The 72,089-nt window shown below is 42.6% G+C and overlaps 3 protein-coding genes across 3 annotated transcripts; all 3 read left to right on the top strand.

Moving 5' to 3' along the window:
* Positions 1–11,573: 11,573 nt before the first annotated feature.
* Positions 11,574–12,488, top strand: LOC140128628 (olfactory receptor 11A1-like). Its single transcript, XM_072150326.1, has one exon. The coding sequence runs from the start codon at positions 11,574–11,576 to the stop codon at positions 12,486–12,488; it is 915 nt and encodes a 304-aa protein (XP_072006427.1).
* A 20,085-nt stretch (positions 12,489–32,573) lies between these two features.
* On the top strand, positions 32,574–33,491 carry LOC140128627 (olfactory receptor 5V1-like). Its single transcript, XM_072150325.1, has one exon. It carries the CDS (start codon positions 32,574–32,576, stop codon positions 33,489–33,491), a length of 918 nt encoding a protein of 305 aa, XP_072006426.1.
* Positions 33,492–44,516: 11,025 nt separating this feature from the next.
* LOC140128626 (olfactory receptor 10C1-like) lies at positions 44,517–45,437 on the top strand. The gene has a single exon (XM_072150324.1). The coding sequence runs from the start codon at positions 44,517–44,519 to the stop codon at positions 45,435–45,437; it is 921 nt and encodes a 306-aa protein (XP_072006425.1).
* The last annotated feature ends 26,652 nt before the right edge of the window (positions 45,438–72,089 follow it).

Raw genomic sequence — 72,089 nt, 5'->3', positions numbered from 1 at the left:
GGTTTAGCAGATGCAGTGGAAATGCAGTGTAACCTCAGCATGTGATCAAGGCTGAAGCCTTTGAAATGCATCAAAAATGTATCAAAACATGTGACGCAACGCATCATTTTAAAGCATCCTGATGGATCATAGGGAGATGAGGAAGAAAAGGATGAGCCAAAAGTGCAGTAGTCACTGTGAGTGAACCTGAACAACAACTTACTACACTCCAGTCTGTTCCTTCAAACAAGCCCAAAGGTAAGCGATTGGAAGACCCTATTGGCTTAAATACCAATCTACTACAAGCAGATGGCAAGGCAGATGGTTGTGATGTTCAGAGTCTGACAGAAATGAAAAGCAGTATGAAGGAGCAACATCCTGAAAAACCTAAAATAGAAATTGAGGTTATGGAACCAAGAAGGTAATCGTGAGGTGTCAATAAGAACCCTGCAAGTACTCATTAGGGAGGAAATGGCAGACTGATCTGGAAGAACTCCAGATCCTGAGTGCGCATTCACACAATGGTTTCGTCGTGTTTTCTGATGCGTTTTTGACGCATTCCATAGGCCTCAGCCTTGATCACATACTGAGGTGACATCGCGTTTTAGTAGATGCAGTGGAAACGCAATGTAATATTGGTATGTGTCAAGGCTTAAGCCTTTGGGATGCATCAAAAACGCATCAAAAAATGTGATGCAATGCATGGTGTGAAAGCTACCCGAAGGTACCTGTGGCTGTTACTTGTAGAGGTGAGCTTCACTCGTATGAAGAGAAGATGGTCAGTTATGGTGTGACAAAAGAGGAGAATCTGCTAGTTTGTATAATGGGGTAATTTACGGGTTTTTACTAATATTTAGGCCTCTCAAAGTGACTTGAAATCTGAGCAGTTCCCTCAATAGCAGGATTTAGTGTTTTTTATGAAAATATAAAAAAATAGTACCTAAATTTCAAAGCCCCAAAACCTGCTAAAAAATGAGAGAACGCATAAAAACTCAAGTCAACATCAAGCAGATATATGGTTAATGTTAGTTATCAAGTATTTTTGCTGTTATGACTATGTGTTGAAAAAGTAGTATTAGGGGAGGATTAATGATATCCTCTTTTAATGTGCGTAAATTGTGTGATTCAAATTATTTAAGCATGTGTGCACGGTCAAAAGGAAATGACTCAGACAACTGCTGATTCAAGTCTCGCTAATGCTACTGCCCTGATCAAAATCAGCCCTGGGCAACAATTTTTAGCTTCGCCTTCCGTACCTTCCCATATGATGGAAAGGTTGTCTATGTACCGCTTAAATAACATGATGTTCTTGTTAAATTGGGGGTTTACAACTATGAAGCTCTCCTTGAAAATCCCCATGAAGAGGTTCACATAACTGGGGGCGAATCTAAAAATTTTCTGGATACCATTAACCCCTTAACGCTCTGCGCCGTAGCTCTACGGCGCAGAGGTATAAGGGATGTATGAAGAGGGCTCACGGGCTGAGTCCTCTTCATACAAAGGTGGGGGTTTTTGCAAAATGCATAAAACCCCCACCGCTAATAACCGCGGTCGGTGCTAGCACCGATCGCGGCTATTAACCCCCCCGTTGCCGCCGGCAAAGTCGCCGGCGGCATTTAAAAGACGGTGGCGCGTGGGCGCCGCCATCTTTTTTTCGATCGCCACGCCCCCGAACGTCATCGGGGGGCGGCGATCGGTTGCCATGGTAGCCTCGTGTCTTCTTTTGACACGAGGCTATCTGGCAGCTGCAGATTCGTTACAATGAGCCAGTGGCTCATTGTAATGAATGTGCTGCAAAAATGCCATATATTGCAATACAGAAGTATTGCAGTATATGGTAGCAGCGATCTGACCATCTAGGGTTAATGTACCCTAGATGGTCTAAAAGATAGTGAAAAAAAAAAGAAAAAAAAAAGTTTAAAAAATAAAAAAAATTAATAAAATATTAAAAGTTCAAATCACCCCCCTTTCCCTAGAACGGATATAAAACATAATAAACAGTAAAAATCACAAACATATTAGGTATCGCCGCGTCCCAAAATGCCCGATATATCAAAATATAAAAACGGTTACGGCCGGCGGTGACCTCCGAGGCGGGAAATGGCGCCCAAATGTCCGAAATGCGACTTTTACACCTTTTTACATAACATAAAAAATGAAATAAAAAATGATCAAAATATTGCACAGACCTCAAAATGGTAGCAATGAAAACGTCGCCTCATTTCGCAAAAAATGACACCTCACACATCTCCGTGCGCCAAAGTATGAAAAAGTTATTAGCGTCAGAAGATGGCAAAAAAAATTTTTTCTTTTTTGTATACATTCGTTTAATTTTTGAAAATGTATTAAAACACAATAAAACCTATATAAATTTGGTATCACCGCGATCGCACCGAACCAAAGAATAAAGTAGGCGTGTTATTTGGAGCGAAGAGTGAAAGTCGTAAAAACTGAGCCCACAAGAACGTGACGCATGTGACGTTTTTTTTCAATTTTTCCACATTTGGAATTTTTTTTCAGCTACGCAGTACACGGCATGTTAAAATAAATAACATCACGGGGAAGTAAAATTTGTTACGCACAAAATAAGCCCTCACACAGCTCTGTACACAGAAAAATGAAAAAGTTATGGATTTTTGAAGTTGGAGAGCGAGAAATCGGCCGAAAAACCCTGCGTCCTTAAGGGGTTAACAATAACCCCTGGGGATCACCTTGACGTTGAACCTCTCCCCGACCAATATCGAATTCCTTGATCTTGCAATACTGGTTTACCCCACAGGTACGAAACTATTAACAGCAACATTTTTTAAATTGGTTGGAGTTTTCTAGCTCCCACCACAAAAAGTGGCTCAAAAATAATCCATATAGCCAGTATAAAAGGATTTGTAAGAACTGCACTGACCCAGGAACCTTCAAAATCCAATCAGAAGTTCTGAGAAAAATGTTCGTACAGAAGGGTTACCCATCAACCATCATCAAGGATGCCTACCATAGGACGCACATGGTAGGCGTCCTCAAGAAGATTGCCTTCAACCATCAAACAAACCATCAACCCAGACTAAAGATAGAAGCCTGGCCTTCATCACTACCTTCTCCTCTAACAGTGTACGAGCCGTACTGGAGAAGCACTGGTCCATATTACAGAAAGATCCATGCCTATGCAAAGAATTATCCAAGGCATTATCCCCATACTTACCTATAAGCATGCTCCATCTCTGAAATCCCTCCTTGTTCCCTCCAAATTACGATCCATGAAGAACAAGGCCATGCCACTCCACCAGCGACCCTCGATGTTCCCCGCACTCAAAAGGACCTTTCGTTGCAATAGTCCCAGGTGCATGAAAACTTTCATGACACATACCACTACAGAATCCTTTCAAATTCAATTTTTCCTTAATTGTGCCTCCAAGTACGTGGTAGATCTTTTGGAATGTCCCTGCACACTACAGTATGTAGGCCGGACCATCCAACTTTTCAGAGAAAGGGTTCACACCCATAGGAGCAAAGTAAAGACTGTTTTTTGCTTCATAGTGTCCCAAGACACTTTAAGAGCCATCACAATAGTGACTTTGGTGTTGCCAAAGCATGGATAATTGAACAAATTCCCGAGCTACCATGAGGACAGACTTAACCAGTTGATCAGAAGAGAAAACTTCTGGATTTTCCAACTTAACACTATGTGCCCCCTACGGTTTGAATGAAAGGTTAGAAAAAGTATGAGACATAGGTGCACAATTACTATGGGTCCCACCGCAGCACTTTCGTCGGGTTTCCCAAATATTTCCGGTTTGCGCCTAATTGCCCTGGGATTTTGGCGCACGTGATCGGATCGTGTCGCATCGGCGCCGTCTTTCATGCAACAGAAATCGGGGGGCGTGGCCATCTATTCTTTTCTTCTGTGTGCCTACTCCGTGCGCAGACTCCATGCGACACATTATCCAACTTCTCCGCGTGCAGACTCCCTGCGATACATCTTCCAGCCCTCAGTGCACAGGCGCACTACCACGCCAGGTTATTTTAACACGACCCCAGTTTGGCACGCACATTGCTCGTGCTGCTGCCCTCCTGGACAGACATACCATCACCTAGTAAGTTACCCTTTATCTTTTCCCTACAGCCATCTATCTTGTAAACTAATCATTCAATTTACATATCAATAATTAGTGTCTCCAACCCACAGTATCATTGATTACCACTTCTTACCCACTGTACCATCAAACAATAGGCCTGCACACCTCCATTCAGGGCTGTCTTACCGAACAATTAAATCTGACGTAGTTTACTTTATCAGGTCAGTGACAATCAGTATAGTCTTAAAAACGACTTTTATAACAAATAAACTTACCCAGCATTCCCCCCACAGTCTCTCATTTACTCCATACTTCTAATAACCCAAGGACACTACATCTACTCCAGGAGACGGTCAGTTCTATAAACCACCGGTATCTGTACTCCTTCCATACACCTTTCATGTTTGTTATGTCTGTCTCTTACAATGACATAAAAGCCAAAATTGTTTTTTTTTATATCTATGTATTTTATCATGTGTTCAACTCCTCTAAGCATTTTTCCTAATGATAGCTCCAATGTATGATTATCCCTACAATGTACCATCTTAAACCAGAGTTGAAACAATTTGAATCAAATGTATGTATGTACACAATGAACTACCACTGGGCTTTAATATTTATGATCTTTTAGTTGTTTTCCTTTGGCTCAACCCTTATATATGGTATACTGTAATATCTGAATGTGCCATATCACATCTGTTAGCCCACTACTATCTCTAATCTAATATCCCTATTACACATTCCGATCCAAAGCCATTCCGAAAAACAGACTCCCAGCTACTGCACTGCTGTAAAACTTCTTTAGCGGTTTTCTACATGCATTGAAACCGCGTCTGGCATTTCGCATAAAGTGTTTCAGTGTTAAACTTTCAGTCAAGGTGCTCGTCCAGATACACACCCAGGTATTTATAATGGGAACTTGTGTTGCATACGAGTCTCCAATCTTTATTGGAGACAGTATATGCAAGTTATTACTACTGGTGACCACCATTTCCTTTGTTTTGGTGACTGGATCTCTTTGACCACTCCACAAAATTATTCACTACATCTAAATATTCCCTGTCTGCATCAACGCTACTTCCTGATCTATCCATGACTACAGTAACATCAGAATATTTTGAACATGACCAGATTGACTGCAGTACTGAAAGTTATCCACATATATAGGGTAAACAAAAAGAGGGAAAGGGATCTGGCCTCATGCCCTCGTGGGTGGGAAGGGTGAACTCTTTGAAAATGGACATCCATTTCTGTGTTGAGAACATGGACGCTTGTGTGGATACTATCACTGACTACATAAATTTTTGTGTAAAATCTATTGTTCCCGAGAAAGTTGTAAGACTACATCACAATAATAAACCCTGGGTTAACACTGAATTAAGAGAGTTATTCAGAAAGCGCTGTCATGCGTTTCGTAGTAAGGACGATGTGCACTTCCACACATTGTCTAAGGAGGTCAAGTCAAAAATTAAAGGCTGCAAGAAGCAGTACAGGGAAAAACTGGAGAAGTTATCTGTGGGTGACCCTAGGGAGGTATGGAGGGGCTTAAGAACAATCACTGGATTGCCTGGTAAGGTAAGCCGAGTGGAAAAATGTGGCGAATTAGTCGAGGAACTAAATAGGTTCTTCAACAGATTCACAGCAGAAGCTGAAGGAAATTACGAAATAAGTAGTGAGGTTCCCCAATCGTGCGATCCGCGGAATACGGTAATCAGGAACATAGAGGTGTGGGAGGTCCAAAAAGAACTTAGTAAATTAAAACTGAGAAAGGCCCCGGGTCCTGACAATATTCAAGCTAGGGTCCTAAGTGAATGTAGTCAGGAGTTAAGTACGGTGTATGCTAGAATATTTAACAGCAGTCTAGACTCTGCTTATGTGCCAAAACTCTGGAAGACATCTACGATAGTCCCACTAGCTAAAGTTAGTAGGCCGACAAATTTGAATGACTACAGACTGATTGCACTAACAGCCCTGATCATGAAAGTCTTTGAACCACTAGTGTTATATAGACTGAGTGCTGTTGTTTCTCCACTTCTGGATCCGTTACAGTTTGCCTATCGGCCTGGACTAGGTACTGATGACGCGTTGATTTATTTGCTGGAAAGGGTGTACTCACATCTGGACAATGTAGGGAACACGGTACGCTTGACGTTATTTGATTTTAGTAGTGCTTTTAATCGTATTGTGCCAGAGTGTTTAGTTGAGAAACTACTAAAATTATCTGTGGATAAGAAAACTGGAAACTGGATTTTAAATTACTTGTTAAACAGACCGCAAAGGGTAAGAGTTGGAAATTATTGGTCGGGGGAAGCTCTGTCTAGCATAGGAGTCTCCCAAGGGACAGTTTTGTCGCCTTTTTTATTTTCAGTTTATACTGCGGATTTCCGAAGGAACGACCTAGAGTGTTTCGTCCAGAAATACTCAGACGATACAGTCTTGGTTGGACTGATAAAAGACGGAGAGGATGGGGGATACAGGACAAGTGTGTCCGAATTCTGTGACTGGTGTACTATAAATAGCCTGCAGTTAAATCTGTCAAAAACCAAAGAGATTATAGTTGATTTTTCAAGAAAAAGGAATTCCTCGTTCGAACCACTAAACATCGGAGGGGTTGAAATTGAATGTGTAGGGGAACATAAATACCTGGGTATAATGATTGACGATAAATTAAAGTGACAAACTCAGACCGACGTTTACAGGAAGGCGACTAGTAAGTTGTTCTTCCTGAGGTCACTTTTTTCGAGTCTGTGGTACTTAGCACTCTTATGTATGGGGTCTGTGCATGGGGCCCGTGCCTGTCTGCACAGGACCAATGCAAATGCAGGAAGATCCTTAAAAAAGCGGAAATCATCATTGGTGTGAAAATGGAGCACTGGGAGGCCAGGCTGCGTCGTTGCGTGCTCAAAAAACTGGCTAGAATATTGTCAGAGTCCTCACATCCTTCATTTAACCTACTTGAAGGGCAGCGAAGCAGTTTTAGCGGCAGACTAAAAGAAATCAGGTGCAGGACTGACAGATATAAAAAATCATTCGTGCCGAGTTCTATCCATCTGTTCAATACGAATAAGGGGGTGAAGATAGCTCTGAGTGGTGAATAATTTCCGGGTCTCTTAGATCAGTAAACTGTGAGTTTGTTTCTTATTGTGTATATTTTAGTAGTTTTTATTCAATATATGTTGTATGTCCATGGTATTTTTGTATTTTTGTAATGTATTTAAAATGTGTCTTTATGGCCTTTTGTGACAACTTTCCTTTCCTCCGTCGGGGGATAATAAATTGTTTATTATTATTATTATTATTATCCTGCCTAAAATATTATACGTATTTCAGACAATCCTGTGGGCGTTTCTGGCATATTTCTACATGAACTGTGCTCTATGGCTGCCCACTTTTTATTGGGAGGCCTCAAAACCTTGTGCGGCCAACTCCACACTCTCCAGGGGGCGTGGGTCTCCCAGACTTTTCCCTATATAATTGGGCCACGGTGCTTATCTGTATACTTAATCTTATACCCAGGGCCCGGCACACACTATGGGTGTCAATAGAGGAACACTGTAGTCAATGCCCCTTAGTGGAGGCTCTCTGGATACCTGCTGGCACTCGGTCTTGCCTCTCTCTCTATAAAAGACTATCCTTAAGGTATGGGATGGCACTTTGTGAAGAGGCTTTGTGTTCATTTGTCCTAGCCTATTCTCCCCTCTGTCCTACAACCCGTAGTTCCCTCTTAGCCTGGCTGATCCGGGCTTCTTGTCAGTCCCTGAGACTACAGTCATCCAAATCAGACATTTACTATCCACATCAGGTCTTAAACCTGTGGGGGACATGATTCTGCAGGGAATCCAGCAGGGGTACAAGTGGCTCACTATACAGCAAGTAAACAGTTTCTGTAGATCCCTGGCTCCGGTGGCTGATTTATCCAAAGATTTGACTACCTTTGAGGCATGGTGTGTAAGTAGTGCACCATCCGTTCATATGATATTGTTGATATACGGTTTGTTACTTAGGAAGAGCCATGGTGGTGGTAAGACAGGTTTCCAAGGCTCATTGGAAGGGAATTCTCAGATAGGGAGTGGTCTAGAGCTATGGCCTTCCCCCACAAGGCATCTATTTCCTGTCAACTTCAGGAAACAAACTATAAAATCTTATCACAGTGGTATAGTCCTTTACTCCTATTACCCCTCTGTATCTTATAGTTGCTAAGGTATGGGACTGCCGAGGGGCAGATGATAGACATATGGTTGAAATGTCTAGGGATGCAGGCGCTATAAGAGGCTGTTTCTGCCGTCCACAAATGCCTCATCCTCGACCCCTTGCCAGCACGACATTGCTCTACTGTCCATGTTTCCTGGAGCATACAAAAAGGTGAAAAAAGAGCTTCTAAGGCACATTGTGATGGCACTAAGGCGAATAATCCCCAAATTATCAAAATCTAACTCTGTACCCTTCAGGGCGATGTGGGCAGCCGAAATTGCGTATGTAGTGAAAGAACTGGTGGTATTGGATGACTTCAGACTGGATGCAGCCAACAGGTTTCATCTTATGTGGCTCCAATGGACATCTCTTAGAGACTCCCCGGAGTTTGTCACATAGATCACAGGGCATTAACAAGTGGATCATAAGTGAGACACTGCCCTTATACCCTTTCTCCCTTAACCCACCCCCTTCTCCTGCACCTGCCCCCCACCTTTAATGTGGGTTTTTTAGTGTCTGTGTGTCTTGTCTTGTGGATGTTGTGTTGCTTATTTGTCTGGCCCTAGTTTTAGTAATGGAGGGCCTCCTGTAGCTGGGCCTGTGGCTGAGGCCCCATCGGGGGTCTGACGCAATAATAATATTGGTACTACCTTCATGATATGATGTGTGAGCGATAATACGGAAATGCACTTATCTTTGTCTTCATTGCATACTTAACTGTGACATTTACTGTCTTGTTTGTAAATTATATCATTTTATTGCAATAAAACTTTCCTGAACTATAATGTGACGCAGTATAAGATTGAGGAGTTGTAAATTCAGTTGGTCTACTTTAATGTATTAAAATAAAAAAAATGTTTGGCAAAACTTTTTTAACAGAATTTGAAGCCACGTCCCCTCTTTTCGAGGTCACACACTATTTTTGGAAAATTTGGGAAAATACCAAAAAATCTAAATAAATCTAATAAATTTCCTCTCTTATTGTAATTTTTATTGATTTTAGGTATTTTAACGACCTGTGAAATCTGACCGGATGCATTTTCCAGGGTGACACAAATGTTTTTCAAACTCTTTCCCCCCTCATGTCCTTTATAAAGTCATTTACACAGTAGTTTTGTAGGAAGTGAATTGTGACATATTAAATTTATATTTTTGTCCCATCTGATATGAAGAATATTTTTGGATATTAGAAATGTTTTCATATTTAGTTATGTGAGAATCCTTGTAGATTACATCTCAGATGAGGTAATTATCTCTCTGTGACATAAATCAGGGGTGCACCGGGGAGGTGGCTGGAGATCCCTCTGCTCTGGATCTCCGATGAATGAAAGTATAAAAGGACCTTATATTGATGTGTTATAATAATGGCTGTTCTATCCCCAGGCCCTTATCCTGTGCTGTGATATGTCTTACTATAAAGATCTAATGTTCGTAGGTAAAATACTGTATAAATACTGTACTCATCTAGATGTTCTGCACTGCTGGAGATGAGGTGAGTCTTCCTATCACTTCCTGGGCTGAATGTAGAATTCATCTGCCATCGTGAGGATAATCTGTAACTACTGAAGGGCAGGTCTGAGCACAAACATGGAAATGTGATAAGTTATTAATAAACAAAAGGCAGAGTAAAAGAACAAGAAAGAAATTGCCGTCAATATTTGTTGTGTCCAATCTTTGCCTTCAGAACAGCATCAATACTTCTAGATATTCCAGAGATAGTAAAGGACTAAGCCCAGATCTGGTGCGGGAGTCCCATTGCTTCCATCCTTCTGCCTCCTCATATGATACCAGGACGGATGAGGTGTAGGTCTGGGGTCTGTATGGAGCAAATCACTTCCAGGATTTCTTTCAGAGTTTGGTCAGAGCAAATATCAATGTGTTTTAGATTTGGCTTTTATTTTGCTTCTCATTTTCAATTATAGAAATAAACATTTTTACATTCATGTTTTAAAATCTTTTTTACTTTGCCTTTTCTTCCACAACTGACTAAAACTTTTTCAGAATACTGTGTTTTTTAACTTGGGTTGGGTGTGGTGCATATACCAGGAGACATGCCAGTACACCAGGAGATGTGGAGGAGGCTATAGGAGTACAACAACCCAGTAGCTGATCCATTACGTAGGAGTAAGAGGTGGATGAGTGACAGGTACCTGCACAATGACCTCCAGCAGCTACTAACATCCATGAGTCTCCTCAGACTGTCAGAAAAAGACTCTATGAGGGTGATATAAAAGCCCAATTTCCACAAGACCGTGTCAGGAGTTCCTGCATGATAAAGACGTCTATGCTATAAACTTGCCTCTCTAGTTCCCAGACCAATCAAGAACATCTGAGACATCATATCTTGTTCCATCAAGCACCATCACGTTGCACACAGACTGTCTAGGAGATTCATGATGCTTTAATCTAGGTCGAGGTCTCAGTATAACATCAACAGTCTCATCAGGAGAATGCCCAGGCACTTTATGGAGGTCATACAGGAATAGGAAGGCCACATACTCTACTGACCCTCATCAGGAGCTTGTCCAGGCATTGAATGGAGGCCACATACTCTACTGAGTCTCGTCAGAATCCGGTCCGGGCATTTTAGGGAACTTACATAGGAATGTGAAGGCCACACACACACTACTGAGCCTCATCAGGAGCTTGTCCAGGCATTGTAGGGAGGTCAGAGGCATGTGGAGGCCAAACACACTACTGAGCCTCCTATAAAGCTTTCCCAGGCATTGTAGGGAGGTCATAGAGGCACATGGAAGGCACATATGTTTTAAAAAGTCGATGACAGAATTTTCTGTTTCCAGTATTAGACCTTAGTAGATAAATCAAACAAATGTAAAACAACAAAACAAAAAGACAGGTGCACATTTTTAGACAAAAGATAAATGACTCCTAAGACAAGACAAATATATTTTACATCATAAGGGAGCTGTTTTTTAAATTGTTTATGTTTGAGCCTATAGGACATGTGATCATTAAGAAAACAAAAAATCATGTGAGTTATAAATTGGGAAATAGGGTTGGACATTATCTTTCAACCTTTTCTTCCAGAGACTTTGCCCTGATTGGGAAGGTTTGATGTGACCATTACAATAACAGAGATAATCCCAACAAGACTGAAATGTAACAACTAAAATAAAACCAATTTAATCCAAACAACGGCTTGGAAGAAGTTGACCATGTGTAATATTATTGAATGAATTTTTTAGCCTGTGAACAATTTTTTGTTTCCGCAAAGATACTTGTACTTCACTGAGCAACTGTAATGGCCTGAAATACATCTCCTGTCAAACCATCAACTTCCTATGATAAATTTGACTTTATTACGTTCTCCACATGGCAAATAATGTCACCTCCATCTTCCTTCTGGGATTTCCGAATCTACACAACTTCACATTTCCCTTCTTCTCCCTCCTGGTTCTTATCTTCTGTGGGACAATATCAGGAAACCTTCTCATCATGGTCTTGTATCTAGTGAGTAAAACCCTCCAGTCCCCCATGTACTTCTTCATTACACAGCTGTCATTGTGTGACCTCCTGCTGACCACAGACATTGTCCCCGTCCTTCTTCACACTGTCCTGTATGGGGGAGGTACTATCACTCTCATCATCTGCATGATTCAGTTTTCTGTCTATGGTACTTCAGAGACCTCTGAATGTCTTCTTCTGTCGGTGATGTCCTATGACCGGTATGTGGCCATCTGTAACCCCCTCCGTTATCACTTCATCATGAATCATAGGTTTTGTGTGATATCAGTAATTATGATTTGGTTGATGGGCTTTATATTCTTGGTGCTTGATATAACTTCTATCCTTAGTTTACATTTCTGTGGACCACATGTCATTGACCATTTCTACTGTGACATAGGACCCATAGTGCAACTCTCCTGCTCCGATACATCAAAGATTTACAAACAACTTCTTGTAATGGGAAGTTTGATTCTTTTGACACCCTTTATAGTAATAGTAACGTCCTATGTGTACATTGTCATCACCATCCTGAAGATCCCATCCAATACCGGAAGACATAAAGCCTTCTCCACCTGTAGCTCCCACCTCACTGTGGTCTCCACATTTTATGGCACATTAATCATTGTTTATATGTTTCCAACAACAGGAGATTCCCTGACCCTGAGTAAGGTCCTGTCCCTGATGTATACTGTGCTGACCCCACTGCTTAACCCTATAATATACACCCTGAGGAACCAAGACTTCAAAAATGCATATCTTAAACTCAAACATATGTTCTGAATTCTCAAAATTTCATAAAAATATTTCTAACGCTGTAGTTCAGAATACTATTATGTAATATTCATGTCATCTAGGAAAAAGCAGTCTAGGACAACTAATGTCATCAGATATGTACTAAAATTGGTGTAAAACAATTAGAAAATCTTGTTAAAATATGAAATTAACTGAACCACGGCACAGAAACTACTCTCCATGAGAAAGGTGAGTATGAGGAGCAGGAAAACTATATAACAATACCCTCTGTGCCATAGAGAATGAAGATGCCTTAAAGGAAACCTACCACTTCTGACGGTAGGTATGAGATACAAACACCGGGCACCAGCTCAGGGTGAGCTGGTGCCGGTGCTTAGTCTCGTTAGTGTTAAAACCGCGGTATCGCGGTTTTAACACTTTTGAAACTTTCTAGCAGAAACTTCTTCGGCGCTGCGCGCGATCGTGCGCGCGCAACGCCTGCGGCGTTTCCAATGTAGGCGCGCGCACGATCGTGTGCACGAAGCGCCGAAGCAGTTTCTGCTAGAAAGTTTCAAAAGTGTTAAAACCGCGATACCGCGGTTTTAACACTAACGAGACTAAGCACCGGCACCAGCTCACCCTGAGCTGGTGCCCGGTGTTTGTATCTCATACCTACCGTCAGAAGTGGTAGGTTTCCTTTAAAGAAAATGACTGTTCATGACCATGACTAGAGTACATAATTTATTACTAAGTGGAATTTGTAGATTGACATGAGTGAACTTTTTAAAAATTAGATTTAGCAGATTTGACACATTTAAAAAAAAATTGGCACTGAAGTGCGCATTAGAAATGCTACTTGTAAGCAATAAAGGTGTATGTATATACTAGTACACTAAAAAAAAGTCACAGAGCCCTAAATAGCCAATAGTCACACAGCTCCCAGTAGACAATTAGCATGCAGAACCCCTCAACCAATAGTCACACATCCCACTCTAAGTAATAATCACACACCCCCATGAAAGCAATAGTCACACTGCCCCCTTTAGCCAATAGTCCCACAGGCCAGAGTATTTCCATCAATATAAAAGGGGAATCAATTCTGTACCAACTAGTGTCAAAGGGAACCTGTCACCAGGGACCTCATTTTCACTAAAGACAGGTTAGAGAAGCCCATCACACCTGCAGTGCAAATATGTCTTTCTGCTTTCTCTAAGCATTTGCATTACAACTTACCTTGCATCCTGACAGAATCCTCTGTGTAGTCCCAGGGTTGGGCTTTGGTTTGGATGCAAACAACATGTGACTTGTCTGAGCTGCCGACTCCTCAGCTTTTGGCTCCTACCTTTGTGCTCCTTCCTCCCCCACAGTTCCTCCCTCTCCTACTGATGTCAGGTCACTAGGTAATAAGCTCTGAAGGAACAAGGGGGAGGAGCTATACAGGAGAACAAAGGTGGGAGCTAAGATCTGAGCAGTCTGCAGCACAGACAAGTCACAATTTGTTTATTGAAATTCATCCAAACCAAAGCCCAACCCCTGGGACTACACAGAGGATTCTGTAAGGATGCATTATAACACACAATTATATTGTAATGTAAGTGGTTAGAAAAGACAGGCAGATTTACACTGCAGGTGTAATGGGCATCTGCAACCTGTGTTTAGTGAAAATGAGGTCCCTGGTGACAGGTTCCCTTTAAACAGGAGGAGATGGACTTGGAATCGTAGCACAAGAACATAGAAACCCCACTGTTGATCACTTTTATCTTCAGATTTAACCTTGTGACATCTCACCTATACATATGGGACCAGTATAAATCCAAAGGCAACTCACTGGAAGAAACATGAAACAGAAACATGCTGAACTTAAAGACCCTGAGCACACTTGTTTAATTTTATAAAATGTTTAAATTATATTCTTGTTAGCAGTTGGTTTGAATTCAGGTTCTGTTTGGATTTTGGTCCACTCATCTCAACCAAAGAGCAGAAGGGCATTATGGATATATAGATATACATCTCAATGGGGCTTATTTACAAAGGGTCTGTGACATCACATAAGCCTGCCGGTCACTGATTGGCTTTCATGTCTGCACATGTGATCGGGGGTGTTCCTTTCTTCTTCCCAGAGTTCTCTGCCCCATGTAACATGTTGTGCTCGCAGCCATTTTGCTAATAAAGGGGAAAAAATCCCTGTAAACTTCGGCTTCGCGACGAACCGAAGTTTTCCTGAAATTCGAAACAAATTCCACTTCGTTAGAATCGATTCGCCCATCTCTAATTATGACGTATCCTGCTCTCTTCCCCACCCTTCTCCCTGTGTCTGTCAGGGAGATGGACTGTGCAAGAAAGAGGATCATGAGTGATGCCATTAGGACGGACTGAAGGAAGCTGTGTATATATGCAGAGAGAAGCAAAGTGAAAACAGGGAAAAGCTGAAGCTCTCAAAGGAGAATTATTGAAAAGTTTCCATCTGCTTTAAGTGCAGGGATCTGGGGAGTGTGGTCGAATGATGAAATCCAAGTATATTGCCCCCTGCTTCTCCATGTTATGCTGCATATATACAGTATATACTTGTGTATTAGCCGAGTTTTTCAGCACATTAAATGTGCTGAAAAACATCCCCTCGGCTTATACATGAGTCTATTACAAAAAAAATTACCCACTTAAAAGAAATAAACTATACTGGCATGGACGCAGCCATGTTTTCTTCGTGGCCGCTCATACTATGATGTCAGCAGCGGCCGTGTCATAGTATGCTCCTGCTAGAAGAAAACATGGCTGCGTCCAAGAAAGAAGAGGAGCCGCGGAGAAGAAAGAAGACGGAACACGCTGACATCGGGGACATCGGGGAGCCGCGCCGACATCGGAGGGTGAGTATATAACTTTATTTTTTTTTAAGGGCTGTGGTGGTATACAGGCTGGCTGTATACTGCTAGGGGATGTTGTATACTACATGGGGGCTGGCAGGCTGTATACTACTAGGGGATGCTGTATACTACATGGGGGCTGGCAGGCTGTATACTACTAGGGGATGCTGTATACTACATGGGGGCTGGCAGGCTGTATACTACTAGGGGCTGCAGTATACTACTAGGGGCTGCTGTATACTACATGGGGGCTGGCAGGCTGTATACTACTGGGGGCTGGCAGGCTGTATACTACTAGGGGCTGCTGTATACTACATGGGGGCTGGCAGGCTGTATACTACTGGGGGCTGGCAGGCTGTATACTGCTGGGGGCTGGCAGGCTGTATACTACTGGGGGCTGGCAGGCTGTATACTACTGGGGGCTGGCAGGCTGTATACTACTGGGGGCTGGCAGGCTGTATACTACTGGGGGCTGACAGGCTGTATACTACATGGGGGCTGGCAGGCTGTATACTACTGGGGGCTGGCAGGCTGTATACTACATGGGGGCTGGCAGGCTGTATACTACTGGGGGCTGGCAGGCTGTATACTACTGGGGGCCGGCAGGCTGTATACTACATGGGGGCTGGCAGGCTGTATACTACTGGGGGCTGGCAGGCTGTATACTACATGGGGGCTGGCAGGCTGTATACTACTGGGGGCTGGCAGGCTGTATACTACTGGGGGCTGACAGGCTGTATACTACATGGGGGCTGGCAGGCTGTATACTACTGGGGGCTGGCAGGCTGTATACTACATGGGGGCTGGCAGGCTGTATACTACTGGGGGCCGGCAGGCTGTATACTACATGGGGGCTGGCAGGCTGTATACTACTGGGGGCTGGCAGGCTGTATACTACTGGGGGGGGGGGGGTTGACCAATGCATTTCCCACCCTCAGCTTATACTCGAGTCAGTAGTATTTCCCAGTTTTTGGTGGTTAAATTAGGGGTCTCGGCTTATACTCGGGTCAGCTTATACTTGAGTATATACGGTACGTTTTTCTCTGTTATTGGGTTAAAGAAAAGATTCATCATCAATTGGTGGCTCAGGCTCCTGCTGCTAATGGAGACAAATTTCACATGAAAACCCTGTGATACAAACCCCTCTCCCAGCATGTGGCTCTTCCTGTCCAGGGTCTTCCTGCCCGGTGGATGCTCACGTGGATAGAGTAAACATAGGCAGTCACCACCTGCCTTCAAAGGATGTCTTGATATTGAATTATTTTATTCTCCTACTCCCGAGGTGATAAGAGCCCCCATTTTTCTGTGTAAGCGGGGGTCTGATACGGTGGCCAGCCAGTAGGTGTCCCTCTACAGAATAGTATTTGCTGGGCTGTTGCTACACAAACTGCTCTGTGTGTATTACTTGTTATTATGATTGTAGTGGTACTTTTCACAATCTATCATTTTTTCTATTTTAATGTGCTAAATTAATATAATTTTTTTGCAAAATTATTTGTTTTTGCCCACAGACTTTTAACTTTTTCCAAGGTCATGCACTTTTTGTACAATTTGGGAATGTCCAAAACCCTTATTAAATGTGGCACAATGCATTTCAGATAGTAATTTGGTGAAAATTACTCCAAAATTGTGAAGCTAACAGCTTGATATCTTTGTCATCTCACACCTATTATAAAATTATCATGACCAGAGGGGTGGACAGAGAGAACACCATACCAGAAGGTAAAGAATTAGGTTATCTTTCCAAAATTAGCTCCCAAGGGAAATGAAAGTCTGTTGGAGGAGTGTCAGGCTCAAGGGTTGTGGATCCTCTGGACCACTGCAGACGATGACACAAGCCACTACCTGGGACCGGAGTCTAAGTGGTACCCGGTTTTTATCAGAGCCCGCCGCAAAGCGGGTTGGACTAGCTGCGGCGTGGTACCACCAGGTCGTTCATCAGGCGTGACTTGTCTGCAGTGGTGGCCAAGGTTGAGGTACAGAAACAGCAGACAATCTTGTGGTCAGGTCCAGACACAGGGTCATGGCAGGCGGCAGAGATGCAACGTCAGAGTCTGATCCGGGGTCAGCAACAGGAGGTCCAAGCAGATGGGTACAGGAACACAGCACATAGGACAGCAGCACGGAGGAACACTGGTACGCAGGAACACGGAGGGGCTCAGGTAGACACAGGAATACGGAGGGACTCAGGAACGCAGGAAACACAGGAACCCAGGAGACACTGGAACGCAGGAAACACTGGAACGCGGGAGCTCCCATGACAAGGAGCAATTGAGCGAAAACTGTTAGTCTATGATTAAGAAAGCTTTTGAGGAAGAGAGGAAAAAAATTGTGAGGGATTTGTCTAGAGCCAGGTGCCAAAAGTATGCACAAAATGGGGGAGAGAGATAATGGAGTGGTGTTGCAGCGTCAGACCCCAGGGCTGGATGTGGATCCAGATGTGTTGTGTAGAAATAGAGAAAAAACGGGGTCAAAGAGTTAGACGCGCTACATCCGAGGTGTATTATTGATTATTTTTATTGGAAATGTGACTACGCGTTTCAACGCCGTAATGGCGTCTTCATCAGGTCAAACACTGTGGGGTTGCATAGTAAAGAACATAAAATATTATAGTTAGTAGTTAATAGTTAATAGGTTAGTAAACATAGACATAAACATAAAATGCGAATTTAAAACACAAAATGAATGTAAAAGGGTTAAAACAAGAGTTAAAGCCAGGGTTAGGATGAAGGAGGTGTGTATGTGTAAAATGTAAAATGTAAACCGGGAGTCTAGTTTGAGATTGGACAGGTATTTGGTCAAATAGTTGGTTAGTAATGAGCATAATGGTAATAGTAGTAAATATAAATATATGAACAAATAGATAAATATATGAGTTAGATGAGCTAAAGAAGGGTAAATTAAATGGTTGGTGATGAATGAATAGGTGAACATATGGATATATATATATATATAGATAGGTATATGGTAATATAATCGGTGTGTATAGAGGAAAATACCTGCAGTGAGTCCTGCGGTGTCTTAAGGCAGATGCTGTGCTGCCTAAAGGTCCAATACTGAGGAATGTAATGCAGAATGAGATCGGGGTGAAAAATGATAGCGGTGGGGTCAGATGGAAGATGGAGGATAGAGCTAAGAGCTTACTTACCGCTGCGTTCAGTGTGGCGGGGAAGAGGGCTGCGTGCTGTCACCGGCGCGGGATGGACTGAATACGCCCCGGGAAGACACGCGGTTTTTTATTGATTGGTAGGCGGCTGGATCAGGGAGATGTGGGGGCAATGCGCCTGCGCGGGTTACGGAGCGGAGATGTGAAATGGGTACGAGGTGAGTACATGTCGGTGGGGTGATGAGATTGTGTGGTTACAGATTCTGTAATGAAATCGTGTGTGTAATGGGTACTGAATGTGTGTGTATAAATGAGGATGAAATGGAGATGGGATGGGGTTAAATTAAATCGAGATGTGAGAAAAGTTATTATTGGGGATTGATGGAAATAAATAAATAAGAAAATAATGAAGAAATAATAATAAATGAAGATATGATAAATAGATGAGAGTCTTGGCAGACTTGGGTGTATGAGTGGATGAGCATAAATGGATAAATGAATATAATATAGGCTACATGAGTGGATAAATTAACCAAAAATTAAATACAGAGTTAAATGCATAGATGGATAATTAAGTAAATAAATAAATATATAAATAAATATACATAAAAACATATATATATATATATATATATAAACATGTAAATATATAAATATAAACAATTGGATGGTTGGTTAGATAAATAATTAGATAGTTAAGTGCAGGATACAAGAGTGGACAAAGTAATAAATTGAATTAGTATAATGGAGGCATTAAAAATGACAAAAATGAGCCGAGACAATACAGATAGTTCTTAATAAAGATTAAAAATTAGAAATTAGATTAAAAAGTCATTGTTCGTTGGTTAATTAATTAGTTGATTAATTAGAGTGTTAGGGGGTAGTCAGAGGAGGTCCGTAGTGGAATCCAGAGGAAGGGGAGGTGTGAATATGGGGTTAGAATGATGTTTCGACCATATCATTAAGACCAGCGGGGGAGAGGGTGTCCAATTTGTAGATCCAGTATGATTCTCGTTGGCGGAGTTTTTGAAATCTGTTGCTGGTGGTGGAGGGGATCTCTTCAATCGGGGTGATCCTGATGTCGCTAAAGTCCTTGCTGTGTTTGAGAGCAAAGTGGCTCGAGACGCTGTGTTTCAGATAGCCGTTTGTAATGTTGGACCTGTGATTGTTCATACGGATGTGTAATTCCTTGGTAGTTCTGCCAATGTACTGTAGGTTGCATGGGCATTCAAGCAAATAAATGATAAAGGAAGAGTGGCAGTTGAGGAAGGAGGCAATTTCGAAAGACTCACCGGTGGTGGTTGAGATGAAGATCTTTCTTTTGTGCTGGATGTTGGAGCAACATAGACATCTGGGTGTGCCACATTTGTAGGATCCTTTGAGTGTCAGGAAGGTGGTGGATTGGGTCTTAGTTGTCATCTTGAGTTTGCTGGGAGCGAGTATATTTCGGAGGGTTCTGGCTCGTCTGAAAGTAACTGATGGACGGTTGGGTAGAGAGAGTTTGAGATGAGGGTCGCTGAGTAGAATGGGCCAGTGTTTAGTCAGGATGCGTTTAATATTGCTGTGACTAGTGTTGTATGTTGTAATGAAGTTGAGTGGGGGAGTTTTATTGTTGTTTGGTTGTTGGTGAGGTAATTGCTTACTTGGTTGAAGACAATGATTCTGGGTAAGGGATAATGTTTTGATATATGCATCTTGTACTAGTTGTTTGGGGTAGTGTTTGTCCTTAAACCTTTGTTTGAGGATTTTGGCCTGGTTGATGAAAGTGGTAGTGTCTGAGCAGTTTTTTCGGATGCGTTTGAATTGTCCGTAGGGGATGTTGCGGAGCCATGGTGTGTGGTGTGCACTGTGGAAATCCAGATAGCTGTTTACATCCACAGATTTGAAGTGTGTGCTGGTGGAGAAGGTGCCTGTGTCACTGAGTTGGATTGTGAGGTCCAGGAAATCGATTTGTGTGGTGGAAAAATTGTGGGTGAAACTGAGGCCCATATTATTGTTGTTCAGGTGGTTGATAAATTCAGTGGCTGTGTCTATGTTGCCTTCCCAGATAAAGATAAATCGTCTATATAACGGCGAAAGAAGATGATGTGATCACGGAAGGGATTGGGGCCGAGGATGTATTCTTGTTCGAAAGTGCCCATATACAGGTTTGCATACGATGGGGCAAATCTTGTGCCCATTGCGCAGCCTTTGATCTGGCGATAAATGTTATTATCAAAAGAGAAGGAATTGTGGTGGAGAATGAAGTTAGTGCTTTCAAGAAGAAAAGCAGTCTGTGCTGGGGGCATCTTCGGATTTGATGATAGAAAGTTCTCAATGGATTTGATTCCTAGGGCGTGTGGGATGTTGGAATACAGTGCTGATACGTCAGCTGTTAGTAGCGACCAAGCTTTGCAGTTATTGTGGGGGTTGGTAAGGTTGTTGAGTCGTAGAAGTTCATTGATCAGTTGGGTTGAGTCTTTTAGATAGGATGGTAACTGTAGGACAAAGGGTTGAAGGTGGAGGTCTATATAGTGTGACAGATTGCAAGTTAAAGAGTTTATACCAGAGATAATGGGGCAGCCAGGTGGGTTGGTAAGGGATTTATGGATCTTGGGTAGGTGGTAAAAGAAGGGGAGGGGTGGGTTGCTGACGGTGAGGAATTGTTTTTCTTTCTTGCTGAGCAAATTTTGGGAGGAGGCTTCATGAATCAAATTGGTGTAAGTGGTATAATCGGTTGGAATAAGTGTAAGTGTAAAACCCCCTTCCAACCGATTATACCACTTACACCAATTTGATTCATGAAGCCTCCTCCCAAAATTTGCTCAGCAAGAAAGAAAAACAATTCCTCACCGTCAGCAACCCACCCCTCCCCTTCTTTTACCACCTACCCAAGATCCATAAATCCCTTACCAACCCACCTGGCCGCCCCATTATCTCTGGTATAAACTCTTTAACTTGCAATCTGTCACACTGTATAGACCTCCACCTTCAACCCTTTGTCCTACAGTTACCATCCTATCTAAAAGACTCAACCCAACTGATCAATGAACTTCTACGACTCAACAACCTTACCAACCCCCACAATAACTGCAAAGCTTGGTCGCTACTAACAGCTGACGTATCAGCACTGTATTCCAATATCCCACACGCCCTAGGAATCAAATCCATTGAGAACTTTCTATCATCAAATCCGAAGATGCCCCCAGCACAGACTGCTTTTCTTCTTGAAAGCATTAACTTCATTCTCCACCACAATTCCTTCTCTTTTGATAATAACATTTATCGCCAGATCAAAGGCTGCGCAATGGGCACAAGATTTGCCCCATCGTATGCAAACCTGTATATGGGCACTTTCAAACAAGAATACATCCTCGGCCCCAATCCCTTCCGTGATCACATCATCTTCTTTCGCCGTTATATAGACGATTTGTTCTTTATCTGGGAAGGCAACATAGACACAGCCACTGAATTTATCAACCACCTGAACAACAATAATATGGGCCTCAGTTTCACCCACAATTTTTCCACCACACAAATCGATTTCCTGGACCTCACAATCCAACTCAGTGACACAGGCACCTTCTCCACCAGCACACACTTCAAATCTGTGGATGTAAACAGCTATCTGGATTTCCACAGTACACACCACACACCATGGCTCCGCAACATCCCCTACGGACAATTCAAACGCATCCGAAAAAACTGCTCAGACACTACCACTTTCATCAACCAGGCCAAAATCCTCAAACAAAGGTTTAAGGACAAACACTACCCCAAACAACTAGTACAAGATGCATATATCAAAACATTATCCCTTACCCAGAATCATTGTCTTCAACCAAGTAAGCAATTACCTCACCAACAACCAAACAACAATAAAACTCCCCCACTCAACTTCATTACAACATACAACACTAGTCACAGCAATATTAAACGCATCCTGACTAAACACTGGCCCATTCTACTCAGCGACCTTCATCTCAAACTCTCTCTACCCAACCGTCCATCAGTTACTTTCAGACGAGCCAGAACCCTCCGAAATATACTCGCTCCCAGCAAACTCAAGATGACAACTAAGACCCAATCCACCACCTTCCTGACACTCAAAGGATCCTACAAATGTGGCACACCCAGATGTCTATGTTGCTCCAACATCCAGCACAAAAGAAAGATCTTCATCTCAACCACCACCGGTGAGTCTTTCGAAATTGCCTCCTTCCTCAACTGCCACTCTTCCTTTATCATTTATTTGCTTGAATGCCCATGCAACCTACAGTACATTGGCAGAACTACCCAGGAATTACACATCCGTATGAACAATCACAGGTCCAACATTACAAACGGCTATCTGAAACACAGCGTCTCGAGCCACTTTGCTCTCAAACACGGCAAGGACTTTAGCGACATCAGGATCACCCCGATTGAAGAGATCCCCTCCACCACCAGCAACAGATTTCAAAAACTCCGCCAACGAGAATCATACTGGATCTACAAATTGGACACTCTCTCCCCCGCTGGTCTTAATGATATGGTCGAAACATCATTCTAACCCCATATTCACACCTCCCCTTCCTCTGGATTCCACTACGGACCTCCTCTGACTACCCCCTAACAAGACTCTAATTAATCAACTAATTAATTAACCAACGAACAATGACTTTTTAATCTAATTTCTAATTTTTAATCTTTATTAAGAACTATCTGTATTGTCTCGGCTCATTTTTGTCATTTTTAATGCCTCCATTATACTAATTCAATTTATTACTTTGTCCACTCTTGTATCCTGCACTTAACTATCTAATTATTTATCTAACCAACCATCCAATTGTTTATATTTATATATTTACATGTTTATATATATATATATATGTTTTTATGTATATTTATTTATATATTTATTTATTTACTTAATTATCCATCTATGCATTTAACTCTGTATTTAATTTTTGGTTAATTTATCCACTCATGTAGCCTATATTATATTCATTTATCCATTTATGCTCATCCACTCATACACCCAAGTCTGCCAAGACTCTCATCTATTTATCATATCTTCATTTATTATTATTTCTTCATTATTTTCTTATTTATTTATTTCCATCAATCCCCAATAATAACTTTTCTCACATCTCGATTTAATTTAACCCCATCCCATCTCCATTTCATCCTCATTTATACACACACATTCAGTACCCATTACACACACGATTTCATTACAGAATCTGTAACCACACAATCTCATCACCCCACCGACATGTACTCACCTCGTACCCATTTCACATCTCCGCTCCGTAACCCGCGCAGGCGCATTGCCCCCACATCTCCCTGATCCAGCCGCCTACCAATCAATAAAAAACCGCGTGTCTTCCCGGGGCGTATTCAGTCCATCCCGCGCCGGTGACAGCACGCAGCCCTCTTCCCCGCCACACTGAACGCAGCGGTAAGTAAGCTCTTAGCTCTATCCTCCATCTTCCATCTGACCCCACCGCTATCATTTTTCACCCCGATCTCATTCTGCATTACATTCCTCAGTATTGGACCTTTAGGCAGCACAGCATCTGCCTTAAGACACCGCAGGACTCACTGCAGGTATTTTCCTCTATACACACCGATTATATTACCATATACCTATCTATATATATATATATATATCCATATGTTCACCTATTCATTCATCACCAACCATTTAATTTACCCTTCTTTAGCTCATCTAACTCATATATTTATCTATTTGTTCATATATTTATATTTACTACTATTACCATTATGCTCATTACTAACCAACTATTTGACCAAATACCTGTCCAATCTCAAACTAGACTCCCGGTTTACATTTTACATTTTACACATACACACCTCCTTCATCCTAACCCTGGCTTTAACTCTTATTTTAACCCTTTTACATTCATTTTGTGTTTTAAATTCGCATTTTATGTTTATGTCTATGTTTACTAACCTATTAACTATTAACTACTAACTATAATATTTTATGTTCTTTACTATGCAACCCCACAGTGTTTGACCTGATGAAGACGCCATTACGGCGTTGAAACGCGTAGTCACATTTCCAATAAAAATAATCAATAATACACCTCGGATGTAGCGCGTCTAACTCTTTGACCCCGTTTTTTCTCTATTTCTAAGAAAGCTTTTGTATTACTTTTTTAAGAAGAAGAAATAAATTGAAGTTTTATCATACCTTTTTTCTTCGTACCTGCCTGGTTTCTGGATTCCTCGCTCCTTTTGTCCTGCATCGTACTGACTCGGCTCAGCTTGTCCATGCACTGGCACATCATATATGGCTACTGAGGGAAATTGTATGATGCAAATTACACAGGCATAGAGTAAAGGATTTTTTTTATTTTTATACTTACAAAAAGAGTTAAAACAAACTCATGGTATCATAAAAATGCCAAGCAACTCGCCCAACCCAGGATTCACCTCTTCAGGTTTCTTTCAGATCATGGTGCTAACATACTAGTAGGCATTTATACACAATAACAATCCCAGCTACAACTACTACATTTTACAGACATAGGGGCAGATTTATCAAGTTTCTGAAAGTCAGAATATTTCTATTTACCAATGGCAACCAATCACAGCTCAGCTTTCATTTTACCAGTGTTCATGAATATTTTAAAGGCGAGCTGTGATTGGTTGCCATGGGTAACTAGAAAAATTCTGACTTTCAGACACTTGATAAATCTGCCCCATAGAGACCTTTTACACCTTCCTTATTCATTACTTTGTCCCTAACATAACTGGATGTGATCATATCCCTAACATTGGCGCCTTTCTAAAAATTATTTGTGGTTTATTAGTTACTATTTTACCTAAAACGGGGTCATGCTGGGAAATAATGTACCAATTTTTCCCAAAAATCTTTTTAACTTGTAGAGCTCCTTTACAGTACCCGGTGATGAATAAAGGATCCCCAGGGATTATTTTTTGTGTCCGTCCTGTTTTTTGTCCTTTTTCGCTTAACACTCCTCTATGGGGCACATTTACTAAGGCTCTTGCGACAGTTTTCTGTTGGACTTTGCATGTTATTTCTAGTGCACACTACTTGCACAGGTATTTAAGAAGTTTCTGCACCACTATTGTCTTGCACGAGACTCTTTTGTGGCGCAGCTGCACTGGGCATCAGGTGACACAAAATAGGGGGCATTCGGGTGCTCAGTCGGACCGTGCTCCAGATTTGTCATACAAAGTGAGACAGAAATCTGGCGCAAGCCCTATGATAAAGGTGCACCACAAAAAATGTTTTGTGCTACAAAAGTTCCTATATATCCTCTTCAATTGAACCTTTGGAATGTTATCCATCCAGGGACAATAGTGGCAACGTCGATAATTTACAAAGCTATTAACATCAGTAGTTTTAAAATCATTTTTCGAATAGTTTCAAAATATATTTCCAGATCTAAACAGCTTCTTTGTTTCCAAGATAAACATTAGATTGTATGAATTTTGGGTTGAATATTTTATAAACTCTACAAAACTTTCTTGAGACCCTGACCACAAAATTATACAGTCTTAACCCCTTAAGGACGCAGGGTTTTTTCGCTCATAACTCCATAACTCCATAACTTTTTCATTTTTATGTGTACAGAACTGTGTGAGGGCTTATTTTGTGCGTAACAAATTTTACTTTCCTGTAATGTTATATATTTTAACATGCCGTGTACTGTGAAGCTGAAAAAAAATTCCAAATATGGAAATATTGGAAAAAAAACGCACGTGTCACGTTCTTGTGGGTTCAGTTTTTACGACTTTGACTGTGCACTGAAAATAACACCTCAGTTTTATTCTTTGGTTTGGTGCGATCGCGGTGATACTGGATTTATGGAGGTTTTTTTGTGTTTTAATACATTTTCAAAAATTAAACGAATGTGTACAAAAAAGAAAAAAAATTTTTTGCCATCTTCTGAAGTTAATAACTTTTTCATACTTTGGCGCACGGAGATGTGTGAAGGGTCATTTTTTGCGAAATGAGACAACGTTTTCATTGCTACCATTTTGAGGTCTGTGCGACATTTTGATCATTTTTTATTCCATTTTTTATGTGATGTAAAAAGGTGTAAAAGTCGCATTTCGGATATTTGGGCGCCATTCCTGTCTCGGAGGTCACCGCCGGCCATAACCGTTTTTATATTTTGATAGATCGGGCATTTTGGGACATGGCAATATCTAATGTGTCTGTGATTTTTACTGTTTATTATGTTTTATATCAGTTCTAGGGAAAGGGGGGTGATTAGAATTTTTAATATTTTATTAATTTTTTTTATTTTTTCAACTTTTTTTTTCTTTTTTTTTTTCACTATTTTTTAGACCATCTAGGGTACATTAACCCTAGATGGTCAGATCGTTCCTACCATATACTGCAATACTTCTGTATAATACTTCTGTATTGCAATATATGGCATTTTTGCAGCTCATTCATTAAAATGACCACTGGCTCATTGTAACGAATCTGCAGAAGCCATGTATCCTCGGGTCAAACGAAGACCCGAGGCTACCATGGCAACCGATCGCTGCCCCCCGATGACGTTCGGGGGCGCGGTGATTGGAATAAAGATGGCGGCGGCCACGCTTCTCTATCTTTAAGGCTGCAGGCGACTTTGCCGGCGGCAATGAAAGGGTTAAAAGCCACGATCGGTGCAAGCACCGACCGCGGTTATTAGCGTGGGGGGGGGGGTTGCTGCAATATGCAACAACCCCCACCCTTGTATGAAGAGGACTCAGCCCTTGAGCCCTCTTCATACACTCCCTGTACCTCTGCGCCGTAGAGCTATGGCGCAGAGCATTAAGGGGTTAAATATAACGTTTGTATACATGTATATACTCTCTATAGGGATTATCTTTTTAATAAACCTTTGTATTTTTAAAGGCTTCCATATATAAATGGGCGAAACTCGGTGCAAATTTTGTTGTAAAAAATTCTAACATAGCAGAAGTAATTTCTCCTCAAACAATATTTTATGGATTCCACAATAAACTCCTTATGTTCCAATGATATTTCTTGATCTCCTGATAAAATATGGCTAATTATCTCAACTCCCTTGTCCTGCAGAATGCAGGTGTACTACAATGACACATCACAGCAACAGGTGCAGGGGTCTTACTCCCAATTTCATTGTCCCTAAATAACTCTATTACTACCTCTATTAAATAAGACCTTATATTTATCACATGTTTTTATAAAGAAAAGTCAATATACTCTGATACTCGACTGGTAAATGAATTTATACTCTAGACAAGGTTTTCCTAAACTTTTATGGACCTTGGAAAGACAGTATATTACTGGAATACATTAGATTTATAAAATTACTGTATATACTGGAGTATAAGCTGACCCGAATAATAAGCCAAGGTCCCTAATATGCCACAAAAAAAACTGGGAAAACCTATTGACTCCAGTATAAGCCCAGGGTGGGAAATGCATTGGTCACAGACAGCATATATTAGTCCCCCCTAGTAGGTAGACATCCAACCCCTGCCCTCAGTATATAGCCAGCCCCCTGCCTCACTATATAGACAGCTCCCTGTCCCAATAGTAAGCTAGCCCCCTTATTTTTTTTCTGACTCAAGTATAAGCCAGTTTTTTAGCACATTTTTAGTGCTGAAAAACTCAGCTTATTCTCGAGTATATACGGTATATTCTTTAGTATTGATTAGATCTACTCATAAAATTTTAGCTCTATCTATATAGCAGTGTTTGTAGTTTTTTTCAGTTTGATTGGATTTCAGAGGAGCTGGAGGAGTCGCTCAAAAGCCGATCTGGCTCAGCTCATAGTCGGTCCTGTCCATTATCACCCCCCTCTTGTCAGCTGGTTTTATCAACAACCGCTTATTCTCCAATCTCTTCATTAAAATGCCCATAAAAGTATTTCTCTGCATTTTCTCCGATTCATCTAAGATAACTGCATCCACACATTCATCTGAGCTGTTTTTCTGGTATGAAGAAAGACTTCAGAGTTTAGGGCACTAAATCTGTCCAATCAATGCAAAGTATTTTTTTATTTAAATTCCTAACATAATTATGAATGTCAATATGGGTTTGGAACTTGTTAAATTTAGGTTCTGGGGCAAATTTAAGACCGTTAAGTAATACCCTTACATGGTTCACCCCAATGTGACCCATATGTAGATTGTGCCAAGACACTTTTTTGATACTTACCTGTGTGTATCCACTAATGTATTGGCTTAGACTGCTCCGACACAAGAGATAATCTTGCGAGATCCGTAGTGGCACATGACCTGACAAGCACCGTCATCAGATCCACATAGTCCCGCGGCTTGGAGCTCAAACAACGATAAGGCTACTACTAACTAATGGCGCTGAATCAGGTGAGTGCCACTGATGTGGACAAACATGGCCCCTGAAAATGGAGGAGACCTGACGATTCTTCGCCGTGTTTATAATACTATTGCGTTTGGCGTGGTTGCTATGCAACCACCTGACATGTGCTTTTGTTACAATCATTTACATATGGGCGTAATACGGTGAATTTTCTCTTAATATTCAATTATTGTGTCACATATATTGCTCCGTATCCTTATATATCATTGATACGTAATTATTATATGTATTATACACCGGTGAATTGTATCATTCTACTGATTGTTTGTTTACACTGCTGCTGATGATGTCACATCCTGCGGGGGATATAAACCCGCCTTGTATCACTACTCACACTGCTTGAAAATGGCTACATGGAGCTAGCCGAAACGTTGCACTGTATTGCCACTTGTGAATGCATAAATAAATATTGAACATAACGGAGTGCTGCTCTCCTGCTGTGTTTTTTTGGATCACCCTGGCGTCTTGAGTCGGGCCCATTGAGCTTGCACCCACATTGGATCTCAATCCGGTTGTTTCACTGTGCCGCCCTCATCTCTTCTTGTTTACTGTCCTCTGGCAAATTTATTGAACTCTCTTATTTCTCCCTCTGCTAGTTTTCTTTTTACTGGAAAGATTTAGGTAACAAGCCATATTGTGCTGCTGATGAGATCCGGGAAGCTGTGATTTTTACGTACCTCTACATTTTATCACCCTGTGAAATCTGACCCGATGCATTTCTCAGGGTGACACAAACATTTTTCACAAACTCTTTATAATGTACACAGCAGCTTTGTGGTCAGTGAATTGTATAAAAATTGCTATTTTTCATTTCCCTTCTGATATGAAGAATATTTTTGGATATTAGAAATGTTTTCATATTTAGTTATGTGAGAATCCTTGTAGATTACATCTCAGATGAGGTAATTATCTCTCAGTGACATAAATCAGGGGTGCACCGGGGAGGTGGCTGGAGATCCCTCTGCTCTGGATCTCCGATGAATGAAAGTATAAAAGGACCTTATATTGATGTGTTAAAATAATCGCTCTTCTATTCTTGGGCCCTTTCCTTGCTTTTCTTATGCTGTGAAAAATCTAATTTTCTCAGGTAAAGGAACTGTTAACCATTCATACAGACCTCCTACCCTACAGAGATAAAGCTGCAGTGAGCTTTCATGGCGAAGGTATCTTAACAGAGAATTCAGTTGCAGTTGTACAGTAAGTCATTTGGTTTGGGCAGTACCACTGGTTCCGCTTGTTTTTGCGCAATTTGCAGTTTTGTGGAAAAGTTTCAGACAAAAGTGAATACAATGTTGTGCAATAAGAATTCTTAGGCCTCATGCACACTAATGTATACTCGCTTGGATGCAGGGGGGAGGAGGGGCGAGCGCTCCTCGCCCCTCCCCACTCCATTGAAAGTCGAGTGGCCAGCGCTGTATTATGGCAAAATATAGGACATGTCCTGGCTCGATCAACCACCTGGTGCTCACCGCACCATGACCGGGGGCCATGATACCCCATGCACTAGTGAGTTTAGTTTATAGTTTATTTTGCTCAAAACACATAAGTGAATAAACAAAAGAGCAAACAAAGTCCATTGCAGATTTAAGAATACTGCACCAGACAGTGCACCCGTCTCCCCTAATATATAGAATGGCTGGAGCCCCTTGATATATCTTGTGTGGTACGATGGACAGGGTCAACATCAATCGCTGGAACATGGAGTGATGGAGCTTGAGAAATCTTCCCCTTGGTGTGACTTCCCATGAAGTCTTTTAGATACACATCTGCACAACTTTTAAAAGGCAGAGGTTTTTGGAGACACTTTGGAGAACTACCCTTAGATCTTCTGTGGATATAGATAGGCTCCTATCCTTCTTTCAATTCATTTAATCCCAGACAGACTGGATGATGCTGAGACCAGGGCTCCGAAGATGATAAATCATCACATCCAAAGGAAGGTCACAACCTAATATTGATTTGAATCAGATTTTTCTGTGGTTCAAGTTATTCAAATTTTTTAATTTATAATGTATGCATTTATTTATATAAAATTGTGAACACTTCCAATTATTTTATTATTTTGCCATTGACGAATTTCCTTCCACCTGCCAGCTCTTGAAGATTACTGTATTTTTTTTAGACTTTTAAATTACAAAATGTTTTCTTCAATGTAATAGATTTCATAGAATCAGTACCCAGGTGATAAAATTGTGTAAGGTCACATCTTCATAAGAAAAGGAAACCTCATTGTTACATAGACAAAAAGGTCAAACTGGTCAAGTTTCTAACAACCAACCATGATGACCAAAAAAAAAATCAGCAGTTTTTAAAATCATGTTGATGTGCAGGTTAGTTGAAATTTGTGCTCGTCTATTTCTTCTAAACATAGTTAAAAAATTCAGTTCTGGCGGTGTAAAATAACATTGACGCAAATAGTTCAAAGATTGTAAGTGTGAGATAACACTGACACAAATACCTCTAAGACTGGTAGTGTGAGGTAGTACTGATGCAAATACCTCTAAGACTGGTAGTGTAAGGTAGTACTGATGCAAATAGTTCTAAGATTAGAAGAGTAAGATAACATTGACACAAATTCTTCTATAACTGGTAGAGTAAGGTAGTACTGATGCCAATAGTTCTAAGATTAGAAGAGTAAGATAACATTGACACAAATTCTTCTATAACTGCAAGTCTAAGCTAGTATAAGCTGATGCAAATAATTCTAAGAAAGGTAGTGTGAGAAAGCACTGACACAATTTATTGTAAAACTGGTAGTGTGTTCATAACACTGATGAAAATAGTTCTAAGATTAGAAATGTAAGATAACATTGACACAAATACTTCTATAACTGGTAGTGTAAGGTAACAATAGCAAATATTACCGAAACTAGTACTGTAAGGTTACACTGATGCAAAAAGTTCTGAGACTGGTCATTTTATTCAACACTGTATGATGCTAGAAATGCAAATAATACTATAACTGCTCCTATAAAATATTGCTGTGTTTGCTTGAACTGTAAATTAGCAGTCAATTAACTAGCTTTCTGCCTCTTCCGAAAACATGAACCCGAAGCCCAAACAGCAACCTATGATTCAGCTCAGTTGTGGTTGCTCATCCTGCCGTTTTTAGTACGGGCACAAACTTTGACTTTGCACATCGATATTTATGACATTTTGGATAGAAAACGAAAAAGAATCCCTTTTTATACTGATTCCATACTATTATGTAAATAGCTCAGCCTTTTCAGTTTGCAAAATAATAGAGAAAATTGGATAGTGTGTTCCAGTATACTGCCCAAGCAGAAAAGCACATCAAGAAAGGGGGGGGGGCTGCGTGTGGTTACACAAAGTGGTTACAAATATTCAATATGGTGTTCAGATATTTCCTTATAGCAATACAGGAAACAGGTAAGATAAAAGTTACAAGTTTTGGGGAGAGATCCCGGTGAAAATGAAAGACTTGAAGAAAAGGAGATAAGAGAATAAGGAGATTCTTTAAATAAACTCTCTACTGGTAACAAATTTTCATCTTTTATCCCACAGATTTTCCATTTTTGGTGGCTAATAAGAAAAAAATGGACGTTTCCAACCAGAACAATTGCACCTGTAAGATTAACAAAGGAAACTGAGTGGATGCAACCAATGTCTGGGGAGAAGGAAGACTTTTTATGATCAAAAGTCTATTAACTAGGAACAATATTTTTGTAGAAGGTTTGTAGAAATATGGACTGAAATAAGTCTTCCCTTATCGAGATGATATGCAAAATGTTAATCTGGTGATGGTTAATCAGTGACTGTTAAGCAAATTTTACATAATTCATTTTATTAAATATTTGCCCCAAATGGCTAAAAATAATATCACCTCCATCTTCCTCCTGGGGTTTCCTAATCTTCAGAACCTCACATTTCCCTTCTTCTTCCTCCTGGTCCTTTTATACTGTGGGACAATATCAGGAAACCTTCTTATCATGGTCTTGTATCTAGTGAGTAAAACCCTTCAGTCCCCCATGTACTTCTTCATTACACAGCTGTCATTGTGTGACCTCCTGCTGACCACAGACATTGTCCCCGTCCTTCTTCACACTGTCCTGTATGGAGGAAGTACTATCACTCTCATCGAATGCATCACCCAGTTTTCTATATTTGCTGCCTCTGAGTCTTCGGAATGTCTTCTCCTGTCGGTGATGTCCTATGACCGGTATGTGGCCATCTGTAACCCCCTCCGATACAACTCCATCATGAGTCATACATTTTGTGTGACATCTGTCAGTCTAATTTGGTTAACAGGTTCCATGGTGATGTTGCTTTATGTCATTTCTATATGTTTTCTACATTTCTGTGGGCCACACGTCATTGGCCATTTCTACTGTGACTTAGAACCCATAATGCAGCTCTCCTGCTCCGACACAGTCATGATTCACAAACAGATTCTTATAACAGGAAGTTTGGTTCTTATGTCACCATTTATAGTCATAACAATGTCCTATGTGTACATTGCCTTCACCATCTTGAAGATCCCATCCACTACCGGGAGACATAAAGCCTTCTCCACCTGTAGCTCCCACCTCACTGTGGTCTCCTTGTTCTATGGGGCATTAATCATTGCTTATATGTTTCCAACAAAAGGCCAATCACTCATCTTAAATAAGTTCTTGTCTCTGATTTATACTGTGCTGATTCCTTTACTAAACCCGATCATATACACCCTGAGGAACAAAGACTTTAAAGAAGCTCTACTCAAACTTAAACTTGTTTTCTGATTTGGTCCCAAAAAAATTAATTTAATTGAGACAAATTTACAAACATATAATATACAAAAAGCAATACAAATTTCTTACAGAAGAATAAATATATTTGTAACTTAAATACTTGAATACATCCCAATATATAAAGCATATAATACCCTTAGCCCTCCCCCTACCACTCCCCTCCCCTCTAACCCTTACGTAAGGGGTGGGAAAAGAAGGAGCAAGACGACACAGAGGAATGAAAAGAAAAAGAAAAAAGGGTAAGACGGCCCCGATACCGCTGTAGCACAGTTTCCAGTCTTCCAGGGCTTTGTGCCGCACTTTTGTCGGATTGTGCACCTTCTTCTAGGATAAAATGTCTTGCACAAGTATTTAAGAAGTGTCTGCACCATCTTTGTGTTGCACGTAACCCTTTTGTGCCGCAGCTTTGCTGCTTCCGTGTGACACATATTAAGGGGCGTGCCATCGGTTGGTCTGACTGATTCGGACTGAGCGCGGGATATAACTTTCAAATTGTGTCGCACGCTCTATGTTAAAGAAGCTCCACAAAAAAAGATGTGAACTCTGTCGGGCCAGTGTGGAGAAGCGACACATGATTTCTGTCGCACAATCTTAGTGAATCGCCACACGCAGCGTTATACATGGAAATAGCACTCTTTGTGAACTGTGCGACTTTGTAAGTAAATGTGCCCCAATGTTTTTGTTTTTCAGCCAATCATCATCTTTACTATTGGGAATCACCAGGTACTAGCTCAGGCATAATCCTTATTTGGTTGTGGCTGATTCACATGGGTCACAAGACAGTAGTGAATTACCAAAGTGATAGATAGGGACATGGTCAGTGGTTGTGGGAATTAAAAAGGAGTCAACAACCCCCAAATTCATTCCACAGATTAAAACAACATTGAGGCTTACTTACTAAAGGTTTGCGGATCGCATTTACGCCAGGTTTTCCGACGATTACAGGGATCGCGCCGCTGTGACAGGTATTTAGCAGGAAACTGTGTTGCACACAATTGGATTTTAGCTTTCATGCAACACAAATCGGGGGACGGACAATCGGAAGATCCGACGGATTCAGACAAACCATAGGATTTAACTTAAAAATAATGTCGCAAGACATGCACTTACATACATGGGAAGAAGAAGGTGAACTCCGGTGGACCTGAGGGGGGAAGTGACACATGCAGGATATCGGGCACACAATCTTCTTGAATCGCGGCACAATGCATGATCGTCGGACAATGCACTTTCGGGAACTCCTCCGGTGAATAAATGTGCCCCATTGTGTACAGTACTTTATAAGATTTTCAGACCAAACTTTCCTGTTTCGTGGTAGTCAGTAATTCTAGAAAAAAATTAGAACGTAATATTAATGTATTGTTCTCCAAAATGTTAAAATATTAGATAGTAGGATTTGGGAAGACTATTAGTTCCTCCAGAATGCAAGTTGTACATCTGGAGCAATTGGAATTGGTTGGAAGACCTCATTGAACACACTGGGGATAGGACAAGAATTCTGGATAACCTTTTACTCATTCATTATTCTATGTATTGTATGGTGGGTTCCCAAAATGTACCCAACAAAGGGAGAAATCTCTCCACTACCAATATCAGATTAGTGACCATGTCATGACAGTGATTGATGTCGGTGATGTCACAGGCTGAAGTAACCATAGGATACCTACCCACCTACCTGAATTAAATTAATTATTGACCGTAGCAACAATAATATTTGCCAACAGAAATGGCAGCTAAGAAGTTAATGCTCCAAATGTTAAGCCAATTTTCTTTGCAAATTGATACAGTCACAAAAAGCAAGTATGTAGACTAGTATGAGCACATCATGTCCCTGATACAAAAATGGATTTGTGTAATGAAATGAGGTATATGTAGAATATGGTGTTGGCTACAAAATGAAATGTTATTGCTTTTAAAATGAGTCTTCCAGCAGTTTTGACCATGCACACTGTGGACAGCAGTAAGTATTGTCCCTGGTGGGTTGTATAATCATATTAATCATATATACCTTGGTCACAGACCCCCCCAGTATGTAGCCAGCAAGCCCCCAGTAGTATACATCCTGCCCCCAGTAGTATACAGCCTACCCCCAGTAGTATACAGCTTGCCCCCAGTAGTATACAGCTTGCCCCCAGTAGTATACAGCCAGTCCCCAGTAATATACAGCCTGCCCCCAGTAATATACAGCTTGCCCCCAGTAGTATACAGCTTGTCCCCAGTAGTGTACAGCACTGCCCCCAGTAGTATACAGCCAGTCCCCAGTAGTATACAGAACAGCCCAGCCCCCAGTAGTATACAGTACTGCCCCGAGTAGTATACAGCTCTGCCCCCAGTAGTATACAGCTCTGCTCCCAGTAGTATACAGCCCTGCCCCCAGTAGTATACAGCCTGCCCAGCATTAAAAAAAATAATAAACTTATATACTCATCCTCCGGTGGCCCCGACCTGCAGCGCTGCTCCCCCGATGTCCGCACGGATCCTCTTCTGGCTTCCGCGCCCGTCTTCTTTCTTCTCTAACTTCGTGCTGGGCGCCGCCATTGTTCTCCCCCGGGCGGCGCTTAGTATGACGCCCAGCATGAAGATTAGAGAAGACAGAAGACGGCTGCAGAAGCCAAAAGAGGACCCGCGCGGACATCGGGGGAGCAGCGCTGCACGTCGGGGCCACCGGAGGGTGAGTATATAAGTTTATTATTTTTTAAATATTTTTTATGACTTGTGTTGACTGTATGACTCGTGTATAATCCGAGGGGACGTTTTTCAGCACATTTTTTGTGCTGAAAAACTCGGCTTATACACTAGTATATACGGTACTTGAAATTGTACAATTTTGGATCACTGGCCCTCCCTTATGATAAGGGTGTGGTAAGTAGGTAAATAGTAGACCAAAAAGTATGACTTAGTGTCGTTCTATTTATTTTGTTCCTTTTTTCTCTTTTTCTTCTTTTTTTCACTCCTTCTTCTCCTTGATTTTGTCTTTCTATCGTCTCTCTAGGGCTGGGGTTGGAAGCGGGAGGGTAGTGCATTGGGTTATTTATAAATTGTGGTAAACCCTAGAATCTCCAGAAAAGGATCAAGAGTAAACCCACAAGTCCATTCCAAAAACACAGGTTCAACCCAGGGCCCGACTTTTTTAGAGGTGGGAGAGTCTCACCTGAAAGGAGGAGGCGGAGAAACACCCGACGTGGAGGCAGGCGCCACAGGAAATTCCCCATTGGTGAACAGTCCTTTGACCAGGAGTGGCAGGATCCCAAAGACACTGACCCAGAAGAAGTGAATTCTTCAACTAATAACTTGGTGGTAAATATATCTTCCATCCCTTTATCTGATGTACAAATACAGCTGTTAAGCAAGGGGCTATCCTTCTGCCCCACTGAGCGGGTGGATTGGCTAAAAGTTGAGGCTGAACTAGCCCGATTCTTTAGGTCAATCAAACTTAAAGTTTGGTTTTCTCAACAACCCGAACCTTTGCCTTCCAGTTATGTTAATGTACCGGAATTTTGTTTAAAAAATCTGGGTCTGTTTAATAGAAGTGATTTCATGCCTTTTGTCAACTCCTGTGCAATAGAAACTTTTATGGCTGCCATAAAACAAGATGTAAATTTATTACACACCAATTGGGAACAATTGAATCATCCCAGGGTTCGCGATAACCTCTCCCGCCCGTGTAGACAGGCACTTATTGAACTGATCCATGACGACAGAATAGTGGTAAAACCTGCCGACAAAGGCGGTGCCATTGTTGTCATGGATCAGGTACAATACCTTGAAGAGATCCGCAGTCAACTCACGGACACAGCGGTATACCATAGATTATCTGAAAATCCTCTTCCTTGGATCTTGAGGAGATTAAAGATTTTGGTAGACAATGCTTTTGCTCTAGACATAATTGACAAGGCCACGCATAAATTTTTGATTCCGCAGAAACCGGTTACTCCGGTTCTTTACTGTCTGCCTAAAATACATAAAAATTTGACACATCCCCCAGGCAGACCAATTGTGTCTGGGAGGAACTCAATACTGTCCTCTGCAGCTATATATATAGATAAAATCTTGTGTGGATTTGCCACATCTGCCAAATCATATATCAAGGACACATCTGATTTCCTCAATAAAATTCATGACATAGAAATCCCCCCCAATGCCATTCTAGCATCACTTGATGTTACAAGTCTCTACACGAGCATTAATCATGAGAGAGGTCTCTCTTGCATCAGAAGGGCCCTGGAAACCACTTCAATCTCCCCGGAGGGTCAAGAATTCAATTTGGGTTTACTTGAAATTATACTAACATGCAATTATTTTCTCTTCGGTGATGAGTACTACTTGCAGCTACGTGGGACGGCAATGGGGGCCAATATGGCCCCCACATATGCCAATATGTTCATGGCAGACATGGAGGAGTCGTCAATATATTCGTCACCATTCTTTGTTCATGTACTCAGATGGTGGCGGTATATTGACGACATCTTCCTGGTATGGACCGACAGTGCAGAGATGCTTAACTTATTTTGTGACACACTAAACTCTATGGATCCTGACATTAAATTTACCATAACATTTTCCCAGACGAACATTCAATTTTTGGACACTAACGTTTACATTAATGAGAACAGACTGAACACTGACTTATACATTAAAACCACTGATCGGAACAATCTTCTCCATTACGATAGTGCACACCCAAAGAAAACTCGTGACTCTTTACCCCTTAGTCAAATGATTAGGGTTCGTAGAATTGTGGATGATCCCTCACATATTGACACGAGACTCAATGAGATGTCCAACAAATTTATTTCCAGAGGGTACCCTAAACGCTTGATTTCGAACCATAGGGAGAAAGTTAAGAGTCTAGATAAACAGACTTTACTTACCCCCACAGACAAGGGACAAACCACACTGAAGAGGATACCGTTTCTGACCACTTTTGGTGCACACAGTAATGCACTCGCCTCTATTGTACGCAAACATTGGCCGATCCTCACACATTACCACCACACGATTGAGGAATTCAAAACGCCTCCACTGTTCTCTTATAACAGGTCTAAAAATTTAAGAGATAAGTTGGTAAAAAGCGATATTGGTTCTTTATTGCGTAAGCCTAATCCAGCCTTGTCATTGAAACTAGGATGTTATCCGTGCAGGAACTGCGAAAATTGCAGCCACATGATCAAGGGTGAAACATTTACAAACCCTATAACAAATAGGTCATATCGCATCAGACATCACCTTACATGCAGATCGGACCACGTTATATATGTATTGACCTGCCCTTGCCCGAAATTATACGTAGGGGAGACCACCACCGAATGTCGGTTAAGACTACACAATCATCGATCATCCATCAATACCTCCAAGCTGGACCTACCGGTCCCACGACATTTCTCCGAAACGGGTCATAAGATATCTCAATTAAAATTTTGCATCCTTGATCACATCCCTCCTCTTCGTAGAGGGGGTGATCGACAAAAGTTGTTGAAACAACGTGAGATTGAGTGGATCCACAAACTGAACTCACTACAACCATATGGTCTAAACGTTGAATTTAATGTGAATCTTTTGAACTGAGTATGCCTTGTTTTTCCTGCCTAAATATATGCATTATACTTCTATCACTGTTGGGTTGTTCCAATTTACTATATACAAAACTAATTGATATTATCCTTGTTCTTTTAGATCACGATTTGCACTGTCTATGGAGAAATAATCACCATCAATACGCCTGTATTCTTCATCTTCTGGAGTTTTTCTATAAAATAATTTTCTTCTATATCTAGCCATGTCCAAAAAATTCTTTGTTACGCCTCACACTTATATGATAGTGTCTTGGGGATACACTTAATTGGTAGTGTCTTGTGCAGTGGCAGTACAAACAGTCCGAAGAGGGTGACGAGACTCCATCTGGGTTCCAACACAATATGCTCGACATTGAAGTGTGGAGCAGTGTCGATACCATGACCTTAGCGGTCTAGGAGATACAGCTCATCCCGATGTGGCTGATATTTTGCCGAGACACACGTTTTTGACACTTACCTTACTGTACCCCTTGATGATATTGGCTTTGACCAGGTTTCCCAAAACAAAGATGGCCGCTCCGTAATCTCGCGAGATCCGCTGGGGCACATGACCTGTCATGCGCCGCAATTTGGGCACTAAGGTCCCGCTGTCCGGACCCCCACCGGCGATCGGGTCACTGTGTTCGCTTTGGCGCAGAATCGGGTAAGTGCCCCTCATGCGGACAAGTAAAGCCACCTTCCTATTAAGGGGACCTGCTGTATCATTGCCAGCGATAACCTTCTTGAGTGTTTGGCGCGGTTGCTTAGCAACCTTGGGACATGTGCTTACAACATATTTTTATTGGCGTGTTATGGTAGATTTCTCTCCTTTGAATACCACACATACTGTTTTATTCCACGATATGACACTGATGTATAACTAATGTATGTTATTCATAATATATCACTATGTTAATTGCTTTTATTATTGATGATGTCACATCCTGCGGGGGATATAAACCCGCCCTGTATCACTTTCTCATTGCTTGAAAATGGCTACATGGAGTTAGCCGAAACGTTGTGCCTTGTTACCACTGGTGTTTGAATAAACATTAACCACCACGGAGTGCTGCTCTCCCGCTGTCTTCATTTGGATGTTCTGGAGCCTTGAGTCGGGCTCTTGGAGCTTGCACCCACCTGGATTTTAATCCGTTTGCTTTGCTGTGCCGCCCTCACCTCCCTTCTGTGTTATAAATTGTGGTATATATGGGATAGTAATCTCAATGAAATAAATTTTATCGATTTGAAGTTGGATGTTTATTGTATTTTTTTATTAAGAAAATATTAATAAAGATGATTTTACAGTAAACAAAATATTGCATGTACTTAATAATTAATGGGATTTTAAATGAAATAACATCTTGGATTGCAGTGTATGAGTGTAATCAAGTAATCAGATGATCGCTTGTTCCAGTCCCATGAAAAAACTAGTGGTAAAAGTAAACAAAAAAATAAAATTTCAATAATAACATTTATTAAACAGTCTCTAATGTACCTTTTTATATGCAGCAACAAATAATATAATTGTACTGTAATGAAGGGCTGGATTCAGGGGTGACAAACAAGACAGTGGGGTTCATTTACTAAGGGTCCGTCGGACGCATTTTCGTCGGGTTTCCCGACGATTTCCGTTTTGCGCCGAATTGCCCCAGGATTTTGGTGCACATGATCGGATGTTGCTGCATCGACGCCGGCTTGCACACGACAGATTCGGACAAACCGCGGAATTTAAAAATGTGATTGTGTCGCAAGATCAAGATCATGCACCAGGAAAAAGCAGCGGCGGACCTCAGGGCAGAAGCAACGGATGCAAGAACTCGGGCGTACGATCTTCATGAATCGCGCCGGACCACAATCCTCAGCGGACTATGCGCCTCAGGATTGCGACAGGACCGGGTAAGTAAATCTGCCCCAGTGAGCCCTGATCTGAGTCCTCCAAACTGTCACCTGCCTCCTTACTGGGTCCTCCCAATCCAGAGGCCAGTAACTTGTTACCATTCCCTTCCTACGCCAAAGTGAGGATATGAAACAAGACTTACGAACAAATAGCACAAGAGAGGTCAGAGGTCCTGGTCACCGCAAAGATAGCAAATGCAGCACAAAATCGGAATACAAAGGGATAGTCAAAAAATGTAAGGCAAGATAGGATAATCAGAAATTCAGAAGAATAGCAAGTGAAAATAATATGGAGGTAGCCGGGAAATATAACCAGCAGAAAACAACAAGGCGTGAACAAGATCTTTGTAGGTGGCCAGAGAGGCTCAGCCCCAGCTGACTAGAGCAGATGCCTGTCCATAGCAACAGGTCGACTGTTGTTGTAGTGTGACGTCTTAAAGAAAGCAACATAAAGCACAGCTCATAGTATGAAAATTATAACAAAAACACCAAGAATTTTAATGCATCTTTAGCCACATTCTGCGAACAAAGGAAGAGACTGCCATGGAGGTTACATGGAGACTCTGGGAGTTTTCTCATGTGATGTAACTGTCCATATAAGAAAAATTTACGTCAAAGTGGAAATACCCTGAACATTTGATTTGTAACGGGCTACGGAATATGATGGCGCTATATAAATAATAATTATTAACATTGGTAGCAGCAAATCACTGGCTGCTGACAATGTTCACTCCTGTTTTTAGGGGAGGAGCTTAACAAGAATATGTTATAAAGCAGGTCCTATTCCTGCCAAAGTTCATTGCTTTGTCAGGTCATTGGTGTCTGAGCTTCAAACACCCATCTACAGGACCATTGTTTGTGTCCTGAGAGCACACAACATTCATATGCAGGAGGCCTGACAAACAATTCACCCCCATGACCCTCTTAAACATGGGAGAAGTTCCCATTCAAGGATTTACTAGTTACTGAACGGTGTAAGGTCAAGGGACATAGCTGGGTCAGTGAACACCCATAGTGAGTGAAGGCCATGTGCAGGTAGGTAGAGCAAAAGTGGGGTCACACTCAGAGGAGTTCTGGTAGGGGTGTCAGTCACAAGTGTACATAAAGGAGGGATTATACTTAAATGCTCACCCAGGATGGTTATTGGGGGATCACCATAAATAAAACTGCGCTTCACCATGAACTTTTTTTGGAAAATAAAAACTTTCATGAACTTTTTTGACATCGAGGTTTTTTATACTTTTTTGCTACTTTGAAGGAGCTACACATATTCCACATAGATTAGTCTTATACGGATAATTAGATTGTTAGTTGTTGGTTGTTAGTGTTCTGGGTGTACACAGGGGAGCCTTGGGGAGAAATCCCTGGATATTGAGCCTCTACCTAGAAATGTATAAAATGTCTGTTTAATGACTCCTATGATAGGGCAGCCGGACTCTGTGATGGGGATGCCTGATGTCTGTTACATAACAGCAGATAGACCTTTTTAATATAATATTATCTGGACCAATGGATGCTGAACACAACAGAGATGAGGTGAGGACCAGGGCATGGAAGGTCAGTGTGGATGGGGCAGGTATCACTGGGGATGAGGCAGGTGTAACTGTGGATAAGGAAAATGTTACTGTGTATGAGGAAGGATTTACTGTGGATGAGGCAGATGTCATTGTGTATGAGGCAGATGTCACTGTGGATGAGGCAGGTATCATTGTGGATAAGGCAGGTGTCACTGTGGATGAGACAGGTGTCATTGTGGATGAGGCAGGTATCATTGTGGATAAGGCAGGTGTCACTGTGGATGAGGCAGGTATCATTGTGGATGAGGCAGGTGTCACTGTGGATGAGACAGGTGTCATTGTGGATGAGGCAGGTATCATTGTGGATAAGGCAGGTGTCACTTTGGACGAGACAGGTGTCATTGTGGATGAGGCAGGTATCATTGTGGATAAGGCAGGTGTCACTGTGGACGAGGCAGGTGTCACTGTGGATGAGGCAGATGAGGCAAATATGATTGTGGATGAGGCAGATGTGGTTGTGGATGAAGCAGTTGTCACTGTGGATGAGGCAGGTGTCACTGTGGATGAGGGGGTGTCATTGTGGATGAGGTAAGTGTCATTGTGGATAAGGCAGGTGTTATAGTGGATTAAGCAGGTGTCATAGTGGATGAGGCAGGTGTCATTGTGGATGAGACAGGTGTCAGTGTGGATGAGGCAGATATTATTGTAGATGAGGCAGTTGTCAGTGTGGATGAATCAGCTGTCAGCGTGGATAAGGCAGGTGTCAGTGTGGATGAGGTAGGTGTCATTGTGGATGAGGCAGATATTATTGTAGATGAGGCAGTTGTCAGTGTGGATGAATCAGCTGTCAGCGTGGATAAGGCAGGTGTCAGTGTGGATGAGGTAGGTGTCAGTGTGGATGAGGCAGGTGTCATTGTGGATGAGGCAGATATCATTGTAGGTGAGGCAGTTGTCAGTGTGGAAGAATCAGCTGTCAGCGTGGATAAGGCAGGTGTCAGTGTGGATGAGGTAGGTGTCAGTGTGGATGAGGCAGGTGTCAGTGTGGATGAGGCAGATATCATTGTAGATGAGGCAGTTGTCAGTGTGGATGAATCAGCTGTCAGCGTGGATAAGGCATGTGTCAGTGTGGATGAGGCAGGTGTCATTGTGGATGAGGCAGGTGTCATTGTGGATGAGGCAGGTGTTATGGCTGTAGAATTATTAGTTGCAATGCTCACCAGCCATTGGAGGTATGAAGGAAGTGCAGGGGATCAGGGTGCTTAGCAGGATAATTTGTCCAAAAATAGGGAGGCAAATAGCGAGGGCAGTCACCATTGTAGATAAAATAGCTTTATTTAGGCCAGAAAGTTACAGAGAACATATAACAAGAGCAACACATTTATTTAGCAGGTTTAGGCTGGAGACACATCTGAAGCTTTTGTTTCGATTTTGTTGCAGGTTTTGAGCCAAACCAACAGCAGGAAAAACTGAAAGGAATGAAAGTCATTTTTGTTTGTTATTCAAAAAATATTCATGTGTGTCTCCAACTTTAACCTGTAACCTGGACAATTAAAGGGAACCTGTCATCATCTACAAAATGTACCTTATATGGTCTATTGCAAGTTCTGGTGTTGTCTTTTATATGTGGCCAATACTATCTAAGTTAAATTCTTTTTCCAGTCATGGTCATATGGTGCTCGGCACATGCAGTCAACCAACCGCCCTTCGCAATGTCAAGACCTCTCCTCCTGTCCACCAGGCCTTGACTCTTGCTCGTAGCCGTCTCCCTGTCATCCTGCATTCGCGCAGCAGTTCTTGTGCATTCCCGTATATATATGTCCCCTTTTATTTCTTTATCCTAAAAGGCAGAAAGGTGGAAAGAACCCGAGACAAAAGCTGAAGTGAGATGTTTGGATCTAGTTGTGATTTTTGTGGTTTAACCGATGTTTTTATGATTTACTATGTATATTAAAATGAATTATTTGATATTACATTTCAAGAACAGAAACAAATCATTGCCTGGATTATTAAAAAAAAAACATTATTTGAGCTGATATTATTTTTCTTTGTAGATGTCAGTGACAAATAATATCACTTCTGTTATACTCATCGGATTTCCTAATCTTCAATATTTCACATTTCCCTTCTTCTCTCTCCTGGTTCTTATCTTCTGTGGGACAATATCAGGAAACCTTCTTATCATGGTCTTGTATCTAGTGAGTAAAACCCTTCAGTCCCCCATGTACTTCTTCATTACACAGCTGTCATTGTGTGACCTCCTGCTGACCACAGACATTGTCCCCGTCCTTCTTCACACTGTCCTGTATGGGGGAAGTTCTATCACTCTCATCGAATGTATCATCCAGTTTTGTATCTTTGTCATCTCAGAGTCCTCAGAATGTCTTTTCCTATCGGTGATGTCCTATGACCGGTATGTGGCCATCTGTAACCCCCTCCGATATAACTCCATCATGACTCATAAGTTTTGTGTGACATCGGCAAATGTGATTTGGTTTGTAGGTTTCATTGTAACTCTTGGGGATATTATTTGTATCTATAAGTTTTATTTCTGTGGTCCACATGTTATTGACCATTTCTACTGTGACTTTACACCACTGGTGCTGCTCTCCTGCTCTGATACAAGGATGATTCATATATGGCTCTTTATAGCAGGATTCTATGTTATTATGGGACCTTTTCTAGTAATAGTAACATCCTATGTGTACATTGCCATCACCATCCTGAAGATCCCGTCCAATACCGGGAGACATAAAGCCTTCTCCACCTGTAGCTCCCACCTCATCGTCGTCTCCATATTTTATGGGACATTGATGATTGTTTATGTGTTTCCAACTAATGGACAATTACTTATCCTGAGTAAGGTCTTGTCGCTGATTTATACCGTCTTGACCCCTCTGCTGAACCCAATTATTTATAGCCTGAGGAACAAAGATATCAAAGCAGCTTTTGGTAAACTTAAACTTTATTTCTAATTTGCTTGGGTTACCTTATAATGGAGAAAGATAGTTTATTCTTTTCCAACTCTTTATTTATGTTTTTTTAATTATAAGAAACACAAAGAACCAAGGGCAAAAAACCCACAATACACAATGTTCGATCTCGGACCAATAAACGAAAAGTAAAAGATCAGAAATCAGAAATGTCACATCACAAATAGAATATATATATATATATTTCATGTGGCACCTGGACCTCAGGAGAGGCAGAATTTATTTAAGAATCTATGAGATGGAGTCTAAAAGAATTGCGATACTAAAGAGCTCTTCCACTAAATACATTTTCCTATAGGCAGCGTAATGTACGGCAGGATGATAGCTTCTTTCCTCATTGTGTTAAAAAGTAGAAAAAACTATATATTTCCAAAAACATTTACATAGTGTGAAAAACAGTGTGTGCTTAATATATTAGGGGAGTGACAATGTTACACGGAGCTTCATTGAACGGCCTGAGTTGACAACAAGCAACAACTGATGACATGCTCCTGCCGTATCTTGAGATGACACTTTGTAGTGTGGGCCATAATATAAGATGAATTGGTGGTTTTTAAAAAGTATTGCACTGCCAAATCATTATAATAATAATTAGAGATGCAAATCGATTCTAAATTTGTTTAGAATTTCAGGAGAACTTCGATTTCTCACGAACCCGAAGTTTACAGTGATTGTTGGGAACAAATTTCGAATTAAAAATAATAATAATAATTTTTTAACCCCCTTTAGTAGCAAAACGGCCATGTTACGTCACATGCCGTGATTCGGCTTGATTCGGTTTAAATCTAATTTTCTCGGAAAATTTGGCAAACCGAGTTGAATAGAATTTTAACTAATTCGCCAATCTCTAATAAAAATCTTTATTTATATAGCGTCATCAAATTCCATAGTACTTAATCACACATACAGTACATGTCCGGCACATGTAGTGTGGATGCAAAAAAAGCTCAGCTGCCACACTTGTGGTTCTACTATTGATGACTTAAAATGCTACAAACTTTCTCCGGTTATTACCATCATACTACCCTCATCTAGATCCCATTTACCATCCATGGGGAGTTTGGTTCTCCCAGAATTCTATTTCTCCATGCAGGTTACTAGCGATTGGTAAAAGTCAAGTCAAGCCAATTTGCCAAGATCAGTTAAGAGAGACTTAGACACAAAACAAATCATAAATTTTGATTTATGATTGCATTTATCCAGAGAATAAAGGGGATGTTTCAGTTGGAATGCACAGATGAATGAAGACAAAGCCCAAAGGAAAATGGAGCATTGTCCAGATCTTATATGTCTCTGTAAAAGTAACACATGAGGTGTAAGAGCTTGTATAATGGTCCAGCCATTCTTTATAAAGAAACAGAATAAAAATGTAACTAAAAATGCTGCTGCTTGAACCCGTCATCAGCCGCATCTTATACAAAGTCTGAGGTCAGCAGGACCACAGAGAAGCCTGGTATCTGGTGTTTGTCGGATAACAGACAGGAGGACACAAGACGGGCGAGTAAAGAGAGAGTTTCATGCAGTTAGCGAGTGGTATAATCTTGCCTAAAGAGATGGGTTGTAAGGGCATGAATGAAACTTTAGAGGTTCAGTATTAGTTTGATAGTCTGGGGAAGGGCATTCTAGAAAATTGGTGCAACTCGGGAGAAGTCCTGGAGACGTGAGTGAGAGGCTTGATTTAAGGAAGATAATAATATAAAATCACTGTCAGATCAAAGAGCACGGGTTGAGAAACTTAGATTAGAGAGGAGAGATAGGGAGGTGTAGCATCATATAGAGGGTGATCATTTTAAACTGTATCCAGTGATATCATTTTTACAATTATGTTTTTAGTAAAACCTATATGTCAAAATAGGTTCAGATAATTTAATAACATTTTTTGAGGGATCTAAAGGGATTCCATCATGATTCACCCCCTCCTCTGCCCCAAAAATTGCATCTGAAAAACTGAATGTGTGAACGCACACACTCTAAGGCTATATTCACACTGCCGTTGCCCGCCCGTACCGTACTGTAGCGGGCAACGGCAGTGCACAGGGAGAGGAGGAGGAGGTGAGCGCAGCTCACCCCCGCCCCTCTCCATAGGGATACATGGCACACGGCGCCATATTACGGGTAAAGATAGGACAGGTCTTATCTTTTTCCCGGGTACGGAGCGGTAACGATGCCGCATGTGTGCTGCACTGTACCGCTCCCGTAGGGTGCCGTGCGCCCATTGCCGTCTATGGGGGACGTATATCGGCCGTATATACGTCGGCCTTATATACATCCCCCATACAGCAGTGTGAATGTAGCCTAAGGCAGAGAATCTCAGACTTTTCTACCCGCATATGTTTATGTCCAGAAATTAAGCGAATCACATACAGGATAAGATTAACAAGTACGAATAAGTGTCCATTTGTGTAGAATAACAGAATACAATTATATAGTAAATCCTTGGAATGTAATTGCCCACAAATAAAAGCCATGAAACACCTGGATTTACACAGAGACATCAGGTGAGATCATCACATCTGGGCACAAAAAGAGAAAGAAAAGGGGGGACCTTATCAAAAGTTCTCAAAATCATGAAGAACACAGCTTGGGGTTTGCCCACGGAAGAAAATTCTTAAATTTTATTCTCCTACTGATGTTTCCACAATAAAGATAATTTGTACCCCCTTAATTTACAATGTTACTCAGTTTTACTGCTGTTATAGCTCCTATCACTCAGTGCTGGTTAGTGTAAGATAGTGTAAGAGTGTGGGCGGGGCCTCTCTAAGCAGACACTTCATGATCCCTCTAGTGCTGTGAGATGCTGTGGGCTGATGCAGCTCCCGGAGCTTGTGGTTTATTATTAATAATATAATTGATGTGTTCAGCAATTCTATGGCACATGTTTTATCAGTGCTTTGAAAAAGCGTAGATGCACAAGGTCTCTACTTTTTGATGATAATACTTGTAGAAACAGTGATGGCGCTGTAGTATTTAGTACAAAATATAACGATAATTTTTCTGATGTTCTAAAAAAAAATAAAAAAAAAAAATAATAATAACAATTATATAAGATGTTAAGGATGCTGGATGCTTTTTTGTTTTTTGCTTCTTTGGATATCTGCTAATTGGTCGGATGGTCCGGACATCCACGGATATATAAAGTGTGAACCTATCTACATGGGAGGTAAGCGAGCGCCTTACTGTCCACTTTATTGTTTGCTATTTTAGATTCCTTTAGTTGTCCCACCTTTCAATGCAGGATTAAAATCAGGATTAAATCAGATTTTCATCAGGAAGGCCCCTTACGTATGAGTGAATTTGATGTGTCCATCTCTTATCACACTCTCAGTGTGTGCTCGCTGGAATTTCTGGCCTGAGCACTGACAACTGGCGTGCATAAATTAGGTATCGGAGGAGCCTCCAGTGCATTTCAATATTTTTAAAAGCTTATTTTCTCGCTATGACGAAAGCCCTGAGGAAGAGAAAAGAGGCTTGTCATCCCCTACAGGTTATGAGGGTGCATTACGGGACAGTCTACCACTGAGAAAATGGTGGTAGATGTCCAAAAAACTACAGTCCACCGGGTCCTAAACCTTTTCCACATCAATTGAGAGCATAACCAAACAGAGCACAAATGGAGGAAAAAAATCCATATTTCTAGTATTTAAAATTATATTTTATTGATTTTTATTTTTATACTTTTTTTTATTTACATTTAAAAATAATATATTTCATATATGATTAAAAACAAGCAAGGAGAGTGACCACAAAAAGGACAAGTTTAATGGTGCGGCATGATGATATTGTCATAATCTCTAGAAATAATTAGGTTAATCAGCCAGATCCCTGTCAGCCAACCAGTAGTGCGTCAGAGAGGTCTACAGGGTGGTATGGATACAGTACATAAAAAACACAATAACAAGACCCTCAAAGATGGAAGACAATGTGCATAAGAAATATGTAATAATGACAGACCAAATAGCATCATCTGCTTGAAGCATAATGACTAATTACCTTGTAGCCAAATATGAAAAAGTGACCATTCTTAGAGATAGAATGACAAATGCAAAGGTAAATAGACTTCCCACCATAGAACCGCACAGTCCAGTGTCTATCCCAACATGTGCAACATGAATATTTATATAAATTGTTATTTGATCTATCATTAGTACTAGAGATGGGCGAATGAATTCTAACGATTCTAACTTTGGTTAGAATTTCAGGAAAAATTTGATTCGTCACGAAGCCGAAGTTTACAGTCATTTGTGGGAACAAAGTTTTTTTTTCCCCTCCTTTATTACCAAAATGGGAGCAAGTACAACGTGTTACATGGGGCAGAGAACTCTGGGAAGGAGAAAGGAACACCCTCGATCACATGTGCAGACCTGTAAGCCAATCAATGACCGGCAGGCTTATGTGATGTCACACAGACTGTAAAAAGAGGCAGCCATTTTCAAATCTCAGCACTTCACTCTGCATGTGCTGCCAGCTGCTTCTACTGTACTGTAATGTAGGGATTTCTGCTCCAAGGGTGTTCATTTTGAAGGATCTGTATATACCCCAATAAGCAGTTCTTTTTTGTTTCTAAAGTGAATAGGAAGAAATCATTGTGAAATCCAAATACTTTATCTAGTGATTTCTGCTCCAATCCCAGGGTGTTCGTTTTGGGGTATCTGTATAACGCAAATTCCAATACTTTTTGTTGCTTAAGTTCAGAGCAACAAATAAGTGTCAAATCCATGTAGTTGATTAACCACTATGTCAGACAGAAAGGTGGCAGGTGGAGCAGGCAGAGGCTGCAGCGCAGTAAGGGGACGTCACAGCAGGGGTGACTCTGTTAGGCCAGAACTGCGATTGTCATCTAGCGGCAGTGTGTTGATCAACAACCAAAAAGCTGTAGATTGGTTGACTAGGTCAGCCAATTCCTCAAATATAACATCTGACAAGAGTCTGTGGGTTCGTCAGATACAACAATTAGTTGGCATAGCCAAGGAGCAGGTCAGCGGCCCTTACCTGTCCTCAACCAGCCTCTGTCCTGTTCATTTCCCTCAGCCAGAGAGCTACTCATGATCTGGGCTCAGCACCACCATTCAGCGAGGACGAAGTGTTTGAGGATAGTCAGCAGCTGCTTGGCAGTGAAGAGATGGGGCAGACATCTTCTACTTCGTGGAGTAGGCAAGCTGTGCATACTGACACCGTTGAGGAGAGTAGCAGTGACAGGGAAACACAAATTGACGATGATGTAGCCGATCGCACTTGGTAGCTGGGTGTAGCAAGGGATTCAACATCGTCAGGTGAAGAGAGTGTCAGCTTGCGGGTCAGGCAGAAGGGCAGGCAGCAAGTCACTACGGTGGCCTTGAGTCAGCAGGGTGGCAGCAGTGTGAGCACGGGAGCCAAACAGCCGCAGGGTACAAACCCCACTTCGGAGGTCCAAGTAAGCAGTGGTACAGGGGCTCAGCGAGGCAGCAGAGTTAGTAGTCACTAAGCCCATAGTGTTGGCAGTAGAATCGCCACCTCGGCGGTGTGGCAGTTTTTTGTTAAGACAGCAGAGGAACTGAGTGTTTGTTAATGTCATATCTGCGGGCAGAAAGTGAAGCGTGGCCAGGGAGCTAACGTTGGCACCACCATCCTGTGTCAACACATGCAGCGTCACCACCCAATGGCCTGGGAGAAACGTGGAACAGATATGGAGGTCCATCCTGCCACCGCAGCAATACCAGCAGCAGAACCTAGTGGCACACATGCCATTTCAGCCAGTCAAGGCTCCAGCACCTCTGCTGAAGGGAGCTGTTTGTCTTTGCTATCAACTCCCGGTCCAGATGTTCCTGCTCATCGCTACGCATGGTGCCAGCAGTCTTTGAAAGAGGCGATTACAAAGAGACAACTGTATGCGCCCAGTCATCCTAAGGTGCAGAAGCTGACCATGCTCTTGTCCAAGGGATTGGTACTGCAGTACCTCCCTTTCCAAGTCGTGGACTCTGCACCCTTCCGAGAACTAATGGCTTGTGGCGAATCGAGGTGGAGAGTTCCAAGCCGCAATTTTTTTTCCAAAAAGGCAGTTCCAGCCCTTCACCAATATGTACAACAGAAGGTGGGCCAGTCCTTGAGCTATTCAGTTTCTTCCAAGGTGGATGTCAGCGCGGACATGTGGAGCTGTAACTACAGTAAGGGCCAGTACATGTCCTTTACAGCCCACTGGGTGAATGTGCTCCCCGCCCAGCCACACCAACAACTTCCACAAGAGACGCTGCTTTTTCCTCCACTTTGTCAAACTGCTGCTCCTACGCCAGTGTCTGCCTCCTCCTCCTCCTTCTCCACCACCTCCTCAACCTCCACAAGTGCTGCTCCATCATACCACATGTGCAGGGCAAAGTGGTGTCACGCAGTTCTACACCTGGTTTGCCTGGACGAATGAAGTCAAACAGGGGAGAAACTGCTCTGCGTCATGTAACAAGAAATCAATGTGTGGCTTTCTCCGTGACAACTAAAAATCGGAACCATGGTGACAGACAATGGGAGGAACATGGTGTCCGTCCTGCACCGAGGAGGGATGGTCCATGCGCCCTGTATGGCGCATGTGTTCAATCTGGTTGTCAACAAATTCCACAGGTCTTCCACCCATCCTGCAAGACATTCTAAAAGTGGCCAGGAAACTGTTCATGCACTTCAGCCATTCTTACAAAGCCAAGCATATCCTCCTCGAGTTGCAGTGCAAGAACGGGCTACCCCAATATAGTCTGATATGCGATGTTTCCACCTGTTGGAATTCCAGCCTCCATATGTTAGACCGCCTGTATGAACAGAGAAAAGCCATTCATGATTTTTTGATGATGCAAGCGGACCCTAGTTCTCCCCTGTGTAACTTTGATGTTAGCCACTGGCAGCTCATGCATGACACCTGCTATTTGCTCAGGCCCTTTGAAGATGCCACGTTATTTCTCAATCGCCAGGACTGCGGGATGAATAACGTCATTCCACTGCTTCATGTCCTGGAACTCATACTGCAAAATCTGTCTGGTTAGGGCACTGGAGAAGTGGAGACTACATCTCATGGCCACATGAGTCCAGTGGGGGCTGAATGGGAGGAGGAGGACATTGGAGCACCAGCAGAGTCTGGTGAAATTAGTGGTTTTTCCACTCAGGTGACAAGAGCAGGAGCATCCGGAGGAGGTAGAAGACGTGGCAGATGACCCAGAAGCACCGTGGCAGTATTCAGTGGAGATGGAGGCTGGGAGTCCCTCAGAGTCACTTGTGCAGAAGGCCCGCGGCATGCTGCTTTGCCTATCTAGTGACAGCCGAATAGTCAACATCTGGCATAGGAATGACTTTTGGGTCTCCACCCTCTTGGACCCTCATTACCGGTCAAAAATGGGTGCCATTTTTCCAGCTGCTGAGAGGGAGGAACAACTGGCATACTATAAAAGAAATACTGTGCACATAGTTGGCTGCTGCCTATGTGCGCCATTGCCCATCCTCTGTTAGGTCTGACTGGGGGATTCCTGGCAGTCATCGCTCACGTACTACTGCCACGGCTGCTGTGGTGAGCTAGGGGGGGGGGGGTAGGAGCAGTAGCAGCTCTATCAGCAGCAGCTTTAGTCTGGATTCCTTAATGAGCAACTCCCTTCACCTGCCTAGTGAGGAGGTTAGCCGCCACTAGCAGCAGCAGGACATGGAGCTGACCCTGCACCAGCAGGTGGTGGCCTACTTGAATAGCACTTTACCACCTCAGGTAGAGGATCCCATGGACTACTGGGCAGCCAAACTTGATGCGTGGCCCAACTTGCGCAGTATGCAGTAGAGAAGCTGTCCTGCCCGGCCAGTAGAATGGCATCAAAGCGGGTGTTCAGTGCGGCGGGGGCCATGGTTACCCCAAGGAGTACCTGCCTGTCCACCCGTAATGTGAATAGACTGACCTTGGTCAAGATGAATCAGGCTTGGATCGGCCAGGATTTCAACTCACCAATGCCTTATGCATCAGATTATAACAGCCATGACGCCTCCCCCAAACGTTGAGAAATGATTCTGGGTTCTATCTACCTGCCTCAGCCACTATTCTGATGCTGCCCCCCCTTGATTCCACACATCTGCTGCCAGTTGCTCCATCTGTCTCCTACCATCTTTACCAGGGACTGGAATTGTCCGCCAACCCCACATTACATCATTCTGCCACTCTGTGAGCTCCTTCTGCTGCTGACGCACCTCCACACTATACTCCTCCTCCAACTCCTCTTCTTCTGCCCATACATGCTGAACAGTTAAGGACTGAGCAATGGTTCCCTCTTCTGTCTCACCAACATTCTCCTCCTCATCCTCCTCCACCTCCTCCGATATGCGCTGAGAAACAGACCAGAGGGTGCTTTGGCTATCAACAAATTAATCTTCTTCCCCCGTCACTTGTGACGAGTGCAAAGCATCCGACTTCATGCTGACCAGAGAGTTTTTCAACAGGCCAAGCAGCGGGTTGGTGACGATGATGATGGCGGCATCACCACTGACCATCTGTGTTGACTCCTCTAAGTTACTCAGCATCTGACAGATATCAGACATCCACGTCCACTCCTCATTGTAGACTTGAGGAAACTGACTGACCTGACTATCAGTTCTGATGGAAGTTGACATCTGATAGTCTACAATCACTCTGCGCTGCTGGTAAACTCTGGATAACATGGTTAATGTTGAATTCCACCTCGTGGGCACGTCGCACAACAGTCAGTGAGCGGGCAGTTGGAGGCATTGCTGCGTTGCCCTGAGAGTGGCAGCATCTGTGCTGGACTTCCTGAAATGCGCACAGATGCGGCGCACCTTCGTGAGCAAATCAGACAGATTGGGGTATGTCTAGAGGAACCGCTGAACTATGAGATAAACACATGGGCCAGGCATGGCACATGTGTCAGTCTGCCGAGTTGCAAAGTCGCCACCAGGTTACGGTCGTTGTCACACACAATCATGCCTGGCTGGTATTCATGCACTCTCACACTCCTTTCCTATACAGGGATGAGAGTGGAAAGATTTTGCTTGTACCGTGGGTCCAGGAGAGTGAATACCCTGTAATCGGTGCTGGAATAAATTCTTTGAACGCGAGGGTCACGGGATAGGCAACCTAGCATGAAATCTGCCATATGCGCCAGAGTCCCAACGCGCAAGAATTCACTCCCCTCACTGGACTGACTCTCCATTTCCTCCTCCTCCTCCAACTCCTCTTCTTCTGCCCATACATGCTGAACAGTTAAGGACTGAGCAATGGTCCCCTCTTCTGTTTCGCCAACATTCTCCTCCTCATCCTCCTCCACCTCCTCCGATACACATGTGTCAGTCTGCCGAGTTGCAGAGCCGCCACCAGGTTACGGCCGTTGTCACAGACAATCATGCCTGGCTTCAGGTTCAGCGGTGCCAGCCACAGATCGGTCTGCGCCGTGATGCCCTGTAATAGCTCTCTGGCGGTGTGCCTTTTATCGCCTAGGCTCAGCAGTTTGAGCACCGCCTGCTGTCGCTTAGCGACGGCACTGCTGCTGCGCCTTGAGCTACCGACTGATGGCGCCATGCCCACGGATGGTCATTCGGAGGAGGAGGTGGAGGAGGGGTGGGAGGAGGAGGAGGCATAGTAGGCCTGATAGACCGTGACCGAGGTAGGCCCCGCAATCTTCGGATTTGGCAGTATATGAGCAGCCCTGGGGTCAGACCTGGTCCCAGCCTCCACCAAGTTAACCCAATGTGCCATCAGCAATATATAGTGGCCCTGCCCGGCAGCACTCGTTCACATGTCCGTGGCTGCAGGCATGAGTTTGCGAAAGGCCTCGGCCTCTACCAGCCTATAGGGCAGCATCTCCAGGCTGAGTAATTTGGAGATGTGGATGTTGAGGGCTTGGGTGTGTGGGTGGGTGGATGTGGGTGTGGGTATTTCCTCTTGCGCTCCAGCGTCTGGGGGATAGACAGCTGAACGCTGCGCATGGAGACATTGGTGGATGCTGTGGGGGATCTTGGAGGCGAAGGTGTGGTTTTCGCTTGGGAGGTGTTTGTGCCGGGGGCCTGGGAAGGAGCAGTGGTGTGCCCGGCTTGAGGTGAACGGCCTTGGTTCCATTGAGTGGGGTGTTTAGCATTCATATGCCTGTGCATACTGGTGGTGGTTAAGCTAGTAGTGGTGGAACCCCTGCTGATCCTGGTGTGGCACAGGTTGCTTTCCACAGTCCGTCGGTCATCCGCTGTTTCTTTAAAGAACCTCCAGACCTCAGAAAATCTAGCCCTCGCCACGGGAGCTTCACTACGTGAAACATTTGGCGCTGATGCACCAGCTCTGGCCCTGACTCTCCATCTGGCCCCACCACTGCCTCTTCCCACCTATTCTTGTATAGGACTCACCTCCATCTCACAAGCACTGTGTTCACCCGGCCTATCAACCCAGCTTGGGTCTGTCACCTCATCATCCTCCGTTCCCTCAGTCTGCTCCCCACTCGGACTTCCTGCCCCTACAACAACTTCACCACTGTCTTACAACCGTGTCTCCTCATCATCTTTACACACTTCTTCCACTACGTCAAGAAGGTCATCATGACCCACAGACTGCGACCTGTGGAAAACGTGGGCATCGGGAAAGAGCTCAGCAGCAACCTAACAAGTGGTTTGTGACTCTGGGAAGGGTCCAGAAAACAGTTCCTCAGAGTATGCCGGATCAAATGCCAAATTTTACTTGGAGGGGGCAGACTGGGGGGAAGGAGGTTGAGGTGGAGGAGCTGGAGGAGTGCTCACTTGGGTAACATGGATGGACTGCGTGGAAGACTGACTGGTGGACAAATGGCTAGAAGCATTGTCCGCAATCCACGACATCACCTGTTTGCACTGTTCTGGCCTCAACAGTGCTCTACCACGAGTCCCAGTAACTTGAGACATGAAGCTAGGGAGTGTAGCTCTGCGGCATCCCCCTGCTTCCTCATCAGCAGGTGGTGTCTCACCCCACCCAGGACCACGGCCTCTGACCCCTGCAGTAATTGGACGCTCACGCCCTCGTCCTCTACCATTAGCCCTCGGGTTCAACATTTTCAAAATTAAAGTCTATTATATAGACAAAACAGAAATATAAACTGTAAATTTTCTTTTTCTTTTTTTGTGTTTTTTTTTTTTTTAATTTTATTTATTTTTTTTATAATTTTTTTTGTTTTGTGTTTTTTTTTTATAGAACAAAAAGTGCAGAAGAAATCAGACAGCAACCACAGAAGATGATTACTATGGCTAGTTTCTAACCTACACTGACAGCACACAAAAGGATTTTGTGCTGTGACTGAGTGTGTCACTTTATCTTTTGAAACACGCTAATGTAGCCCTAACAAGGGCTGTTGGGTTCTTGGAGAATCACTCCTGCCTAACAGTAAGGTTCTTGGAGAATCACTCCTGCCTAACAATAATCTACTAGCACCCTAATGCTATCCCTGACCAGCGGCAGCTCTCTCCCTAACAGCATACAGACAGAGAATGATCCGAGCTGCGGGGGCAGGGGCTAGTCTATTCCAGGGTCACCTGATCAGGCCAGCCAACCACTGCTATCGACATGTAAGAGTACTACATGATGCTGGGTGTACTGCAGAGTCCCCTGGCTTGTGATTGGCTCTGTTTCTGGCCGCCAAAAATCTAAACCTGCGAGATGCCATTTTCTCGAGTGGGCGAAATACGAGCAGTTGCGAGTACGCTAATGCTCGAACGAGTATGTTCGCTCATCTCTAACAATAATCATAGGAAGGAACAGAAAAAACACAGGGAAAAGAGAAGGGGATTTATTCTATTCCCCAAACACAGTTAGATAATGTACCTGTGTGGTTGTAAGCACCAGGTCGGCTGCCTGGAGAGACCGAAATTATATTACATATTGTACCCCAGAAAGGAGAAAACAAGCAGGACTACAAAAGTACAAAAATAAAAATGAATACAAACTTTATTGATGTGAATTCAGTAATATTACATGATAATTAAATTAATGCAAGGTACATACAGATGGTGTTGTGGAAAGTGCAAATAAAAATATGGAAATTTTAAGGATGCTCTTGCTTTTTGTTTTTTGCTTCTTTGGATATCTGCTAATTGGTCGGATGGTCCGGGCATCCACGGATATATAAGTATGAACCTACATGAGAGGTAAGTGAGCGCTTACTGTCCACTTTATTGTTTGCTATTTTAGATTCCTACAGTTGTGCACATTGTGAATCCACAATGTGGAGCCCATAAACATTTCCCACCTATCAGAGTAGGATTATAGAAGTGTTACATTCGGATTTTCATCAGGAAGGCCCCTTACATATGAGTGAGTGTGATGCATCCAGCTCTTATCAAACCCTCAGTATGTGCTGTCTGGAGCGTCAGGCCTGAACAATGACAACTGAAGTGATGTTTTGAGTTTGGTTCTGGTTGATCAGTTTCTGGCCAGACGTTCTAGGCAGCACACAGTGGGGGTCATTTACTAAGGGCCAGAATCGCGTTTTCCCGACTTGTTACAGGAATATTTCCGATTTGCATTGATTTTCCCTGAATTGCCCCGGGATTTTGGCGCACGCGATCGGATTGTGGCGCATCGGTGCTGGCATGCACGCGACTGAAATCGGGGGGCGTGGCCGAACGAAAACCCGACGGATTTGGAGAAACCGCAGCATTTTAAAAAAAAAAAGTGTTGCGGGACTCGCGCTTACCTTCACCAGGTATAGGCCGGGGAACTTCAGCGCAGCAGTGCCACCTGGTGGAGGAACTACTTTAGAGAATCCCGACCGAACCCCAATCCACCGCAGAGAACGCGCCGCTGGATCGCGAATGGACCGGGTAAGTAAATCTGCCCCAGTGTGAGGGCGAGGGTGAGGGCGTGATGGGTGAGGGCAAGCTGGACATATCACATTTGCTCTTTTGTAAGGGGCCTTATTTATTAAACCTTAGAGAGAGATTCATTTGAAAAATGTGCTCCATCAATGTAACACAAGGCACTGTGTAAAAAAATTGACATAATATTTCACAATATATAAGTAAATAGAGGTTTAGTCTTTATTTGAGGATTGGAAGACAGTTCCTAAGTACAAGGGGGCAAAGCAGTGATTTGACACAGAGCTGTCATTCAGAATAATGGGGCATGGTTCACTGCCAGAGAGAAGAGTCAAACCACTAGACATGAGTCAGAAAAGCTAATTTGCATATCAGAAAAATGTCTGTAATTAAGGTACAGGGGGCCACTGGCAGCTAATTTTAGGTGATATGTGGAGGACTTTTCACCCTTTATCAGCAGACATTGTTAGTCAAGGGGGTCGAAATCTGGTGACAGGTCTTCTTTAAACTCTAGACAAGAAAGTCTTTATTGTTTCTTGGATAACTCTATTCTTACTAAAAGTTACAGTATTTCTTCCCATGTAGTTATTATTCTTGTTTGAATTAATTATTACAATAAAAAAAGAAATACATAATCCTCATTTGGTCTCATCTGGATAATTAGTAAGTAGAACCGTACACAGAGGAGAACGTCTTGGGTAACTGAGCTTCTACTTAGAAATGTATAAAATGTTCATGAGACCTTCTATGGTCGGTCAGGCAGAACATTTTGCTGGAGCTGTCAGATATGTTTGACATTACATGAGGGAAACTGGAATAAATATATATGTGAATTAACAATGATCATAGCCACATTGATTCTTGTCGTTATGAACAGTTATTTGTCCTATCTCCAGGCCTTGCACATGCTATACTATTTCTCTTGTATTTTGTCATTCTGAGAACACCTGAGTCTTTCATCCACTTAATACTCCAGCTATAATCAGTGATCACCAAAACCTTACCTTGCCCCAGGAATAACAGTGAGCATAGTGACAATGGCCAATCCTGGATGCCATCACAATATTATACTGTGGCAAGTGATAACAGTCAAAATAAGACTTCTGTACATCTTGTAATTAATATTATCTCTATCTGCACAGCACATGGTCATGAAAAATAATATTACCTCCATCTTTCTCCTGGGATTTCCAAATCTTCAGAACTTCACATTTTTCTTCTTCTGCCTCCTGGTTCTAATATACTGTGGGACAATATTATTAAACCTTCTTATCGTGGTCTTGTATCTAGTGAGTAAAACCCTTCAGTCCCCCATGTACTTCTTCATTACACAGTTGTCATTGTGTGACCTCCTGCTGACCACAGACATTGTCCCCGTCCTTCTTCACACTGTCCTGTATGGAGGAAGTTCTATGACTTTCGAAAGTTGCATCATACAGTTTTGTATCTTTATTATAACTGAGACTTCAGAATGTCTTCTCCTGTCGGTGATGTCCTATGACCGGTATGTGGCCATCTGTAACCCCCTCCATTATCACTCTATCATGAGTTATAGGTTTTGTGTCACATCAGTGAATGTTATTTGGTTTGTGGGTATCATAGTTATATTAGCCGATATGATCTGCATCTCTACTTTTCATTTCTGTGGTCCACATGTCATTGACCATTTCTACTGTGACTTTACACTACTAGTGCGGCTCTCCTGCTCTGATACATCCATAATGTTTATTTGGGTCCTTATAGCAGGATTTTCAATTCTTACAGGACCATTTATAGTAATAGTGATGTCCTATGTGTACATTGTCATCACCGTCCTGAAGATCCCGTCCAATACCGGAAGACATAAAGCCTTCTCCACCTGTAGCTCCCACCTCATTGTGGTCTCCATATTTTATGGGACATTGATGATTGTATATGTGTTTCCAACTGAAAGACAAACACTACTTAGTAAGGTCTTGTCTCTGATGTATACGGTGGTGACCCCACTGCTTAACCCCATCATATACACCCTGAGGAACAAAGATATCAAAGAAGCTTTTCATAAATTTCAACATTTTTTCTTAACTACTCATGTAGCTTCATAAATAAAATTACTTTTTTTCAATATATCGAAATGCAAAATAAAAATGACTATATATATATAAAATACAAATCATAAACCACCAATTTTGAAAGCTGATTGAGTGGTTTCTATGGGCCTTCATTCTGTGGAAGATCTAGGAACCCCGTCTATCCCCAGCTGCCTGGATTGAGACTGATTGAAAAGGTTGTGAACTGGTAGACATTGACCAAAGAGACCAAATATCTATGGATATACTGTACATTTGTGTCATTCCACTGATGGGGTATCAGCATGGAGGATTCTGGGAAAATATGCAATTTTCCAAGATGGGATAAGGAAAACCACACTTCTTTTAGCTACTGTGTAAGGCAGAACCCTTGACATCAAGCATGACCTACAAGAGGCCTTATGGCATGATGCAGGATTAAAACCCAACCAGTATATCTATTCCTTCTAGTGGAGCATACATGGCTATAAGACTCCACAGGCCAACATGGTGGTCTTAATCGTCAGTCTCCATAAGGAGTATGTGGTATCAGCATGTGAAGCATAAATTATAATCTTGGAAACATAAAATTAATTCTCAATGATTTCTGTGCCATGTAAAGGTATATTTTGAGTAACAAACATAATTTAAAAATGTGCATCAAATCCATATTTTGACATTTTTATTAATTTATTTATTTGTATTATTTATTTACAGCAATAAAAAATTATATAAAATCAATATTATAGTTTACAATTTAAAAATGTAATCTGCATGTACACAAATGCCAGAAGCCTCACAAACACAATGGAGGAACTGGAGGTCTTATTGTTGGAGGGAAATCTGATATAGTGGGTATCAGCGAGACATGGCTAGACAGTAGCTATGACTGGGCTGTTACTATAGAGCAGTGGTGGCGAACCTATGGCACGGGTGCCAGAGGTGGCACTCAGAGCCATTTCTGTGGGCACTCAGGTTATCACCCCAGGACACCAGAAAGGAACAAATCCACCAAATCTTTCTATAGTCCCAGGCAACTTTAGAGGTGCTGCTCTCAGCGGTATTTTTAAAAGACACTTCATTGGCTGTTTGGAACTGCGGGAGAGTGTGGACAGGGCTGCAGTATCTTTTTGAGGTTCACCTGCTGGACCCTTCATTCTTCCTCTACAGAGAGACCCTGGAGAGAAGCTACAATGAGAGTCTGAATTAGCACTCTTTCTTTCAACTGTATTGGTGTCCTCAGGGGCCTGATACGATTGAAAGATGTGGAAGAACAGGTAGCAATACGTTACTGATTAAAATGCCATGTTGGCACTTCACAGTAAATGAGTGGATTTTGGTCGTAGCTTGGGCACTCGGTCTCCAAAAGGTTCGCCATCACTGCTATAGAGGGTTATAGTCTTTTTAAAAATAATCGTATAAAAAAAAAAGGGGGTGGGGTTTGTTTATATGTAAAATCTTGCCTCAAGCTCATGATGTGAGATGACATCGGTGACGCAAATGAAAATGTAGAGTCCCTATGGGTGGAGATAAGGGTAGGGAAAAAGAATAATAAAATATTACTAGGGGTTTGTTATAAGGCTCCAAATATAATGGAAGCAGCAGAGAAAATGCTGATAAGTGAAATGGATGTGGCTTCAAAGAAAGGTGAAGTGATTATCATGGAGGAGTTCAATTACCCCGATAATAAACTGGGGGGCATAAACCTGCAGGTCCTTCAAAAGTAGCAGACAATTGCCTGTCACAACTAGTTCTGGAGCCGACAAGAGGGGGGGCACTGCTGGATCTTATCCCAACCAATAGACCTGACAGAGTATCAAAATTACAGGTTGGGGGAAACCTGGGTAATAGTGATCATAATATCATTGATTTTTTAATTACACTTTACTAAGAGCGTTAGTGGAGGGGCAACGAACACTCTGCAACTAAGGGAAGACTTATAGGCATATACTGGGACAATATTCTCAAAGACAAAAGCCTCCACCCCCCCGCAAAATGAAACTTTTTCACAAATTCTAAAAAAGACCTGTGAGAAACACAAACCATATGGGAAAAAGCATAAGAGGAAGAAGAAAATTCCAATGTGTTTAACTGGTCCTGTAAGGAGAGCAATAAGCGAGGAAGATAATGTGTTTAAGGTGCTAAACTGTGAAGGTAGCTATGAGGCATTACAGGAATATAGAGAGAGAAGTAAATTCTGTAAAAAGCAGATAAAGGCCGCAAAAATAGACTGAGAGAAATATTTCCAGGGAGAGAAAAAATAATCCCAAATTATTTTTCAATTGTATAAATGATAAGAAACTAAAAACAGACAGTGTGGGCCCTCTGAGGAGTTTCATGGGGGTCATGGTGGAAGGAGATGAAGAAAGGGCCAATCTACTGAATGCCACCTTCTCGACTGTCTTTATCCAGGAAATTCCCCTGGTGGAAGACACAATGAGGCAGATCACCAGGGTCAGAGGGCATACACCCCAGGTTCTGCATGAACTATGTACCGTGATAGACAGACAGTTGTTGTTAATATTTGAAGATCCCCTGTGGACTGGTTCTTGTCCATAGGACTGGTGCATAGCAAATGTGATGCCAAAATTCATAAAAAGGATCAAAAAGGGATCCTGGAAACTACAGACATGTGAGTCTAACTTCTGTGGTGGGGAAAATATTTGAGGGGTTTGTTAGAGATGCTATCCTGGAGTATCTCACTGTGCACAACCTTATTTCCTGTCTGACTAATCTGATTGGCTTTCATAAGGCAGTAAGTTCCAGACTGGATCTGGGGGAGGCTGTGGATATTGTATATCTGGACTTTTACAAGGCATCTGACACTGTGCCACATAAAAGGTTGGTACATATAACATGACATCTGGGACTAGGGGAAAATCTTTGTTTGAGTAAGTAATTGGCTTATTCATAGAAAGAAGAGGGTCGTCATTAATGGCACATTCTCAGATTGGGTTGACGTTACCAGTGGAGGCCACAGGGGTCAGTATTGGGGCCACTTCTTTTTAATATTTTTATAAATGACCTTGTAGTGGGTTTACACATTCAAGTTTATATATTTGCAGATGATACTAAGCTGTGTTAAGTAATTAATACTGAGGACTTTTGTATAGCTTTATATAGGTATTTGTGTAAGCTTGAGGAGTGGGTGGAGAAATGGCTGATGAGGTTTAATGTAGATAAATGTAAAGTTATGCACTTGGACTATGAAAACAAAAAGTATAATTATGTTCTAAACAGTCAATTACTTGGTAAAACTTGAGCTGAAAGGACTTGGGGGTATTGTTGGATGGTAAACTTAATTTTAGTGACCAGAGCCAGGCGGCTGCTGCTAAAGCAAATAAAATTGTGGGATGTATCAAGAGAGGAATAGATTCTTGTGATAAGGACATAGTTTTTCCCTTATACAAATCCTTGGTCAGACCACACATGGAATATTGTGTACAGTTTTGGGCACCAGTGTATAAAAAGTACATAGTAGAGCTGGAATGGAGCAGAGGAAAGCAACCAAGATTATTAGGGGAATGGGGGGGATTATTCAGTTTAGAAAAAAGACAGCAGAGGGGAGACCTTATTACAATGTACAAAATTTCCCTGGAAGGATTTCACATTTTCAATAAGATTTGTGTCTGTGATTTTTGTTATGGATAGGATCATATTATATAAAGTTGGAAAAAGATGCAGGTCTATCCACTCCAACCTATAAAAATACCCATAACCTGTGATACATGGTCTATGGTGATGGTAGGACTGCCTCTCCTCGAGTCATAGAGGATGTCCCCTGTCTATGACAATGAAAACACTGCCTCTTTTTGAGTCATAGAGGATGCCCCCAGTCTTTTTGTCTTTGTATGTCTAGGTATGAAAAAGGACTTTGGAGAAAGATCCTTGTACTGTCCATTCAGGTATTTGTACATTGTAATGAGGTCTCCCCTTAGTCGTCTTTTGTCTAAACTAAATTATCCCAGGTTTAGTAATTGGTCATTGTATTTTAGCACCCCCCCCATTCCCCTAATAATCTTGGTTGCTCTCTTCTGCACCTGTTCCAGCTCTACTATGTCCTTTTTATACACTGGTGTCCAAAACTGTCCACAATATTCCAAGTGTGGCCTGACCAGGGATTTGTATAAGGGCAAAACTATGGGGCAGATTTACTTACTCGGTCCATTCGCGATCCAGCGGCGCGTTCTCTGCGGTGGATTTGGGTCCGGCCGGGATTCATTAAGGCAGTTCCTCCGACGTCCACCAGCGCTGAAGAGCGTCGGAACGCACTCAAGTTCACCGGCCTATTCGTAGTGAAGGTAAGTGCAAGCTCCGCGACACCTCTTTTTAAAAAATGCTGCGGTTTTTCAGAATCCGTCGGGTTTTCGTTCAGCCACGCCCCCCGATTTCTGTCGCATGCATGCCAGCGCCGATGCACCACAATCCGGTCGCGTGCGCCAAAATCCCGGGGCAATACAGGGAAAATCGGCGCAAATCGGAAATATTCGGGTAACACGTCGGGAAAACGCAAATCGGGCCCTTAGTAAATGACCCCCTATGTCCTTATCATGACAAGCTATTCCTCTCTAATACATCTCTCTGCCCATCCTCCATCTTCCACAAATCCCCTGTAATGTTGGAGTATTGGACTTGGTATTCATTTCATTATAGAGCTTAGTTTCATCAGCAAATATTAAGCCCTTAACGCTGAGGGATTTTTTTTTATTTTGGTTTTTAATTTTTCACTCCCCACATTTAAAAAATCTATAACTTTTTTATTTTTCTATAGTAGTGAAGTTATTTAATACTTCATGCCGTGTACAAGGAAAGCAGGAAAAAATTCCAATTGTGGTGAAATTGGTGAAAAAACGCATTTGTGGCATTGTCTTGTGGGGTTGTTTTTTTATAGCTTTCACTTTGCTCCCCAAATTTTATATAGGTTTTATTGTGTTTTAATACATTTACATTTTTGCCATTTTCTAGCGCTAATAGCTTTTTTATACTTTAGTGTATGTTACTATGTCACATGTAATTTTTTGCAGGATGAGCTGATGTTTTCTTTGCTACCATTTTGGGGACTGTATGACCTTTTGATCACTTTTTATTATTTCCGTTACCGGGTTCAACTGTTATGATATTTTGATAGAGGAGACATTTTGGGATATGGGTATATCTAAATTGGTTATGATTTTTCAGTTTATTTATTTTTCTATCAGATCTAGGGAAAGGGGGATGATTGGAATTTTTTTTATTATTATTTTTTATTTATTTATTTATTTTAAAATTTATTTTCAATATTTTTCAGACACCTTTGGGTACTTTAACCCTAGGTTGTGTGATTGATCTTACCATATACTGCCATACTACATTTCATTTCTTGCCATTTCTTACAAGGACCCGAGGATGACATGGTGACAGATCTTTGCTCCCCAATGACGTCAAGTGGAGAAACAATCTCTGCCAAGATGGCAGGAAAAAGCATTTTTAAATTTAGAGAGATCGAGACTTTTAGGAAGCAGCAATCCCACATGTTTATGACTTCAGTTCTAGGGAATGGATGGTTCATTTGAACTTTTTGGGGTTTTTTTTTTCATTTTGTTTTTACTTTAATTCTAGGGACTCTAATTTATCCTGCCAAATACTACTGTGTTGTAGTATGTATAGAATGTTATTTAGATATGTAAAAGTGTGCCACTGGCACACTGTTACAGATCTTTAAGAATGACAGGTCTTGGAGCCTTATAATGACTCTAGGCTCTCATGGCAATTTATTTTAATTCTCTGATGAATGACAATCAAAGCCAATCAGGCCCATGACCCCATCAGGGTTCGAGGTCAGTGGACCCCCTGGACCACCGTGGGAGATGGTACTACCTGGGAGCGGAATCATAGTGGCACCTCATCTTCACCAGAGCCCCCTGCAAAGCGGCATGGACTTGCTGCAGCAGGGTGCCACCAGGTCTTTCCACAGGTGCGACTAACCCATGATGGCAGCCAAGGTCGAGGTACAGGCACGTCAGGAACTCTCGTGGTCAGGAGCAGGCAGAAGTTCAAGGCAGGCGGCAGAGGTGCAGAATCAGGATCCAGTCCGGGGTCGTCACAACGGGAGAGCAGAACAGGAACACAGGGAACGCAGAAAGAAAGCTTACTCTGAGGCGTGAAGCACAAAGATCCAGCGGGATTGATGCGAACAGCCGGCTTTGAAGGAAAGACCTGAAAGTGGCCAACGCCAATCAGCAGTGCGCTGACCCTTTAAACCTACGAGTGCTGACGTGCGCGCCTTTAGAAGTAGGAACGTGCACATGGCCTAGCCGGGACAGGAGCAGGAGTGTGGAGAGGTGAGTGCGGGCCAGGGGATGGGACAGCGCCGCCACGGAGAGGGGCACGGGTTTGCCTGCGATCCGGGGCATAGATCGCAGGGACACCCGTGACAGTACCCCCCACTCCCCCTTCTGCCTCCCTCTATTCTTGGCCTGAAGAAATCTTTGGAAGAGACTTCTGTCCAGGATATTCTCCTCAGGCTCCCAGAATCTCTCCTCAGGCCCGAACCCCTTTAAGTCAACAAGACCAACGACTCCTTGACCTCATAGATGTCGGTAGAGTTTGCCTCAGGAGCAGGAGGAACAGATTGCTGAGAGAAGCGGTTCAAGATGACTGGTTTCAAGAGGGAGACATGGAAGGAGTTCGGGATGCGCATAGATGAAGGAAGGCGGAGTTTGTAGGCCACTGGATTGATGCGCTAAATCACCCCAAAGGGACCAAGGAAGCGGTGCATGGATTTTATTTTTGCATGATTACTTTCAAAGGATTTACTATATAATTAGATTATGTTACTCTGCACAAATGGACACTTATTCTTATCTTGTACATGATTTGTTTAATTCCAGAACATACACACATGGGATTCCGTAATGTCAGGTGTGGTGTCAAGTGACTGGCGCAAGGCAAATGTGGTGCCAATATATAAAAAGGGCTCTAGAACTTCGCCTGGCAATTACAGGCCTGTAAGCTTAACTTCCATTGTGGGGAAAGTATTGGAAGGGTTAGTAAAAGACTACATACTGGAGTATGTGACATCTAATAGAATAATAAGTGATAGCCAGCATGGGTTTACTAAGAATAGAAGTTGTCAAACTAACCTTATCTGCTTTTATGAAGAGGTGAGCAGATGCCTGGATGGAGGAGCAGCTGTGGATATTGTGTTCTTGGACTTTGCAAAGGCATTTGACACTGTCCCTCATAGACGCCTGATGGGTAAAATTAGGGCTATTGGTTTGGCAGAAATCATTTGCAATTGGTCAATGATTGTTGTGGTCAATGATTCATACTCGGAATGGTCACCAGTTATGAGTGGTGTACCTCAGGGTTCTGTGCTTGGCCCACTACTATTTAATATATTTATTAATGATATAGAGGTAGGAATTAATAGCACTGTGTCTATTTTTGCAGATGACACCAAACTGTGTAGTGTAATACAGTCTATGGAGGATGTTCATAGGCTGCAGGGTGACTTGGACAAACTGAATGTTTGGTCATCCACTTGGCAAATGAGGTTTAATGTGGATAAATGTAAGGTTATGCACCTGGGGGCCAATAATCCAAAGGCAAAATATGTCCTTGGGGGAGTAAATCTGGGAGAGTCCCTTGTTGAGAAGGACCTGGGGGTACTAGTAGATCATAAATTGAATAACAGCATGCAATGTCAATCAACTGCCTCTAAAGCTAGTAGGATCTTGTCATGTATCAAAAGTGGTATGGACTCTCGTGATAGGGATGTAATATTACCACTATACAAGGCACTGGTTCAGCCACACCTGGAATATGCTGTCCAGTTCTGGGCACCGGTCCATAAAAAGGATGCCCTGGAGCTAGAGAGGGTTCAACGTAGAGCCACAAAACTGATAAGGGGTATGGAGGGTCTTAGTTATGAGGAAAGATTAAAACAACTAGATTTATTTAGTCTGGAAAAGAGACAACTACGAGGGGACATGATTAATTTATTTAAATATATGAATGGTCCATACTAAAAATATGGTGGTAAGTTGTTTCAGATTAGATCAAATCAAAAGACGAGGGGGCACTGTCTCCGTTTGGAGAAATCAAGGTTTAATCACCGGAGGCAACAGGGCTTTTTTACTATGAGAACTGTCACTCTGTGGAATAGCCTGCCTCAGGCGCCGTTCACAGCAGGGACAGCAGAGAGCTTTAAGAAGGGTCTAGATGCCTTTTTACACCTAAATAACATTAATGGTTATGTTATATAGAATTGTTTCCCCTAAATCCCTTCTTCATCCAATCCCTTCCCTTCCTTGGTTGAACTTGATGGACAGGTGTCTTTTTTCAACCATATAAACTATGAAACTATGAAACATGCGGGGTGAGGAGTGCGAGGTTCTCTGCCTTAGAGTACATGCGTTCACACGTTCAGTTTTTTGGATGCCATTTTTGGGGCAGAGGAGGGTGTGCAACATGATGGATAAGAACAAATTAATGAGAAAGTCTGTTCTCTTTTTTTGACTCCACTCCTGCTTTGGGCATGGAGGGCTGGGTTTGAGGGACCGTATGTGAAATTAAGTGGAAGGTAAGTGTGGTTTTGAGCACTTGCCCTGGTTTTAGAAGTATATATTTTGTTGGATGCTTGACTAAAGACTATAATTAGACATGAGCAAGCACTAAAATGCTGGAGTGCTCGTTACTCGAGTCGAACTTTTTTCGATGCTCGGGTGCACATTTCGAATAACGAGCCCCATTGAAGTCAATGGGAGACTCAAGCATTTTTCAAGGGGACCAAGGCTCTGACCAGGGAAGCTTGGCCAAACACCTGGAAACTTCAGAAAATGATGGAAACACCACGGAAATGGACAGGAAACAGCAGGGGCAGCATGCAAGGATGCCTCTGAGGCTGCCTAATCGCACCATTATGCCAAAATTATGGGCAACAGCATGGCGATGACAGAGTGACCGAGTGAGGCGAGATAGCGTCTAAAACACCCAATAATTGACCCTGACACTATAGGGGACAGCATGCGGCAGCAGCAGCAGGCTAATGAGTGGTATGGCGACATACGCCAAATGGACTCAGGCTTCAAACCCATTTAAAAAATTCCTTTTGGCGAGCATAATGTGTATCACTGTACGTATCAGTATTTGGCCTGGTTATGGCGACAGAGAGGAACCAAAGGAGGTGAGCAAGAAGCGCTGAAATGATTTCCTATGTGAACAAAAGGTTGACGGTATATTTAGTCGATAACACAGCATGGTGGCGACATAGTGACCAAGTTCCATAACGTATCAGGTGAAACACCTGAAAAATTAGCCTGACACAGCTTGCTAAGGGGACGACATATGGAGGCAGCTATGGAGACGACTTTTGGAGGCAGCTATGGAGACGTGTGGAGGCAACTAGGGAGACAACGTGTGGAGGCAACTATGGAGACGGCGTGTGGCGGCAGCTATGGAGACGGCGTCTGGAGGCTGCTATGGAGACAACGTGTGGAGGCAATGGGGACGGTTCTGGCACCTGAGGTGAACATAAGGAGGTGAGAAAAGAAGAGTGAAAAGATAGATTTTAGAGGTAAAAGGTTATAGATTGTGGGTTGAAGGTTGCTGCAGTTCAAACGATGTTAGTTGGATCTTGGGATGGAGCTGGTGGTCCGCTGCCAGGCGAGTTTTCGCCTGTCCGAGCCTCTTTCTCTCGGCTCCTCCCAACCCAAAATGGGCCTGGAGGCCTGAAGCGCTTACTTTGAAAAATTTTTTAATTTTCAAAGCAGATGGGGTCATTTGAATATTTCATCTAGGAATAATGGAATAGCATAGCGGTTCTATTTTTTATTTTTTACGGAAATGGCTCCATGATTAAGAGCCACAGTATGGGGCATCCATATTGCGCTGCTATGATTGAAACTTCAGGTCTCCAGCATGACCACGACAGATGGGCCGAGTTCCATTATGTATCTGGTGAAACACCCGAAAATTCTGCCTGCCACAGCTCGTTTGCTAAGGGGACGATGTATGGAGGCAGTAAGGTAGTAGTAGATTCAAGGTGCTGCAGTTAAAATGATGTTAGTTGGATCTTGGGATGGAGCTGGCGGTCTGCTGCCAGGCGAGCTTTCGCCTGTCCAAGCCCCTGTCTCTCGGCTCCTCCCCACCCAAAATGGGCCTGGGGGCCAGAAGCGTTTACTTTAAAAAAATTATAATTTTCAAAGCAGGCAGGGGCTACAAACAGCTTTTCTAAGAACCTTTTTTTTAAGATCAAGTGTAGTACTGTTCTTATAAGTAATTGGCCTGGTTATGGCGGGGGAGGAAAACGTAAACAGATGCGCAAGAAGCGCTGAAATAATATCAGTCAATGATAAAGGTTTGGCAGTATATTTTGTGAATAACACAGCAGGGTGGCGACAAAGTTAACAAGCTTGATGTGGAAGCCGTTAAAATAACCCAAAATTTTGCCGGACACAGCTCGTTTGCTAAGGGGACGATGTATGGAGGCAGCTATATGGATGACTTTGGGAGGCGGCTATGGAGATGATGTGTGGAGGTAGCAATGGAGACAACGTGTGGAGGCAGCTATAAAGACGACGTGTGGAGGCTGCTATGGAGACAATTAAATTTGGATAGTGCCTATATGTGGCAGTCTAAAAAATTGTTTAAAACAGAGGACCGTGTAGGTGGTCCTCCAGAAATATTAAATGCATAGAGTACTATAGCTAGAGCCAGTTGGCCCTGGCAAAAAATAGCCAGTTGCCTCTGCTTTAGTGTACAAAGAGGAGGAGAAGGAGGAGAATGAGGAGGGGGAGGAGTGCATACTTGAGAATTATTCAGGTTGAGCTGCTTTCACCTGGTGGAGAATGGAAATCCTGAGAAATCCATGCTTGATTCATCTTGATAAACATCAGCCTGTCAGCACTGTCAGTCGACAGGCGTGTACGCTTATCGGTGATGATTCCACCAGCTGCACTGAAAACCTGCTCTGACAACATGCTAGCGGCAGGGCAGGCAAGAACCTCCAAGGCGTACAGCGCCAGTTCGGGGCACATGTGCAGCTTGGAAATTCAGTAGTTGTAGGGAGCTGTGTGATCATTTAGGACGATGGTATGGTCAGCTACGTACTCCCTCACCATCTTTCTGTAAAGATCAGCCCTACTCTGCCGAGACTGGGGACAGGTGACAGTGTCTTGCTGGGGTGACATAAAACTGGCAAAGGCCTTGTAAAGCGTACCCCTGCCAGTGCTGGACAAGCTGCCTGCTCGCCTACTCTCCCTCACTACTTGTCCCGCAGAAGTACGCCCTCTGCCGCTAGCGCTGTCAGAAGGGAAATACTGTTTCTGCTTGTGCACCAGGGCCTGCTGGTATTCATGCATTCTCACACTCCTTTCCTCTACAGGGATGAGAGTGGAAAGATTTTGCTTATACCATGGGTCCAGGAGAGAGAATACCCAGTAATCGGTGCTGGAATAAATTCTTTGAACGCGAGGGTCACGGGATAGGCAGCCTAGCATGAAATCTGCCATATGCGCCAGAGTCCCAACGCACAAGAATTCACTACCCTCACTGGCCTGACTCTCCATTTCCTCCTCCTCCAAACTCCTCTTCTTCTGCCCATACACGCTGAACAGTTAAGGACTGAGCAATGGTCCCCTCTTCTGTCTCGCCAACATTCTCCTCCTCTTCTTCCTCATCCTCCTCCACCTCCTCCGATACGCGCTGAGAAACAGACCGGTGGGTGCTTTGGCTATCAACAAGGGAATCTTCTTCCCCCGTCTCTTGTGACGAGCGCAAAGCTTCCGACTTCATGCTGACCAGAGAGTTTTTCAACAGGCCAAGCAGCGGGATGGTGAGG

Source organism: Engystomops pustulosus, chromosome 4 (genome assembly GCF_040894005.1).
Source record: "Engystomops pustulosus chromosome 4, aEngPut4.maternal, whole genome shotgun sequence".
NCBI classification, from domain to species: Eukaryota; Metazoa; Chordata; class Amphibia; order Anura; family Leptodactylidae; genus Engystomops; species Engystomops pustulosus.
This window is presented reverse-complemented; position numbering and strand designations above follow the sequence as displayed.

What these genes read in the sequence shown, in the direction of transcription:
- LOC140128627 (XM_072150325.1), top strand. Translation starts at nt 32,574, where the DNA reads ATGGCTAAAAATAATATCACCTCCATCTTCCTCCTGGGGTTTCCTAAT.
- LOC140128628 (XM_072150326.1), top strand. Translation starts at nt 11,574, where the DNA reads ATGGCAAATAATGTCACCTCCATCTTCCTTCTGGGATTTCCGAATCTA.
- LOC140128626 (XM_072150324.1), top strand. Translation starts at nt 44,517, where the DNA reads ATGTCAGTGACAAATAATATCACTTCTGTTATACTCATCGGATTTCCT.